Source organism: Phodopus roborovskii, unplaced genomic scaffold (assembly GCF_943737965.1).
Source record: "Phodopus roborovskii unplaced genomic scaffold, PHOROB, whole genome shotgun sequence".
NCBI classification, from domain to species: domain Eukaryota; kingdom Metazoa; phylum Chordata; class Mammalia; order Rodentia; family Cricetidae; genus Phodopus; species Phodopus roborovskii.
Window position 1 is genome coordinate 8690707 of NW_026126638.1, and position 71256 is coordinate 8761962.

Here is a 71256-nt window from a genome sequence, read left to right on the forward strand (position 1 = left end):
GCTCTCCTTTCCATTCAATTTCCGAAACTCAGAATATGAAACTTTATGATCATTTTCCTCATGACTTTCTATGTACAGGGACCTTTGTCTTGGAGAAAGTTTTCACCCCTAAACTACCAGGGTCTGCAGATGGGAGGTCCAGTTCTGTGTCTTGTGGGAAAATCAGCACACGAACAATTTCACGTGCACGAATTGGGGTGTAGGGTCACCGAGCTCGTTCTCTATGAGCTGGCAGATCTTCAGACTGCCCACTTTCTCTCTCCAGGACCATTTCAGGGTCTAGGCACCAGTGAGGTCATGTTTATGGAGTCATAGCTCCTAGGAATTTCTGAGCCCAGGCCAAAGTCAGCATGGACTTTTATATCTCAGAATGTTACCCACAATAACCCCAAGTCGAAGTTAATGGGAAAGACAAAATTAGAGTTCAAATCTCTTGTTTTAGTTTTCTTCATGACAAGACACACTTTTCCCCAATTTCCACCATTAAAATGATTAGGAAAGCTGTTTAGTGAATGAACACTGAAAGAAATGCATATTTTATGATCATTTTTGTGAAGCATGCTTTAAATTAATGCGTATAGACTTTCTGGGTTTAAGGGAAGTATGATGTGAGATGATAATGGCAATTCTAGCTGGGATTTAACATTTGTTTTGACTAGATGAAAAGGACAGAACTGTTCATTCTCAAACCTTTCTGTTCTAAAAATTGCTGAACCCCATGTCTCCACACAGAGGAATGGAACTAGACCCTTATCTCATAATAGAAACAAACGTCACCTCTAACTGGATTAAAGACATATATGTAAGACTCCAGTCTCTGACACCTCTAGGACACAACATTGGAAATTCTTCAGGACATTGACCTAAGCAAAGTTCGGTTTTGTTTTGTTTTATATGAATCCAAAAACAGAGAATAACAGTGAATATTGACAAATAATATGGCAGTCAGCTAAGACACTTTTAAACATCAAAGGAAATGAAAGAATCAGGGCACAGAAGAGGGGACAAAATATTCACAAATTATATACCTAACATAAAGTTAATATTCTGCATTTAAAATGAATTCCAATAACTCAACAGCAAAAAATAAAATAGAACTCTACAAATGGTTTTAAGGGCAGGCAAGATGACCCAGATGCTAGGAGTGTGTCCACAAATCCACAAATTTGATGCATGGAATCTACTGTAGAGAGAACAGGTTCTCAAAACAAAACAAAACAAACAAAAAAAAAAATGAAAGAAAGAAAGGAAGCCAGAAAGGAAAGAAGAAAAGAAGAAAAGAGTTAATGGCTAACAACACTCATCCTCACCTAGAGGCCTTACAGTTAAGTGAAAGAAGCCAGACAGAGGAAGATGGGCCCTTATGATCTCACAACCTCACTCACTGTGGAACCAAGAATCAGTTGCTCTCATGGATACTGAGAGTAGAAGGTGAGGATATTAAAGGTCTTTTCCAGTGGTCCAGTTTTAGGAGCAAGGAGTTTTGGGTACTATAGCACAGTAAGGTTAATTCCCTTGGTAAAAATGTATTACATAACTCAAAACAGCTAGAACACAGGATTTTGAATGCACATGCCAGAGAAAGCAATCTATGTTTAAGATGATGGACATGCTAATTATACATTGATTCAATTATTATTCTTTCTTTCCCCTCATATATGTATGTATATATATATGTATTTCTGCATATATATATATATGTATGTATGTATGTGTGTGTTTGTGTCTGTGAGTCAAAAATACCACATTATTTTCTATACACATATATAATTATTTTTTAAGATGTATTTTATTTATTATGTACAGTGTTCTGTCTGCATGTTTCCCTGCACACCAGAAGAGGGCTTCAGATCTCATTATAGATGGCTGTGAGCCACCATGTGGTTGCTGGGAATTGAATCTGAATGTCTGGAAGAGCAGTCTATGTTCTTAACCTCCGAGCCATCTCTCCAGCCCCCATGTATAATTATTATTAATGAGAATACTCATGGGCTTCTAATGTCCACTTTCTGATGACAGACAGAAGTTCGGAGATTGTGGAAGCCCTTTGAGCATCCAGTGGAGGGAAGAACCCCGGTGCCCTCAGTAACTGCCTGGAGAAGCAACTTCATTCTTAGGTGATTGATTGTTGCATTCTGGGGGTTCAGAATGCAAAGCTAGTCACAAGCCATAGAAGTCAGGCAGGGGTGGCATACACCTTTAATCCCAATACTGAGGAGACAGGCCAACAGATCTCTGTGAGTTCAAGGCCACCCTGGCCTACACAAGAGTGAAGACTACCAGAGCTCACTCTTTGATCCTACTCTAAGGAGGTATAAAAGGAATAAGCAAAGGGTCTCCTGTGGAGATCCAGTTTCCAGGCAGAGCTATTGTCTCTGAGGATCTGTGGAGTTAGGACCACCCTTTCAGTCTGAGGTAGAGGTAAGAGCTAGTGGCTGGCTGCTTTGCTTATCTGACCATCTGCTTGAACCCCAATCTCTCCCTCTGGGTTTTTATTTTTCATGTTACAGTTCTTGAATATCCTTTGTTTAAGGGGTGGTTCCTTTCAGGAACACACTCAGGAATTTGCAGAGGAACACGAGAGATGGAGATTAGTTCCTCACACAACAGCCTCCGCTGTGGTTTGAATTGTTTTGTTTGGTGACTAAGATCTGTTGTTACTAATACATGCCCTTTTCCAAATGTTCCTTCTGGGATCCTGTCTGACAATTATCACAGCTTCCCATGTACATTCCTTGGGTATCAAAGTACAAACGTCTTATAACTTTAGTCCTAAATCTTCTCTCTCTCTCTGCTCAGAAACTGGAAACATTGTATTCAAACCAGACATTTTGAAAGCTACACACTTAGTGACTTAGCTTTTTGGAAACTGACTGTGCTAAGAAGCTAAGGTGGAATTGAAATCATCCATTTTGGGGAGGGGCGGGTTTCTCCCTGAGGAACCCTGGGGAAAGTTGGGCATTCTCTGCTTTGACAAATCAGAAATGAAAGATGGAAATAGGGAGATATAAGGCAGCTTTAGTAAATGAACATTTTAGCGCATGGTCAGGCTAGCTCAGTTCTGTCCGGATGGAGACTTACTGACAGGCCCCCCCCCCCCGTAACAGCTGGATCCATGACAGCAACAATTCCTGACCCCAACACCTTTGGAAGTTCTTGCATTGCATGGTCATGTAAGTACCTTACCACAACCCCCCTGCCCTTCCACAAACACCCCTCACTTCCTCTGTTGACTGACAGCCTCTTCCTGCTCCAGTGGCTGCTGTATCATTAGTGGTGATTCACGGAGAGTATGGGAGGTAAATAGGATGAGGTCAATCTAAGAGAGGAGTCATATCAAATTCTCATTTCCACTGAGGTGTGGTAGAGTGGAGGTTACACACACATCACTCAGGTAATCTCTTTGAGAGCAATATGACTCCAGTGGCCATAGAAATTGCAAGAGAAGCCAGAACCTTTTATGTACTGTTCAATGTGTATTTCCTCCCAGATGCTTCCATTCCTACATACTCTCCTCTGTGCTCAGCTATGATGTTGTCTCTTAACTTACTGGAAACTTTGCTGCATGCAGCCACCTGGGACTACTGGGGGGGCTAAAGTTATGTTTTTTGTTTTAGTTACTATGCTTAAGGATTTGTTTATAAAACAAACAAAGCCCCACTTGCCCAGGGACAGATAATGTCCTAGAATGCTGGGAGTTATTCATGTAAGATAACGAGTCATGTGTTCTCACTTCTGTAAACAAGGTTGACTGCCCCAACTATACAGGATGTGCTTGATCACATGTAGGTGGGAGGAAAGTAAGCAGAAAGTACATCAGGATGTATGTTCATCCCCATTGGATGGAGGTGGGAAGTAGGTAGCCTTGTGGGTTGTGCCTTTTTAAGCACCTGACTAACATACTTTTCAGCCATTCTTTGGAAATCCTGGGAATGGACCTGGCCAGTGTCCACTGCCATGGCCAGTATTTAATAAAGCTCGCTTCAAATTTGGCTTGAAAAAAGTGATAGTGGTTTTATTCTCACCCAGTGGGATTACCACTCCATCCTAGGGGAAGGAGATGGAGAGAAGCAGAAACGGAGGCTGTGGAGATTTTTAGGAGAAAGGAGGAAAGAATGTTCCACCAGTTGGGTAACTATCGGTAGGAAGGATGACATTTGAGAAGGGCCAGGGGCAGGAAGTGGATTCAGGAAGTTGTTACTGGCAACTCTTGATATCCAAGCAAAGGATATTTAACCAATTATAAGCGGCTTTAAGATATCTAGTTGGTATAAATTAGCATTATGATCTGTCTACAGCCAAATCTAATAGCAGTGCTGGCTAACTTGTAATTTCTGTTTTCTTTCTGTTCGCTGTTGTCATTATCAAAATGCATGACTGCCTGTTAAGTACATTAGAAATTCAGAGCATACCTCAAGATCCAGCGGATCAAGGAGAGAAGGGCATGAAGTCAGGATGGCGCAGTGTGGGATTTCATCTGTTCCCTTAGTTATCTTTACCTTGTGGTAGATGCTCAATACACGCTTGGTGGAGGGGTTTGAGTGGGAACTCTCATTGTGCCACTGGAAGTTTGCTCTGGTTCTTTCCTGTTAGCTTGCTTTTGAGGACATGGTCTCCCGGTATCTCCTGGGTTCTAGCTGGGCCTGGAGCTCCTTAGACAGATGTGGATGATCTCGAACTTCTGACTCTTCTGCCTCCACCTCCTGAGTGTAGACGTAACAGGGGTGTGCCACCGTGCCTGAGTTATGTGGTGCCGGTGATCAGACCCAGGACTAAAGGCATTTCATGCTTGTTAGACATAGACTCTACTGGTTAAGCTACATCCCTAGCCCTACTCCAGTTTTTTCTATGACAGTAACAAAGATATGTTTCCCTCCTACCACAGTCAATGAGGCATTCTATACTCTTTAAAAATATTAAATAAATCCATCCTATCTTCAGGGGTTGTATATCAGCTACCTGTGATGTTCAGTATTGGGATAATCAGGCCTGGTCCCCATTTTCCAACTTGGGACAGTTCTACAAGACATCATAGCATAAATATCTCCATGGGACAGTCTAAGATATTATTACATTTTCCTTCCCAATCTTACTTCTATTTCAGTACAATTCCCAAGAGCTTCCCCCAGTAAACTTCCTGCAAGGGCATTTAGTCTCTTAACCTTCTCTCTGGGCAATATGAGCTGTAGTACAACCTGTTTGTTATTTTTAAAATTCTTACTTCACCACAGCTTGAATTATGTCAAATATGTTCTTGCATCCTTGAACCTAGGCTAGCACTATGCTGCCATATCAAGACCAGCAGGTCTATTGTAGAAATCAAATCCTGTCACGAAGACTCGAGTAATTATTTGGAGAGCTAAATATTAACATGCAGCTTTCACATGGCTTTTTGTCCCACAGACGTGGCCTGACTCACCCACACCTTCCCGCCATGAGTCAACCTTTTCATGGTCAAGTTCACAATAATACTGAGCTCTGGTTCCATAATAGGCAATGATTTGTCACAGAAACAATTTGAATTGGGCTAAATCGTTCCTATTTATAGATGTGCTTTTAAAATTCATTTATTTCTTTGAATTTTTTCCCCATATGGTTCCTTTTTTCCAGGGCTTAGACCCTAAAAGATCTGGGGCGTGGCCCCAACCTTTTCATGTCCCCACGTCTCCGTCTCTCCACGCAAAGTCTATTCGGTTAGGAAGCAGGGGTCAGGCTCATTCTACTTCCTGCTGTATTTTTTTTTTTCTTAAGAGAATTGGTATTTTTAGAAAGGTGAAATAAACAGGATTGGCTCCAAATCCATTTGTGAAGTATGATTTGCCCATGGGGAGCCTTTTCCCTTTTCTGGTCGCTTTTTCATTGTGGCTCCTCCTCCATCCCTGCAGAGCTCTTGGGCCATAGCCTACTTCCTGTCATTTTCCACGGTATACCTCTTGTCGTTGACCCAGCTCTGTCTACGGCCCAGACACAGACTGTGTTCCACCGTGTTCTCTACTCAATGGCTCCTCACCCAAGGCCAAGCGAACTCCCGTCCTTCAGGAGGCAACCCTGCTTGGTACCTTCATAGCTATTTAATAACTATGTTAGCGAATGATTGAGTATATGAATAAATGAAGCTTTCTCATACTGCATAACACCCGTCCTATCCTTCAACTGCCCCAAACATCTGTATTAATACGAGTTTGATGAACACAGTCTTCCTTTGAGGCATGACACAATGAAGTGAACTGGGAGAGGGACTCTGTGCTAAATGCGTGCTAGGACAATTTATGCTACGATGCTTTGACTTCTGAGACCTCGCTGGCTCTAGAAAATCTGCCCTTCCCGGGAACCCGAGTAGGCAGCGAGACCAAGAGGAATGAGACTTCTATTTAAGCTGCTTGTTATGGCCTCATCTGAGCACAGGATAATATATAATATCATTTCTCCTAAGCCCTTTATAATGTCCTGAACTCTTCTCTCTGGGAGAGCTTGATGGCTATCCTTGATTGTCAAGGATCTGGAAATGGAAGGCACACTTGAAAGAGATTTCTTGCTTGATTTGAAATGGGAAAATCCATTTCTAGTCTGGACCTTTGAGGTAGGAAGTCACACGCCAATGACACAGATCTTGAGCAGGGAAGGCACACATCTTTAATTTGAATCGTCAAGAGGGCAGACACACCTTCAGTTTGGACCACATCCGCTGGAAGCCTATGTAAGGGCATGGAAGGGAGTTCTGACTGCTCGTCTTACCCTGCATAGCAAGTCCATTTTTTCACTGGCATCAGGGCTTCTTTCTTTAGGATCCCAGTGTCTCCTGAAGACCAGCTGAGACATCCAGCCTTGGGGACTGAGCAACTTCTAGATTCTTGGACTTCCCATTCATAGCCACCCACATTGGATTGATGTGTCCATAGCCTGTAAGTGATTCTAATAAATCCCATTCACCCCCCCCCCGATCCTACAAGTATCTTCTCAATTTTCAAGGAATTACACAATAATGTGCATATTAGGATGAGTTTTCCCTCAATCTATGAGGTCTCTCTGCTCCAACACTGTGAGGTCAGTGGCTCTGGGCTGCTTGGCAGGCATCCTGCCCTCCTTGAGGGAGCAGCTATTGTGTTGCTAAGGAGACACTAAGGATGTAAAGGTGGCTTGTGGCTTGCTCCTTCATCTCTCTGATCTCTCAGCATTTCCCCTAATATCTGACTCCAGGTTTTTATCTGAGACCAATTAGGAGCTTGTTTCACACAGAGACCTCATATGAACACACACACATACCCTCAAATCTCTTCTCTCTAAAGGAGTTTCGTCCTCTGCTCTTGAGTCCTCAGAGTTACAAAGAACAGGATCAGTACTGACGAAGATATGGAGACTTCCTGGCAGTTTTGAAGAGCCTTGAACTGATAAGGAATAATTCATTTGAACATTACAGATACACAAATGTAAGCATGCAAGATGATATATGACAAAATTGCTACAGAATACCATCAACCAGCAAAATAAAGCTGCTGTTTTGTCAGTACTTATGAGGTCTGCATTGGCTATCAGCATGAGAGGGAAGGTATATTAGGATAAAAATGCTGAAATCAACCCATTACTAAATATGATTCTGGCATTTTATTAAATTACTTTTTTAAAGGAAGAAATAGGGGAAGTTGAGGAAAATGGAAGAATGAGAGAGATAAATACCTTGGAAAAGAAAATGATAAAAGGTTGGCTTGTATGGAGGACTAGAGACAATGTAAATGGCTTTAAAGTAACCAGGAGATGGTCTGAGGGTGTGGCTAAGTGTAAGAGCACCCACCTAGGAAGCACAAGGCCCAAGTTCAATTCCTAACAGCAACAAAAGGAAAAGACAAACGAACATGGAGTTGAAGGTGCACTTAAGACAGTGGTTCTCAACCTGTGGGTGGCGACCCCACTGGCGGTGTGGAACGACCCTTTCCCAGGGGTTGCATATCAGCTACAGGGGTTGCATATCAGCTATACTGCAATCAGATATTTACATGAGGGTTCATAATAATAGCAAAATTACAGTTATGAAGTAACATTGAAAACAGTTTTATGGGGGGGGTCACTACAACATGAGGAACTACATTAAAGGGTCATAGCATTTGGAAGGTTGAGAGCCACTGCCTTAGGGGATGGTGACAAGGCAGCATTAGAATTCAGAGTTGCAAGAAAAGACCTCTTGAGGGGCTAGGAAACACCCAGTAGGGATCCTCCATCCCAAAGAATTCCGGAGTGGAAATGTCAGAATGTCAAGGAAGCATTCGGGGATGAGCCTGCTTTGTGCTTCTGTGCAGTCCTGGGGTGGACCCGATGACCCCTCCAGCTCCTGGTTCCTGTGTTCCTGCAAGAGTTGCTTTCACAGTCTCCTTCCCAGCCACTGACCACGCCCAGGGGCCATGAGGTTAGACCACGGAAAGGAACAAACAACCCTTTCACTCCTTGTCTCTCACTTGGAGCGGTCCTTCTCTGTTCAGCTGTGGTTTTGCAACTCTTCAGCACTTAGGCACTCTTCTTTAGAGCCAAGGGCCTGGAGGGGGTGGGAAGGCTGCGACAATGTAGCATCTGTGTGTTGACAGTAACAGCCTGTGGCCAGCGACCCACAGTCAAACTCCCCTAACTCCCTCCCATGTGCTGGACCGCACACCTTACTGGCAGTAACCGTGGTTAGCCCCAGCATGCCCTGACGCCAAATGCCCACCCCTTTCTGTCTCTCCCTGACCTTTTACCTAATTGATCCCTGGGTCCTTTGTCACATTTGTATCACTCCTCAGGCAGGATGGTCGTATCCCACCCGAACAGGGAACAACACATCAGAGGGTCATGACCTAACAGGAAACAGAGCCCTGGAGGGCGTGGCATGTACCGCTGAGCTGGGCTGCTGGGTTCCCTCCAAAGGGTTTGGCTGCAGAGATGTAACTCTTCTTTTAACAGTGTTGGATTTTATTTATTTCATGGGTTGCTGGTTTACACGGGGAGCTGCAATCACCAGAAACTTGGAGGCATCATTTAACTTTTGGAGGGGGGGGGAAAAAACCCAAACATGTTTTTGTTCTTGGCCCCAAGTCAGAGAAGGGTATGTGCTTATGAAAGAAGGTGAGGTTTCTATCCTTGGATGACCCCAAAGGAAAAGGAACTGCTGTGTAAGCCGTGTGCAGGGTACCGATTCAATGTCAGTGACACACTAGATCGGCCTCTCTCTAGGAACGCTTTTCCTTCAGAGATGCCGAGGTCTCTCTCTTCAGAACTTGCTCAGGGTAAGAAATTAGGCTGTGTGAAGGAGATGATGGAAAGTTGAGAACAAAGGAGGCAAGAAAGGGAGATGCTCAGATACAAAGGAAGCTTGGTGACCCTCCCGCGCCCTGTTAGAACACCCGTGTCCACTGGTGGGGAGATTCGAACTGCCCCTTTTTATTCAGCACAGAATAGACACTTCGCAGTGAGCCAAAGTACCAGGGAGAGCTCAGAGCTCCTCCTTCCTGGCATCCGCATCTTCTTCCGCTTTGTGATCTCTCTGGAAAACAGAGTGATGCTGAATTTAGAGTGCAGATTTAATTACTCTTGAGAAACCTTAATTAAATCTACCTTCACTTTGAACCGCTCAACTCTTCTATTGTTAATACTTTTTTTTTTTCCCCCAAGAGGTCTCAGTATGGAACTCTGGCTGGACTTAAACTTATTATGTACCCCAATCCGGCTTCACACTGTGGCAGTCTACCGCCCCAACCACCAGAGTACCTGGCATGAGCCACACCATACCTCATGCATGAGCGCTTCTATAGGATTTAAGTTATTTCACAATGGTCCTTGAACAGAAAATGGAGAAATCCCAAACCTTTGCAAAAGGTTGTCTCTCACTAATGGTGTCCCCTGAACTCTCTGCTCAGAGTCACCATGCTCCGAAATGAAATGCACACAGAGGAGAGCAATAGCTGCTTTACCTGAAGCCCACCCACACTCACCAGCAGCGTCCCTTTCAGGAAGCCATGGCAGAAGTCTTGGACTTTCTCCACTGTGACTTCTGTGACAGGCAGCGTGTCCCACTTGTCTTCCACAGTTTCATAAATGGCCAAAGCCGGCAGCTGAGACTCCTTTAGTTGGAAATAGGCTACCACCTTTCGGTTTTCCCCCCTGCCGCTGTCCACCAGAACAAAGAGGATCTGTGCTTGGGGAGAGGTTAAAGAAAAGGGTCTAGCTGAGAGCCTGGCGACAGAGAGAGACACTAGTAATTGCTGTCACTACACAGACTGAATCTAGTCTAAATTAAAGGCTGGCATGATGGAGCACATTTGTGATTCCAGCCCTTGGGGGGAAGAGATAGGAAGACCAGGGGTCCAAAGTCACATTTAATATCAGCAAGTTAGCAAGTTCGAGGCTAGCCTGGGCTATTTAAGACGCCTCCCTCCCCCAGCACATCTTGATTAAAGTAAATGAATTTGAAATTTATTTTTGTTGCTTTGATAATTTATCCCTTTAGTCAGATTTAGCTACAAGAATTTTGGTCAGTTGTGGTGGCACACACCAGTTTTATTTGCTAAAGGAGGAGAAGGCACGAGGTTCATGAGTTCTAGACCAGCCTGGGGTACATATTTTTGGCTGGGCAGAGTGGCACATGCCTTTAATCCCAGCACTTGGGAGGCAGAGGCAGGTGCTTCTCTGTGAGTTTGAGGTCAGCCTGATCTACAAAGTGAGTTCCGGGACAGCCAGGGTTGTTACACAGAGAAATCCTGTCTAGAGAAACCAAACTAAAATAAAAATAAACAAATTAAAAAATTATAATTTGGGGCTAGAGAGATGGCTCAGAGGACCCGGATTTGGCACTGAGCACATCACACCAGGAAGTTCACAAGCCCCTATCACTCCAGCTACAGGAGACCCAACAGTCTCTTAGAATCTCTCAACCCCCTACCCCTGCCCAGATGGAAAATAAAAACAATCTTTTAAAAATGAATTTGGACTTTGAAGACACCTTGATGATTCCCTAAGCAAGGAAGTCTAGCCTGGTGATTAAAGGCAGAGAGAGTGAGGTTACATTTGCTTCCATCTTCCTAGCTGTGTGACTTGTGACTTCGTGTCTCTGGGACTTCAGTTTCCCTATCTATGAAAGGAGACGGCGTCTTTGGTAATTTCGGTGCTTAGTATGAGATTGGTAAACAATATTTTCTAGACATTCTAAAAACATCCCCCGCCCTCATGCAGTGGCTCCCCAGAGCCACGGATAATGCTGTCCTTTGCTGTACGGACACACTTTGTATATAATAGTTAATAACAAAACCATTGTAATTAATATGTGACCGTGAAAGCCCTTTAAAGTACATGGGTTGTTTGCTTCTGGAATTCTCCATTTACTACCCATGGTTGACTGGGTAATTGGAATGTGGAAAAGGAAACCACAGATGAACCGGGGAGCTGGGTGGGGGGCTGTTTCTTAAGTCAGGTCTATCCAAAGTGGAAATCCTTATGGTATTCTGAGAAGAGGATTGTCTGCGTTCAGGAACACTCTGTCTGCTCCCCATGTCAGAGAACCAGTCCTCCCCGAGACAGCTTATGTGATGGCTCTCCTTAGAGAGCCTCTGGTTGGGTAGATGGCAGTGGCTGTGTCAGAGAACTCCACCCAGGAGGGAGAGAGGAACAGATAGGACCATGGTGCACTCGAGGCAGGCACCTGGTGCTCTGTAGGTACTCATGTGAGCAGTGATCTCTGCTCTCTGCCCCCGCCTTTGGAGGGGTGAGTAAACAGATTCCCTCTGGGTGATGTGATTTCAGCATATTTATCCTGACTGTCTCCCCACATGGCCACAGCTGGAAGACTGATCACTTGGGTCTTAATATAACATAAAGTCTTTAATTCACTTCTTACCTCTCACTGCTTACTTCTTACCCTTGAAACCATACAATTTCCCTTTTCCCCAGCCCTGGCTTCCTGTGGTGTGTCCATTCCCAACTTACCTGTCCCTGGAAGAGCTTAGCTGCCTCCCTGTATCTCTGCATGCTCTCTTCATACTCTGGGGAAGCCTTATTCATAATCAAGAGAAGGTGAGTCTGAACCATGGTGTTAAATAAGCCAGCTGCAATCTGGGAAATTAAATGTGTCATAAAAGAAGGATAAGAAAAGGGAGAAGGGGGGGAGGAAGGGAGAAACAGAGACACAGGTAAGAAAGACAGAGAAACGCCAGTGCAAAGAACAGAATAACACACATGCAAATAGCCTCTAAGGTGGCTCTTAAAAATTTCACAATCTTGAATGTGATCAAAACACATTGTATACATGCATAGAATTATCAAATAATAAATACAAATATTTTAACAAGTAAAACCAACTAGATATTGGAGAGATGGCTGAGGGGGTTAAGAGCACATTAATCCTTGTTGTGGAGGACATTGGTTTGGTTCCCAGCACCCATGTGGTGGCTGACAACTGCCTGTAACTCCAGAGCCAGAGCATCTTCTGGCTCAGGCACACATGTGGTGCATATACATTTAATCAAGCACACACACACATACACACACACACACACACACACACATATATATATATAATTTATTGAATGTCATCTGGGGGCTGGAGGGACAGCTTAGTGGTTATGATTATGTCCTATTCTAGCACAGGCCCTAAATTCAGCTTCCAGCACCCATGCTGGGTAGCTCTCACTGGCTTTAGTTACATCTTCGGGGATTTGACACCCTCTCCTGGCTTCTGCAAGCACCTGCTTGCATGTGGTGCATATACCACTGAACAGACAAACAATATGCTCACAGTTAAAAATAATGAAAATACATGTTAAAATTAAGTGCAACCATCTGGATTTTGTGCAACTGCCCTTCACTAAACAACCAAATGGCAGTAGCTAAGAGGACATTGTAGACTTGATGGAAAGGTCAAGGTTAAGCCACAAAATCTATAACTTTTTGTTACACCCTTTACTCTGGGGGGCAGCTAGCCCAGTATGGGGCTGTCAGGGAGCCCTAAGGATGGATTTATAAAGTAATAGTAGCCCTAAGGATGGATTTATACAGCAACAAGAGCCCTAAGGATGGATTTGTATGGCAACAGTGATCCCAAGGATGGATTTGTATGGCAACAGTGACCCCAAGGATGGATTTTATGGCAACGGCAAGAACAAATTGCTGGCTTCCGACTAGCTGCTTTAGCACTGGCAGAGTCTGCAGATGACGTCAGCTTGGCAAATGTCTGCAATCTGTCCAGAGACCCAGATGTCCAGAAACATCCAGCCACTCAGTGTCCACTGGCTGACTCCTAGGAACTGTGTGAGCTTTTCTAGTACAGCTGGTCACAGAGGGACCATAGGCAAGGCAAGCATGGGCAGATGAAGTTATTTCCTAAAGACTTTGACAAGAGGTTCAGGTTACAGTAGGGACACGGGGTGACAAAGAATTGATTGTTATACTGCTCTTTGTAGTTGTAGTAACAGATTCATGCTACTTAAATTCAGAGTGGCGTCCACTCTTGTAAAGCAGGGAGAGAATTCTTGGGAAGAGTGGAGAGATGGGAGCTAAGGAGTCTGAAGGCAGAGCTATCTTTACAGAAGGGATGGGAACATGGAAGCAGCTGCTTTAATTTCAACAGACACAACCTTGTTTGCACAGCAAAGGCACACAGAGTGTGTACATTATATGTACATGCAGGACCAGGGCATGGCTGTGACTTTCTGCCCAGTCTTTCTAGTACAAGTATTTGTACCAACATGGACAAAAAAAAAAAAAAAAAAAAAAAAAAAAAGTAGTTGCCCAGGGACAGCTCTCCAATTGAGAAGGGATTACTTCTGAGATGTGAAAGTCCTAACAGGAATTAAATATACTTCTCTGAAGAGATTGAAGAGATTCTTCCCTGACTTTCCCTTGATATGACTTACTGTCCCTAATCATATGAAATTTGAATAGGATACAAAGTTACTCTGTAAGATGAGAGCTGGGCCAGGCCTAAGAGCTCAGGAAGACGTGTCCTTGTCCCCCATCTAGGACACTATGACACCAGGGTCATGTGTGCAGGGAACACTAGACCATCTTTTATGAGTCCCCAGACAGTTCTGTGGGCACAACAGACAATAGTGAACCTCTAGATAAAGTGAGCTATGATGGTTACTCTTGAGCATCAACTTGGTTGGATTTAGAGCCATCTAGGAGACAGGCTTCTGGTCATATCTGTGAGGGCAATTTCCAGAAGGATTTGAAGAGAGAAGAGGGATTTGAAGGTGGGTAGAGAAAACCAATGGGCTTCAGAACTGGCTAGAATAAAAAGAAAAACAGGGAGAAAGGGATCTGAGGACCAGTATCCATCTCTCTGCTTCTGGGCTATGGATACACTGTGGTTCGCTGTGTCAAATTCCTGCCCACACCATCTCATCATGATGGACGGTGTCCCCTCAAACTGTGAGCCAAAACAAGCCCTCCCTTCCTTAAGCTGCCTTTGTAGCAGCAACAAGAAAAGCAATAAATCAAAACAGCCTTCTTGGTCATGGCTTGAGAAAGGGGATTTAGGGACTGCCTCGGAGCCCATGACCTTTACAGAGCACAGCCAGACTGCAGATTGCAAGGTTTTGATCCAGGCACCTTAACTTTGCATTTAGCTTTGCTGTGTCTGTTTCTCTCTTTGTTGAATAGAGAGGGATGAACAGATTAGTCTTAAAGGGTTAACAAGGATATTAACGTAAACAGGTTGCCAGGTGTGCAGTGAGGGACAGTTACTAACAGTGGAGTGATCATCTCTGCTGTGGGGGCAAGGACCCCCCACGACACAGGAACAAGGAGGATTGGTCAGAGGGGTCAGTGTTTACCATTGGGCTGTACTCTGTCACCCAGCGGAGGCTGTGCATCTGAATGAAACGGCTCAACTTGGCGGCATCTAAGCTTTCAATGTCTGCAGCATCCAAATGCAGTTGTCCATTATCAACCTGGGGGAGAGAAATAAGACACAATGGGATTTGACTGTAAGGCTGTGTGTGAAAGGCATTGAACACAGCTCCAAAGACAGGAAGGAAGTTTCCTACCCTCAGGGACACTTTTCTTTACTTGCCTTTTAAGGGCTATTTTTAAGTGATATAATCACTGATATATTGAATTATGCATTTTCCATCAGTGCGGCTGTTCTGAATTCCATTTTCTTAACCTCTGGCTTACTTTTCATTTAGTTACTTCCCAATATTCCTTTGCCCCCACTTTGGTTGGGAAGTTGCTCAAGCTTTATTTATCCCTTTAAAGACTGCCATTATGTAACACATAGCTTTCAAGTTACCAGAATCTAATATTAATTGGCAGTTACACCTCCCTGTTGAACATTAGAATCTACGCACAAAGATTAAAATAATAATAATAAACCAAGCAACTTAAAAGATTGTCTAAGCAAATTAAACTTATGAAGTAATAAACACCAAACTATAGAAAACATACTTCTAAATTAAAATTTTAGGGGGTAAACTCTCCTCAAACCACTGGATACTTTAAAATGTGAAGAACAGGCTATCAATATAGCTCAGTGGTAGAGTGCTTGCTTGCTTAGTATGTGTGAGTTCCTAGGTTCAATTCCCAGCAACAAACACATAGAAGTGGGATTGGAGATGTGTAGAACAGTTGGTAGAAGACTTGCCCAGGTTGCAGGAAGTCCCAGGTCTCATCTTCAGCACTACATGAGATAGACATGTTGGTTACTGTAACCCCAGCATTCTGGAAGGAGAGGCAGGAGGATCAGAAACTCAAGGTACCTCTGCTGCACAGAGTCTGAAGTGGATGACAGATGGGTGAAGGCACTTGGTACACACAGTTGTGCTAAAATCCAAGATGCTCACTAGGAACATTGAAAAAAAGATGTATAGACAATAGAAAAAGTCTCCGTGGACCTTGTTCAGCTTTATATTACCAATATTCTTACCAATAAGTCAAAGACTGCTATGGTAGTTCATGTCTTTGATCCCAGCATGTAGGAAGACCAGGCCTGGAGTTTGAGGCAGCCTGGGCTACATGGAAGTTCTAGGCCTTCCTGGGCAATAGAACAAGAACTTCTCTCAGACAAACACTACAAAAAGAGGGCGTTAGAAAGTATGTAAGAGAACTTGCTGCTCTTTCAGAGGGTCTGAATTCAGTTCTCAGTACCCAAGGTTGGGTGACCCCCCCCCAACAGTTTATAAAACCAGCTCGAGGGGCATCGGGACCCTCTGGGCTTTGCCAGCACCTGTTCTCACAGACACACATCCAGACACAGACACAGGGACCTATTTACAGAGACAGACAGACAGACAGACAGACACACACACACACACAGAGGTGAGGTGGAGCAGGGAGAGGTAAGGAGAGGGAGGAGGGGGAGGCAGGGAGGGAGAGAGATGTTCTCTTGAATCATCTCTGCTGCTTAAGGCGGGCTTGCCAGCTGGCAGAATCTCTCACTTAGGACTTTGCTATTGCAACCACTCAAATCATCATCATAATCAAAGCTCTCTTAATACTGAGTATGTCCAAATGCCTGAAGATTATTTTTCTAGGACATAGAGGCCTGGCTCCTGTGTGCAGCTGGCCCGGGGAGCTGTGGGCCAGGAGGCCCCGCCCTCCTGCCTGGTTTCCAAGCAGTTCTTCAGGGTTCCCAGAATTGGAGAACTGGAAGCGCCAAGAACTCCAGGTGGATTTCTGAACTCAGGAATGCAGAGGAAGGACAGAGGGTGGGCAGCGGGGATAAAGCTCCTGCCCTGGGCAGTTTCAGGAGCACTTCAATAAGCTGCCCCCTCCCCTGCAGGCACTCCAATTCTTCCAAGGAAACAGACCCGATTATTTCATTAGTTCCTAAACTAATAAACTCTGGAGCGTTCGCGTGTAGGGTTCCTGGAGGCAACATTTGAACAGGAAGTCTGCTTTCTGCCAAAGGAATCATTTGTATAATGCACTGGAGAGAAAGCTCTATCCTAGAACAAGACTTTTGGAACGTTTTTAAAACATCTATTTTGCGAGTGTTTGGTAGGAATTTTACTTAAGTTATCCCGCCCCCAGGACAGAGACTCTGAAAGCAGAAAAGAGCAGGCTGGGAGGGCTATGAGAGATTGTGTTTTGGACACTATGTGCATGCCCAGACCCCAGCACGTTCTACTTTTTGCATTCCTGTGAGCTCTGTCACAAACACTTCAGAAAACTGCATTAAAACTCATCTTAGTTTGTTTATGTTCTTTCTTGTCTTCTTTATTTCAGACAGTGTTTCATGGTGTGAGGCTCATTAATGGTTTTCTGTGTAGCCAGAGATGAATCTGAACCCTTGATCCTCTCTGGGATAACAGGTGTGCGCCACCATGCCCTGTTCATCTTAGTTTATACTACGGCTATAGCATTTTATGACAGTCCAGTCACAAAGTAACTTGCATGGTACTGAGAAACGATTTGTTAAAGAATTCCCTCATGCCTCTGATTTTATGTATGTATATACACACATAATATATATTATAAAAGTGCTGCTCAGCTGCCTTGTATTCACACACACATATTATATATATTTGTTTTGAGACAGTGTCTTCTGTAGCCAAGGATGGCTTTAAATTTGCCACGTGGCCAAAGATGACCTTCAACTCGGGTTCCTCCTGTCAGTCTCCTAAGGGGCTGGATTGTAGGTGTGCCCCACCACACCCACCGACGCACATACTTTACAAAAGTGTTTTGATACTTTGACATATATTACTTCTCTCATTTATTAGTTTATTTTTATAGTCATTTCTTCTGACTAACCTGTGTCTGGTAAGGTAGATCTCATAGTAAGCATTCAAAAAGAACAGTTCAAGGGACAAGACTGACATTTCTGTGATCCCTTGGATCAGAGTCGGGCTAACTTTATTTCTTAAAATAGAAGTGAATAAGAAAATCCAAGGTAGTACAAAGAGTTGACTAATAGGGCAGGCTCGTGGCTCACTAACCGCAGAGACTGGATCCCTGTGAGGGTTAGGTCTGTACAGGGTCTGTACAGACACAGGGTCTCCATGCTGTCACACTCTCAGACAGGCTGAGCCCTTGACAGCCTCTCTGTCACACACAACTCCCTATTATTCCCAGACTTTGCTGAAGTGCTTCCTGGAACCTTTCCTGGAAGTCAGCCCTCTCTAGTTTGGGAGAGGAAGTTCCTCTCTTCCTTTGCTTTCTGCTGCTGTGGTAAAGACGATGGCCAAAAGCAACCTGGGAAGGAATGCCAAGGCAGGAACCTGGAGGCAGGAACTGAATTGGAGGCTGTGGAGAAATGCTGCCTGCAGCTTGCTCTTGCTGGTTTCTGTTTCTGCTTCCTGCCTTAAGTTCCCGCCTTGGCGTCCCTCAGTAATGAACTGTGACTTAAGCCTCAGACTGTGGCTGGTAATGGTCTTTATCACAGGCACAGAAACTTGTGAGACAGATATGGATACCAGAGTAGACAGTCGCTGCGGCAGATAGAACACTGCCCTTATTAAGGGGAGGGCTGTGGAGGATTTTTGGAACTTTGGGCGGGAAAAGCCAAGTGTTCAGAACTTAATAAACTATTTTGTGGGAGGTTGGAAGAGAATCGTGAGAACAGTGCAGATGTTGGAGGCCTGGCTTGTAAAGTTTCGAGACTCGTTCTTCAAAGACTCTTTTGAGGCTATTCACACGATATTTTAAATCGTGACTAGGTACAGCTGCTCAGCTGGTGCTGGGAATCAGCTGTGGTCAATAAGACACCAGCATCGCTGAGGTGAAATTTCCTGGAAGCACTTCCTCATGGGTGGACTTCACAGCACGCAGAATCATCCCACAGAGACTGTGGGTCATCCTCTAGGAGACTGAATCTCATGTCTGCTGCTGAACTTGGTATGTTGTAAACATCTTTCACATGTTGCTGGTTTGGGTAGCATGAAGGGGTGGTGGGAAGCAATGGGGGCTTGGCAATGTGGGACAAGGTTAAAGTCCCCGAAGACAGGCCAGGAGAGGCTGTATAGGCAGAGTTTTATTGCCGTGAAGAGAAACCACACCCATGGCAACTCTTACAAAGGATAACATTTAATTGGGGCTGTCTTACAGTTTCAGAGGTTTATTCTATTATCATTATGGCAGGAAGTATGGCGGCGTGGCGGCAGACACGTGCTGGAGAAGGGGCTGAGATTTCTACATCCAGCAGAAAGAGAATGCCACACTAGGTGTGGGTTGAGCATCTGAGGCCTTGGAGATCACACCCAGTGACACACTTCTTCCAAGAAGGTCACACCTCCTAATAGCGCCACTCCCTATGGGCCTGTTGGGGCCATTTTTATTCAGACCGCCATGGAGGCCGCTGGTGAAGACTCAGTCTCAGCTGCAGTGGAGAGTCCAGGATGGGATGCCGGGACTGTGTGGTGACTGCTAATACAGTGGCAGGTGTGGAGTGGAGCCAGTTTGTGCCTCTTGGACAAGCTACACGTGCTATGACCAATAGAGCTTGAGTGAACCGGAGCTTCCCAAGACCTCCAGAGCCCCAGAGATTGTGAATCCCAGATACCAGACAGTGAGTTACCGATATTGTTGAAGTTTGGTTTTGCTTTGATTTCATTGTGGCTATGTCCTGGTTCTTAGCTCTTGGAGTTAAAAAAAAATCTTTTAAAATTATTATTTACAGGAGCCCATAGACTTTGGAGTATTAGAGGGACCTTGCTCATTCTAGAGAGATTTTGAACTTTTAAAGAGACTTTGAATATTTTAAAGAGACTAAACTTTGGAAGGGTTTGGAATTTTAAAGACGGGGACTTTTAAAGTTATTTATGCCTTATGTTGTGATATTAATATGAGATTTTGTGAATTCACAAGAAACAAAGGCAACAGTTGGAGAGTGATGGATTTGTGTGTCAAGCTGATAAGGAGTCAATTGTGCTGGCTAGTGTTTGTCAACGGACACAAGCTAGACTCAATTGGAGAGATGGCTCTTAAGATTGGCATTTTCTTGATTAATGATTGATGTGGGAGGGCCCAGCCCATGGTAGGTGGTGCCTCCTCAGGCTGGTGGGCTGAGTTACATGAGAAAGCAGGCTAAGAAAGCCATGGAGAACAAGCTAGTAGGCATCATTCCACTATGGCTTCTGCTTCAGCTCCTTCCTCCAGGTTCCTGCCTTGAGCCTGCCCTGACTTCTCTCAGTGATAGAGGGCAACCTTGGAATTATAAGAAGAAATAAACCCTTGCCTCCCCAAGTTACTTTTGTTCATTGTGTTTCATCATAGCAGTAGAAACCCCAACAGTCCCCAAACACAGCTTTTGCTGCCTTGATAATAATGAGTCAGTATATTTTTACTTATTATTTCTTCTTATCTCTAAATATATTCTTACTGTTACAAATGAAGGAACTCTAAATTCTTAAATTTTGCTACCAAACTATATAGTCCCTAGATCCTATATTAAATTCTAGATTAAATTCTGAGATATCATTCTGGGATTTGACTAATTAACACCAGGGGCTTAGGGAAGTGGTTTGGGATAAAGTTTTTGAGATGTAGACTTCAGAATGAGGAACATTAAGTAAATACAACCTGGCATAAAGATAGAGATTTTCTTCGGGGGCTGGAGAAATGGTCAGTCACTAAGAATGCATGGGGCTGTTGAAGAGGACCTGAATTCAGATCTCAGCACCCACATCAGGGAGCTCATAACTGCCTACACTTCCAGCTCCAGCAGATCTGACCCAAGAGGACACACAAATACACACAGACACACAGAGATGCAGGCATAAATGTAAAAGAATCATCACATTCGTTTAAAAAAGCATTTCCTTTAGTGCCTTCGAGAGTCATTGCAGTGCAGTAGGAAGGAGAGGCCGAGCATGGAACTGGGCAGCACTTGACAGCTGTGAAACTTTGGAGAGTTGGTTCCTTCTACTAGAACTTTTCTTGTTGAAAATTCAAGAAGAATATTTCGTTTCTTTTCTTTTTTGGGATTATTTTAAAGATAGGTTTCTCTGTGTAGCTCTGGTTGTCCCAGAACTCACTTTGTAGACCAGGCTGACCACTAACTCACAGAAATCCTCCTGCCTCTGCCTCCCAAGTGCTGGGATTAAAGGTGTGCACCACCACTGCCCCGCAGGAAAATATTCTTTTCATCATATTTTGTGAGAATTATAAAACTGCTTATCATAGATTAGGTACACACAGACACAATCCTACACACATAGACACATATACATATAGGCAGGTGGACAGACAGACAGACAGACACACACACACACACACACACACAAACCCGCAAATAATAAAATGTGGACCTAAGTTGTAAGAATGTCCTGTGAAGTTTTCAATAGGCTCATGTTTGCCAATATAAAATAAAATGGTTCCAGTCTTTCTTTATGAAGGTTATTCTGAACTCCTGAACAATAACCCTATTAAGATATGTACCAAAGTTTGAAAATGTAACCAAGAGACTGTGTTTATGTAACACTGGCCTGAAAACTCTCCAACCTTTCCCGACCCTGCCAACAGAGTGGCACAAAACCAGCTTGTTTGTTTTCTGGCATGGCGCATAAAGTTTGCCTACCGACGTCCCGAGGCTTTGCTCAGAGTAGGACTGTCACTAGTGGCCCACGTGAGACAGATGCTGAGGAGGAGTCTTAGAAGAGACAGCAACAGGGCTTTGTAAAGAACACAATGTAAGCAGAGATCACACTGCTTTTTTTGGGGGGGGGCTGGCTTTGAACTCCTGGTCCTCCTGCCTGAGTGCTGGGATCACAGGGCTGCATCCCCAAGCCTGGCAGATCGCCCCTCCTTTCATGTCTATCGTGGCTTCTCCACTGCAGCCCCCTTCTATCGCATTGAAAACATGTGTGTATGGTTATTCTGACTACATGTATGTGCACCGCATGTGTGCCTTGTGTCTGAGTAGGTCAGAAGAAGGAGTCAGATCCCTGGACCTGTAGTTGAGAGCTGCCAAATGGATGCTGGGGATCAGGCCTTGGCCCTCTGCAAGAGCATGCAGTGCTCTTAACCTTACCTGGGCCACCTCTTCATCCCATGCACTCTTGATAAATTCCACATAGTCCATTTTGCTGAGCGAGCAAGAGTTTTTGCTTCTTACATCTCTCTGCCCAGTAATCCATCTTATTCTTTGTTTCCAAAATAATCTTGCTAAATCTGGTTTCCATCCATGTCACTCTCCTGATCCAAAGGCTTTGGGGAGCTTTGTAGTGCCAATCAAATTAAGTACGAACCCAGGACACCGGTACTGTGGTTTTAGCACAAATATGTTCTAATAAAACTTCCCTGTCTTATTATGCCCCTTTTCCTGTAGCATGTACCTTGGGATCCAGTCAAGTCGGCATCACTGAATCCTAACTACATTCAGTTTTCCTCCTTTGGCCACAATTCCCCATTAGAATGCCCAGCTTCAACATATACTTCCCATTCAGTTGTCTCTATGTATTATTTTTCTAAATTTCCACACCATTTTCAATCCCATAACACTTTACTTATAGTGATATTTTCTGATTTTTTTTCTTATTTTGAGACAGAGTTTCATTATGTAGCTCTGGCTGTCCTGGAACTCACTGTGTAGACCAGGCTGGCCTCCAACTCACAGATGCCTTCCTGTCTTTGCTTCCCTAGTGCTGGGATTAAGGGTGTTTTCTCCATCTTCCAGCTCTATACTGATGGTTTCTATTAGTATATGGTTTCTATTAGTATAGTTTCTATTAGTATATTGGTTATAATTTTTGCTACATTTTAAGTTCTGTGAGAACAGAGAGTATGTATATGATCAGACGTTTTATTTTATAGAGGGAAGAACTGAAGGGAATAAACTCTAAGTGGCTCACTCACCCTCTCTGCCTACTGGGACGCCTAGCAGATCCATCAGTGCCAAATCGTGGCTCTCCACTCCTGTTCTCTGTACACCACCCAGCACCTGCTTTCTAGACTGAATTGAGTCATCATCTGTGTCGGCAATGTCCCTCAACTTAGCACCATCAATAGTGCTAAAAACACAGAGTCCTTTCCCGCCCCACAAGAAAAACCTGGGAGAAGGCTGGAACTGCCCACCCAGCTTACCAGTCGGAAGAGGCAGATGCTGTTTCTGGTGATGTTGTAGTGGGCCAGAACCTCAGAACTGTTGCTGATTCCAAATGATATGTCACGGAACTGTTGTGCCATGCTGCGGAATATGGACACTATCGGTATTTCTAAGTCCTAAAAACAAAAGCAAAGAATAACAAGCAGAGAGAGAGAGAGAGAGAGAGAGAGAGAGAGAGAGAGAGAGAGAGAGAGAGAAAGAGAAGGAGAGAAACCCACAGGTAATTTTTGGGGAGACAAGACATGGGGAAAAATGCTCATGCTAGAAGTTTTGATTTAGTCTAGTAAAACAAACTTTATCCTTACACATGCATGCTATATTTGTAGTGGCATCTTTGAGTTTCCCCAGGCTGTGTGAGTTTATAGGTTATTATGAAAATTGTGTCTAAACCTGTGGTTTTTGTGTGGCCTTATCATACAGCCTGAATTATTCTTGTAGCTGATGAAAGCCTTGATGTCCAGAGGTCTGTGAAGTTGGGCTGTACAGCTGCCCATATACCCTACGGAGGCAAATGTTTTTGGAACAATTTGTGTAGGGACAAGGCGATGCAAAATTAAGGAAACAGGTGCTTAGTGTGGTCACTGGACATGTGCAGGGGGCCGAGAATCAGGTCCCTCCTTCCAAGCACCCTTCAGTTTGTGCAAGAAGGAACTTACTGGTCCATGCATCTACGGCATCTCACTCCTGCACTTAGGGAGACGGGAAGCCACTCATCAGTGATGGCAGCTGTCCTGCAGACACTGGCACTGTCTCCTGAGCTGTGTTAGGATGCTTGTCCACAGATGCTCCAGGCAGTCTGCCTATTCTCCTGCATCCCACTGAGTTAAAGGGCAAGGGCAAGGGCAAGGGAAGATTGCTAACCTTGTATCTGGGATCAACAAGACGGAGCTGACAACTTGCTCTTTTGAAAAGAAGAGGGTTTTTCATTTAGAAGCGGTGGATATTTGTTCACTGGCTCGCTGGTTTGCAATCTGAGCTTTTGAATAGAACTCTAGGACTCAATGATGGCATCTGGTGGCTATTTATGTTACTGCACCCTTCCGGTGAATTGGAATCAAGGAATGGAAGCGTACAGGAAGGTCTGAGGATTGCCAGGTGCTATTAGGAGAGAGAGAGAGAGAGAGAGAGAGAGAGAGAGAGAGAGAGAGAGAGAGAGAGAGACAGAGAGAGACAGAGAGAGAGGGAGGGAGGGAGGGAGGGAGGGAGGGAGGGAGGGAGAGAGAGAGAGAGAGGGGGGCTGGAATGAGACCCCTCCTTTTTATGGCTGTCTGCATTACCCAAGAGCCAATACGGAAGATGTCAGCGATCACTTCACTGTCCTCAGTGTTCATAGAGGGTAAGAAAGACCAATGAGGGTCTACCTATTTGGTTTAACGCAGCCCGTGTTTCCAGGTCACAAAAGATAATTGTAGCCTATCTTTTTTGGCTAGTCCCACTGTGGCATTTTCCCATTTTCTCACTATCCAGGAGGCTGAGGCATGGGGACTGTGGGTTTGAGGAAAGCATGTCGTCGTAGAGAGTTCAAGGCTAGCCTGAGTTATGAGACCTTCTCAGAAATACACAATAAAAATAAGTTTATAATGCGCATCTGCGTTTACTTCTGCTATTGATGGAGCACCACGGGACAAGCTGAGGCTATTTAGGACAACGGTAAGGCATGGTAAGGCATGGTGGAAACTGACTTCCTGCAGACACCCACTTTCCTCCAAAGTGTCCACAGATAAGGAGGCACACCACAGAACTCAGAGACTCTGAAGTAGGTTCAAGGAGACCTGGTGTGGAGGGCAGACTGTTTTGAAATGAAGGGGTCTCGGAGGACAAGCTGAAAGCAGTCTGAGCGTTCTTGCTTCCAAATCAATGCACTAGCCCAGCAGGCCACTGTCATGGCTACCCTAAAGCAGAACATGCCTGACCACAGGTAGAGCAGGTAGGGTGTGTGCACATACCTGGAAGAACCCTATGATGGCCACTTCAGCAGCCTTGATGAGCTCCTCGGTAGCTGGGATGTCTGTGAGCCATATGGGTTCCTGGGTAGTGCTAAGACCGTCTGCAGTAAGAGGGGTGGAGATGCCAGGCAACACACATCTTTACTCAGAAACTTCTGGAACATTTTCCAGGTTTGAGTGAAAATACCCAGAATAGTTCCATATTCCCCTCTCTTCTCCTATGACATGCTTTCTATGGCAACCCAATTGTCTCCCCCCCCCTTTTTTTTTTTTTTTTACCTGCGGCTTCTTCAACATCTGCTGCAACTTCTGGGGCCAGCCCACACATGAGGATAAATGAAAGGACTAGGCATCCAGACCTGGAGATTTTCATTGCTCTTCTCTTGTTCTAACCCTAGATGTGGAGTTTGGGGATTCCGATCCAGGACAGCCTGATGTAGTGAAATGGCTGTGGGTTGTTCGTGCTCTGGGAATTTCACAGCTGGGGAACCTTCACCTTCTGTGATAAATGGCTCAAAGTGGCAGGGCTTTGGAGCACTTCCAACCAGGAGAAAGACAGGCTCGTTCACTTAAATAATAAAAGTACATACGGACCCTTGCCTCTTATTGATGTAGGTATTAGGCTGCAAATTCAAATGACAGCTGATCCAGCTCACACTGTTGCTGGGAGAGGGGAACACGAACATCGATGATTTAAATATGAAACAGAGAGGGGTGAGACATGGAAAAATCCACAGGCTGTTGTGAGAGAGATGAAAGACACTGAGGTAGTGTAGGGTTTGATGAAGGAAGTCTGCCTGGGAGAATATGGTTGTCCAGACATCAGAATGTGAAAAGGACACATAATTGCTTTTATATGCCAAGGTTGATATTATTAAGTGACATAAGCAGTTGAAAGGAAGGAAGGATTTATTGCGGTTCCCAGTTTGAGGGTACAGCTGGTCATGGCGAGGAAGACATGTTGATCAGAGTGCGAGACAGCTGGTCACACGCATCTGCAGTCGGGAAGCAGAGATGGCACTCAGCTCACTCTCTCCATTTTATTCACCATGGGTAGGGTGAGTCTTCCCACTTCAATGAGCCAGCTCTAGAAGCTCCCTCACAGACAGGCCTAGGGGCCTTTCTCCATGGTGGCTCTAGAGTCTGCCAGGCTGACACTCAATACTGACAAGAGACCTCATGGAAAGAACTAACATCTAGACATGAAAATAGAAGGTGAGGGAACAGTAGTCACGAAGAATTCCAGAAAGGAAGAGAATGGTAGATGTCGAGGTCGTCTTGCAATAGGCCTTTGCATGATACACTAAACTAGCATAGATGCTTCCCTTCATTCGGTAGATGTTGAGAACCCAAGGAAGAGTTCTAAGCAGGAGCCAGAGTTTCATCTGGCCCACAAATCAAGGCTGAGATGAGAGTTCTACAGGTAGTGGGTGTACATCTCAATCTTAAACGAAGGCCCCGTAAGGAAATACCGTACAGTGAATGAAATGGAGAACGTCCACTCTCTGTATTACTGACACCCACTGACCATTGTATTGTAACAACCTGTTGGCAAGGATACGACATCCCCTGTACCGTGGATCTCACCCATGCTGCCATCCATAAGCTGACTCAGAGTGGAGCCTTCTGGTACCATATTTGTTTGAAGGAGAAAGGAAGGGAACAATGAGATTCTCAGTCACACACACAGTTATTTATTCTTTTCCAAAAGAAGAACCCCCGCTGGCAAGGAGCGTGACAGGGAATCCCATCAGTGATGGCTTGCCCATTTCCTGGCCTCCAGTACTCCAATCAGAAGAAGGGGGGGGGGTGACGCTAAATGACATGGAGAACTTTGGAACTCTGGCCCTGCTGGGGGGGGGGGAAGTTTAAAGGAACACGCAGGGTTAAAGCCTAGGGTTTAAGAGATGAGGTGAGATAAAAGACATCAATGAGGAGTGTGTGTGTGTGTGTGTGTGTGTGTGTGTGTGTGTGTGTGTGTGTGTGTGAGTAGAGCGGATCCAGCTGTGAACAGGGAGGGAGGAGGGAGAACATGATTGGCATGGCTGGGAGGATTCTTCTGGTGGGAATGTAGGGGAGGAATGGACAGATGCACTCATTCTGTCCAATCCTTCTTAATGGCCAGGTTCCATTCCCAGGTGAGGTGATCCTGCTTGTCGTCATCCGTGAAGAAGGACTTGTTGTGGTAAGTACCTCGGGCCAACATGCCTTTGGGGGCCTCCTCTACTGGAGTGAGGAACTCATATTCCTCTGGACGGGGCCCGTAGCTGCCAACCATGAACGTAGCTTTATCCACTAGGAAGAAAGGATGGTACATTAGCGTAAGACCCTGGCATAGGAACAGCATATTAAACATGGGAGAGCCCTGAGTGCAGCTTACATGGGTGGAAACCCAGAGCAACAGTGCCACACCTGGCCAAATATCAGTTTTCTCTGGGGATTTTTTTCTTATTTATTTATGTGTAACTAAGGCCGGTGCACATGATTCCACTTCCAGCACCAGGGAACAAGAGGAGGCACTTAAGAGCAGGTTTGTCTGCATGCACAGGAGACCTTGTCTCAAATTCCAGATAAACCCCTGAGGCAGATATATTAAGGCATGTTAAAAACCCAAGCTCCTTTTAAAAAAAAAATGCAATTTACTCTGCTATCCCCCATAATTGGGGCCAAGGTTCAGTAACCTGTGGATGCCAAAACTTCAGTCATTAAAAAAAAACAACCAAACAAAAATGATCAGAGTAGATTCTGATTATTAAGCCAGAATATTAGTGACTTAAACCAGTGGGGTGGAAGCCTCCTTACAGAGACATAGCAGATTGCACCATTAAAAATGGACAGACAGATGTCAGGCCTCAGTCTTGCTGGTAGTCCCAGCTCGACAGCACTTGGGCCCCCCCTCTCTGTCTGTCTGTCTCCTCCCTCTCTCTCTCTCTCCCTCTCTGTCTGTCTCGTTCTCTATATAATGGACATTAAGGACCCCTTGTCTAAAATCCCTCTAAGAATATCTTAGTTGGAGGGGTTACTGTCACATCTGGTGTTCAGACTCTGTAGCGTTTAGGAATTCAGATGCTAGCGGGGAGGGGCAATCAGCAAGTGGGCCAAAGTTTATACGTGGAGAAGTGGGACAGTGACGAGAGTCAACCGATCTTACTTTAGGAGGGCTCCTGGGTGTGGATTCAGAGCTCAGAGCAGCTGGAGTAAGAAGTTTAAATGGCAGCGAGTGGCTGTGAGGTAGGGTACAGCTGGCCTTTTCACAGCTGCACCTTGGAGGCTCAGCTGCACACAAGCTACGGGCTGCTGGCTGCAGTGAGTCAGTACAGCCTCTGGCCTCAAAGGAAATAGGAAATTGAGCTGCATTTTCCGAGACCAGGCACTAGCAAGGCTGGGCAGTGTTTCTCAGCTCCACAGTCTTCCCTGGAATTTGATAGACTGGTTTTTATGTCCTGAAGTCATATCAAATAAGAATTTCTCCCGGCTCCTTTATTGACTTGGGGGACTGGGATATGTTATCTTGGGCCCATGCCTGGTGCTGAAAGTAAAACGGGTCAGGGAGGAGTGTGGATGTGTCTGGGTTATGTTCCTGCCCAAGGGATGTCCAGAATGACAGAAGAGGGTATAGGATTCTATATTTCAATTACACTGCCTTTTCTCAGCACAAGAAAGAAATGTTTTCCTATTTCTTTGTTAAGAGATCAAACCCTACTTTGCCCCTCCTCCCAGGGTACCCCTGAGACTCACCCCAACACACTGCTGCTCTGCCCCTCCTCCCTGTGGAAGCCATGATGCTCACCCCAGCCCACAGTCCTTGGGCAGTCTTTGTCTTTCTGTCACATTTTTATATTGTAGACTGCTTATGTTTTTGAATATTTGGTGTGAGTGTGAGTGTGACACACACACACATACACACACACACACACACATACACACACACCCACACCCACACACACACACACACACACAGAGAGAGAGAGAGAGAGAGAGAGAGAGAGAGAGAGAGAGAGAGAGAGAGCAGAATAACACATAGGTGTTCTTCCCAGGTAATATCCACCTTGCTACCTTGCCTTTTTTGAAACGGGGCCTTCTCCTCAGTCTGGAACTTACCAATTAATCTATGTTGGCTACCCAGGGGTGCCCAGGGACCCTTCCCCCCCCCCCCGTCTCTGCCTTTCTAGTCTGGGGTTACAGATGCATGTCATCATACTGCTTGCTTCTGGGGGTTCTGGGGCCCCAAACTTGGGTCTTCATGTAAGAACTTTACTGACCATGCTCTCCCAATCCTTCTCTTGTGATGACTGCTTTCTGATCTTTGCTTTACTTTGTCTTGGTTACCTTCCCCATGTATGAATGAGTAAGAGCCTTGAATTTCAGAGTCTGAATGGTGAAGGTCAGTGCTTTGCCTTATCTGGACCAGGCATCCTGAATGCTGGTCTCCATGGCTACGTCTGCTCTACCTGTGTATCTTTTCCTAGAGCAGGCATGCCATGTGCCGGTACCTTTCATCCAGCTCTTGTAAGCTTAGACCCAAAGGTTGTTCAAACCTGGGGCAGAGATATCAGCGAGAAGTTTGGGACAATCTTACCTTTCATTCCAGTCCGGTACGTGTGCTGAACATACTTCAGGCCCGACACAATATCCTTGTTCACCTGTAGGTGAGAAGCCCCCACACAATTCAGATTAAAGACTCTTCCAGATTTTTTTCATTTTAATCTTTCCTGCCCATCCCATCTAGCTAAATAGATTGAGTGCTACTGTCATAACTTAGTATGTTCCTGTCAGGAACTGGAGAGGCCCAGTCATAAGAATTACTGTTGCTAGTGCAGGGTTAATCGTTGGCTATTGTAATATTTCTCCATTTAATTGCTTCTGGGTAGGGTGTTAATTAAAACATTGTCTCAATATTCTTCACCATATTTTTCCTTCTTTAGTGGCTTGGGCAATACTTTCTAGCTCTCTCTCCTAAATGCTATTAGCAAAAACACTGCCCCGTCTCAGAGAAGGTTATAAAAATACCAATGGAAAATTTTATGTAAGTCTGTGGACACCATATCCCCAGAAACGATCCACCTCGCCTATGAAAAACAAACAGGAGGAAAAAGTGGTAATGGAAAGTCAGGCCAGAGAGAGGGCTGTATGCCTGAGATCAGAATCTAGAGGTAAGGTTATGGTCACACCAAAACACCCTTTCCCATAAATAATGGATGAAGCCGTCTGGTACCCAATATGCACATTCAGGTCCTTTCACCATTGGACATTATCTAAGACACTGCAACTACCCCTGGGTGCTCCATGAAAATCCACTGGGATGGAATGGAGTTACAGGCAGCCTAGCATTTGTGTTCCATGACTCGCTGTACCTGAGCCTCAATTGGGCTGTTGTGAATTTTACACAGTGTCCATGTCTATATAAACAAGTTAAAGAGGACATTGAGTCATGAGCTGAAGGGCTTGGAGAACTTACACCAGCAGAAAAACTAAAGCACCTTCAGTAATTTTGTCAATAATTTTGTCTCTCTGTACATTTGATGGGTGCAATAGTTAAAACCAAATGACTAGGGCTGTCCTTCATTCTTCTGATGGGGAAACAGACAAACAGTGAACAATGTCATCTTTGACACTAAACTGTCCAGAGTCTGAATGGTGAACCAAAAGCATCTAGAATTTATTGGAGAGACAATGATAAAGTGAAACCCACATTTCCCAATTACTCCTACTCTCACATCCAGCTCATAGGAAAGGGAGTAATGACTGTGTCTTTCTGCAGGTCTTCAGCCTGACTCTTAGGCCTAGCGGGCCATGTATCCAGTTCAGGTGGGAAGAGGCCAAACAGGGAAAGGCAGGAACGAGAATCCCAAATAAGGCATTTGCTGCATGAGCAGTGCTCCACAGAGGAACCACTTCGTACAAACACATTTGGGGCAGAAAAAAAGATGAATATTTGCATAATATCTTCTTCTGCCCACACCTCCTCTCCACTGGATCTCCCAATCCCCCAAGCAAGAAGTTTTGGTGACAGGAATGTCACTGAAGGTTGCGGAAGTCATATACTTCATGTCCTTAAGAGGCAGAGTGTGGGAGTGGGGACCCAAAGACTCACCCTAGGCCAGGGTTCTAGGGTGTTGTCAACTTCAGAGCAAGTAAAAGAACATGGAGAGAAACAGAACCCTAGAGGGCTGTAGGTAACTGGTATGGTAAATGCAGTTCCATTGAATGTTTGCCATGAAACGTCAGTAAAGATTTAAATTGCTTTTTAATTACTCTTTACTGTGAGCTTGGTTCCTTCTACCTGTAACTGGGACAAGCTAAGGCTGATTCACCTTTACTTGGGTTACAGATAGAGGAGTGGTCCTAATCTTGATGGAGACCACGTCAAACCACACAAGTGGATTGGACTTGAAGGTCCCTCTGTGCCTTGACACACAACTCTGACAGCTCTAGGCTCGCCTATGTTCACTGACCTTCCTTCATCTTCTTATTCAGTCTAAGTCTACTGGTTGAATTTCCTTTGTGAACCCAATTTTTCCAAACTGACAGCACAGTAGCTCAAATGATTAAATACCGGACGGATGGGACGCTGTCCTATGAGCTTTAGGTATGAGGCTTTCCCAGTAACCCAGGGGTTCTAGCAACAACCAGAATGGCAGGAAGCAATGTCATCCATAGTTCAAGTGATGGTTGTGTAGGTGACAACAGATATTTACAGGATGACAAGACTTCAGACATTTTAGCATGTGGTAGAGAGTGGCTGTCTAGCCACCCTGAATCATATCCTACACCCAGGAGAGAGGTGGGCCCCGTGTGCAAACAGAGAGCAGATGGCATCTCCCCTGCTGGAGCCCTGGGAAACACAACTGAGTGGGGATGAGTGGCAGCCAAAGCCAACAAACCCTGAAACGCAAAAACAGTGCGCCTCTCACTTGTTTGCTTTCACAGCCCAGGTTATTTTTCTGGAACAAACTGTAGTTACTCACTGGGATGTATGTCTACTCATGAGCGGTGAGCTTACTCCTTACTGAGTTTTGCTAGATTATCTGCTCATATGCTTCGCAAATGCCACCGAGATTCCCAGCCACTCTAGAGACCATGGCTCCTGGATCTGGATGTTAACTGAGCAGGAGTATCCGCTTTTCCTTCTCATTGAATCATTTCTTTGTAATATATATCCATACAGACCTACCATTTACAAAGCCGTGTGAAATAGTGGAAGGAAGGAAGGAAGGGACACACAATTTTAGCCTGGCCTGGGTTGCTCGGGTTGTGTAAGAAGGAAATGGCACAATACTCGGTATTGTGTGCCTAGTGTCCGGGTTTCTGAGAGACTGTGATATGGACGGTGATGCTGAGCATCCTGGCTGGAGAAAGGTTCGGGAAGCAAGGGTGCATCTCCCCCTGGAAGAGCTCAGCAAACATAGGGTGCATCTCCCCCTGGAAGAGCTCAGCAAACATAGGGTGCATCTCCCCCTGGAAGAGCTCAGCAAACAGGTTGTTTCAGGCCCGAGCTGGGGAAGGGAGGACAGCAACAGCCAGCACCGAAACCAATAGTGGCCACCACAGCGTATGAACACAATCTTGCAAGAAATGGGTCATAGCCCAGTTAAGAGCACATGTAGGAGATACTTACTTTAAAGTTAATTTTGACCCTATATTCAATACCTTCCTTTAGCACAAATGTGTCCTTTTTGAGGGCTTCGAGGTCACCTGGAGAAGAACATTTAGAAAGTTAACATCCCCAGGGGCTGCTAAATAAAGAATGAAATCCAAGGCTCAAAGCCTTCTGCTGGGCTGCCCAATTCATAAGGATCTTAATTCAGAGAGCATGTGGGATTAGTGTTCACACACGCACACACACACACACACACACACACACACACACACACGTCCCTATACTGCCTGCAATCTTATAGTTCAGTTATTTAAAAACACAAAAACAAAACAGTTATACAGTAAAGGGTTTTCCTACCAGTTTGATGTCAATGCCCAAAAATATACAAACTTTATCTCTTTTTCCCCATAGCTCCTAATTAGTCCCAATGGAGATAAATATTTTTTTTATTATTTATTATTGTCAGTAACAAAAGAAGTCACTCAACCGACCATGACCACCCTAGAGGAAAGTGAGTTAATATTCTTTCTGTTGAAAACTTAACATCCATAGTCAAGATGTGATGGTGTGTCTCAAAGAAATATGAGAAAAAATATACAAAAGCATGAGCTATTGGCTTTCATAAAATTGATAAGCTTTCAATAGATTTTCCCTCCATCAATTCATATAACTGATATTATTATTACCAATTACTAACTAGTAATGTATGGCATATTCTAGCTTTAAAAACTGCTTTTAATTTTTATAATTATGTTGTTGATATTTTTTAAATTTAAATATGAAACAAGCTTGTTTTACATGCAGATCCCTATCCCCCCACCCTCCCCTCCTCCCCGTCCCCCCCCCCCCCGCAACTCCCTTGCCAATTTTTATAATTATTTAAATAGGTTATCACTTTGAACTTACTGAACCTGCATTTCCAATGTCATATCACATTGTTTTCCTTAAGGAAGACCATTTCAATTGTAATAGCTTTAGGGTCCACAGTCCTGAGAGCTGCCTTTAAATCCTGGGCCCTGCTTAGGGAGGGTGTGATGCTTTTATTCATTCCTCCATACTCTCCTGTATAGTTCAGTTGTGTGTGCATGTGAATGTATGTGTATGTACATGTGTGCATGTGTGTCTCTCTGTGTGACTATGTATGTCTCTCTCTCTCTCTGTGTGTGTTTCACACAGCTTTGGGTTAAGTATTTTACTTCACAAACACTATTACATGGCTTTATCTCAGGAGCTTCCCTAGACAGAAAACAAAATTCAGGTTTTCAAAGACCAAGCTTCTGTTCAGGGTTCTCATCCCTTCTAGACATTTCTGCAGCACTGTCAGTTGTACCTGGCCACATGACAGGGGGCTGAGTCAGGTGAGAGAGAGAAGCTGAACCGTGGGGCTGTGTGTGTGTGTGTGTGTGGGATCTGCTCTACTGATGTCAGTTCAACAGGAAGCCTGTCTTCTCAGGCCCTGATTTCCTCCCTCTGACAGAAAAGACCATATAAGGCAAAGTGCACATATCCTCTGAGAGGGAAGTTCCTGCCACTAAACTCGCAGCCCTAGAGTTGTGCTTTTCTCTGCTTCATTGAAGTTTGGAATTTGGCAGCTGATTTCCCCCTGCAGACCTACCTTCGATGCCTCTGATTTCCTGACCCCTTTCTCACCCTACTTTCCTGTGAAGCCCACCTCTCTTTCTAGGACCATCTCCCCCCAGGCCTGCCTAAGGAAAGTACTTGGTTGTTAGTCACAAAAGGTGACATAAATACTATGTCTCTGTAGGAGAAATTGCTGATGGCATGGAACTTTAAGGGTTGAGTATGGTGAGCAGGGGAGTACCTATCATTACTCAGGAGGGCTTGGGGGTGCTCGCCCTCCTCAGCTAAGGCCATAGCTGGGAGAGGGTTAGAGCTTTTGCTGGTGTTCAGACCGTATAAATATTGTAAGTCTGGAAGTGCCCAGTGTGGGTCAAGATCTCCATCTGCAGTCTTTCCTATAAGAACAACTGTTTCTACTTCCATGGGGAAACACAGAACTGACAGAACTATCATACAAGCAAACATATCCAAAGTGTGTAATTGGACGCTGGGGAGGTGGCTCAGGAGGCGTCACGCTAGCATGAGGACCTGAGTTGGACCTCCTGAATGTTAAACAGATTTTCAGAACTGAATAATTCATCCCTCCAAATAAATAAAGCTGGGCATGGTAGCTCTGGAATGATGGAGACTTGTAGATCTCTTTCCCGGGGTTCATAGGCCAGACAGACTAGCCCAAGTGAGAGACCGTGAAGAATGACACCTGAGGTTAACTTCTGGCCTTCACATGCACATACACACATGTACTCTTCACATGTATGTGAATTTGGAATCATAATAGTATGCAAATATACACATGCATGTACACAATGCACTCTTCACATGTACGTGAATTTGGAATCATAATAGTGTACAAATATACACATGCATGTACACACATGTATAACTCTCAGCTGTTCCATCCCATTGAGTCTGGAGCTGGACTTTTATGTAAACACAGGAAGCAGTGGACACTCAGGGTGCATTGGTTTGTAGACCGATCCCAGCATATACACCCCTAAGGGCCACCGTAGTGATTTTCTCCAGTGGGGACAGGGACAAAGACCAAGTTTTCCCTGTGACATCTTAGACCCCTCTGAACAATAGTGTTCACTTACCAGTAAGATCCATGGTGATTGGCCCTGGTGCACTGTCACAAACAAGGCTAAGCCGGGTAACAGTCACATTAGGGACCGTTGGGTCTGCAGGGTTAAAGAGAAAATGTCAGTATAGGGAAAGGGCACGTGTACGGTGTGTGTGTGTGTGTGTGTGTGTGTGTGTGTGTGTGTGTGTGTGTGTGTGTGTCTGTCTGTTTGTCTTTCAAATTGTGGATGAGGGAAGAGAATATAAGGAGATAATGACTTCTCTATGTGGAGTAGCAATAGAAATTATGGCAAATAGATTTACTATGCTTGGTATTGATCCCTATAGAAATGGCAGAATTGTGATTTTTCTAATTCAGGAATTTGCAGACTGTGCCGGATACTTTTATGTCAAGTCGACATGAGTGACCATCACTTGAGAAAGTGCCCTCACTAGACTGGCATATGGGCAACCCCATGGGTTGTCTTGACTGATAACTGTGGTGGGAGGGCCTAACTCGTTATGAATAGTGTTTCCCCTGGGCTGGTGGTCCTGAGTGCTATAAGAAGGCAGGCTGAACAAGCCATGGAGAGCAAGCCTGTAAGCAGCATCCTTCCATGATTTCTGCATCAGCTCCTGCCTCCAGGTTCTTGCCCTGCGTTCCTGGCCTGATTCCCTTCAGTGATAGACTGTGATTGTAGAAGCATAAACCAAATAAACCCTTTTATCCCAAGTTGCTAACTAAGACACAGACTCACCTTAATTATAAGTCTCAAATATTGAGACATTGTCTATTAGGCTTTGTCACCATGTCTGGTTCTGTGTGTGTGTGTGTGTGTGTGTGTGTGTGTGTGTGTGCGCGCGCGCGTGTGCATGCGTGCATCAAACAGACACACACAAACACACAGAAAAAGAGAAAGAGGAATAATAGTTAAGAAACACCCAAGAAAGAGAAAAAAAATCCTTGAGGACTGACGGAGTCCAGATTACAGTGTAGCTGTGGTCTGAAATTCTAGGTCCTCCCTGTGGGAAACTTTGGTCTGTCTCACCTCCAACTCTCACACAGTCTCCAAGGAAGATTTAATTATACGGCCACGACCGTAGGCAGCGTGCATCAATAGCGACTCACCCACCTAACCATGTAGCCCTTTGCTCCTGGCTGTGGGTGACAGCTGTGTGTGTCTCCCCGGAGGCCTTCTTCTGAGCCCCGCCCCGTCCCCAGTCCCCACACACCTGCTATCACAGGAGCGTCTCCCAGCAGGGTTTTCTTGTACTTGGTTAGACTCTCATCATCTTTATCCATCTCCTGCAGCTCCTTAAGGGACTTCTGAGGGGGTGGCTTGTAGTTGAGCTTGCTGTCCAGGTCATCGTCCCCCTCCTCCAGTTGTGGCTGAGCATCCTTCTCAGTCATCTTGATTTCTCTTTATTCAGAGAGAGAATGATGGTCTGTTAGCCGGTTGGGTTGCTATTGGAGCCACCTGTGTCTTACTGAACATCTGTTCTCGTCGGTGACCTTCAAATTGTTCCTCAACACATTCCATGAAATATATAATCTTCCCAGCCATTTCTCTGACTTGTCTGGATCTTTCTTTTTAGAAACAGAACTACAGGAGCCAGTAACTCATGTGTGAGCAGCACACAGTGGAGAAACATAACAGACAGTCCCAGGGACCAAGTGTTCTAGCTTTGCCCCATTGCTGTCCCCAGTGTGCAGGCTGAGTTATGGTGACACACACACAGGGAGAGCATGTGTGGTCAAATGCTTGGTTTCTTCCCATCAACTCCCCCGGGAAACACAGACCTCTGACACCTGCCTGGGATACATGAATGGGCCGCACCACACACTGCTTATCATGGCATGAGGGCAGACTCTGGGTCCTAGGTTTATCCGAGTCCCCATCCACACTCCACAACACTTGTGCAGCTCTGCGTTTTACAGTTTTTATTGATTGATTGGTTTCACTCTGTATCTTGTGTTCTTTTGTCATGCCACGAGGCAGCAAAGGGCTCAAATTCCTCCAGGCAAACTCGGACGTGCAGATTTGTTATCGCAGGCCTTCTATTAACCTTCCCTTTTCTTTGGGTCTGTGCAGTAATCTATATTTCTAGTGACCTTATGCTCTCCATACACTTTGGGTTAGCTATGAGTGTGGCCTAATAGAAAACTATAAACTTACTTAAGAGGTTGGTTCCCCCCCCCCAAAAAAAAAATCAACTTATGGCATGACTCTTGAGCATGAAGTTTATTAGTGAAAACATTGTAGATGAGTGCCAAAAGGTTGGACACATCTACAAGGTCTCCTCTGGGTAGACTGTGGAACATTCCTTCTCTAATCATCATCTACATGGGTAAACAAAGACATCATCATCTACTTGAGTTGTATAAACACAATTGAGGAGGATATAGTAAGATTATCCTTGTGTGAGTGTTGATGAGCATCCATAGAAACGGATTTTCAGAGCCCAAAACTTAAGAGGTAAACTAGTCCAACTTGTCCCTGAACCATTGGGAAAAATGAGACCTGATGGTTAAGAGACTCATTCCTAGTCACACAGTGCTGAACTTGATAGTGTGGCTGGAGGTAATGGCAGATGCTGCCTGGGAGATGCCTGGGCCAGGATGGCAAACTTCTCACCTCCTCTTGCCCATAGGCACAGCCTTCATTTCTCATACTTACACACCTGGAAGACATTATCTGTCACATCTTATTTATAGTGACACTGCGAACCTCTGAGAATTCTCTGGGGATGAAGAAATGTCTACCCCAATTTGATCTGTGTTTCAGTGTTACTTATGCAATATAAAGGAAAGTAATTCAGAAATGAAGACTAACAAAATCAAATTTAATGGAACAAAAGAGAAATGGCAGGGTGTGTGGAGAGGGGACGAAGGAAAGGTTGAAATGGAGGAAGGGATTCATCTTCCAGCAAAACATCATACCAAACACCCAAGCCCTGAGAGGCTCCAAAAGCCACATTGTAATGCATGGGTCCATTTCCTACACAGAAAGGAAGCATGTAGGCTGGTTGCTATGATAACCTTGTCTCACTTAAATCACCAGCATCACCCAAAGCCAAGACTCCAGAGACCAACAGTGAAGACTCCAGAGATCAGCAGTGAAAGCATAATGAATAATCTAGCCCATATTCCAAACAACATTCAGGGAAAAACTAGAATGAACTTGTAGGAAAAGCAAGGAAGGATGTAGTGGGTGGATCTTGTCATTTGGGGTATTTAAGGACAACCTCTAAGGGGCAGATGACGAGCAAGCCGGATAAGTCATATCAGAAGAAGCTGATTATCATCTGGTGGTCATAACGGCTTAACTGATGAGTGTGGTGGAGAGCCCACAACCAACTGGACAGAGCAGCAGGCTCTTTACAAGGTCAAGTGTGGTCCAGTTCACAGGAGTGGAATATTCACTGTTCTGATAGTTCCCCATTGAAAGCCTGACTGTTCGATGGCGACATTGCACCCATTCATCAGTTCGAGATGATCTCATTAGCTTGCAAGAATTGTGATCCTTCATCTTTAGGAGCAAGAGAAAGAGGGGAGGAGAGGGCGAGGGGGAGAGGGGGGAGGAGAGGGGGAACGGGAGGGAGAGAAAGAGAGAGGCTGACATAAGACTTGCAAACTTCTGTGTGACCATTGCCAAACCAATTTTTCCATCATCTGGGTTTCATCTTGTTATTAAATCTGATATAATTTAAGTTTTCATAATTCATTGCAAACATAAATATTTCATAAAACAGACAACTTTTTGAAGACGTTGAAGAGTGGAGGACAATGTGCAATGTCTGGAATTGGTACAATAAAAAGCAGGAGCTCCAGGGCCATATTACAATAATTTGACGTAATTAGAGTACAAGAAAGATACGAGACCAGATGATCCAAAGTTGCTCACTGTGGAAAGAGGATTATTACAGTAGTAAACACGAGATAACTGGAAAGGCAACTCCCAGCCAAAGCCTTTAAGCAGAAAGGAGGCTTGCCTTGAGCTGCTACTGTTTGCAAAGCCCTTTGCCTCAGAGCACACTGACATTTATTATGCTGGTCAGAGCCAGGAGGGAACTGAAATTGATAACCAGTCACACTCAAAGGACCTTGCTGGGTTGACTGGTGGTCCTTCATCTTTTGGGAGATGACAGAACTCTTAAAAATCTGATACACGGGCTGGAGATGATTCAGGGGTTAAGAGCACTGGCTGCTCTTCCAGAAGACCTGGTTTTGATTCCCAGCACCCAGGCAGCTCACTCACAACCATCCCTAACTCTGGTTCTGGAAGATAAATCACCTTCTTCTTGCTTCTGGGGTCCACACACAAATACGCATGCAAAACATCCATACACATAAAAATAAAAATAAGCAACTCATTAAAGAGATGACAGACGTCATGGTCTTTAGTCCAAAGAGGAAAAGAGGAGGCCTGATTCTTTATTCTTTTAATGCGTAGATTCATGGATCTAAAGCCATTCACAATCTTTGTCATGGTCTAAGAGTTCCGGGTTGGAAACTTGACCTTGAACCTGTAACTTCCGGATGAATGAAGCACAGCTAATCACTGCAGAGGAAGCTCTCTTCCCCCGGAGGTCCTGCTGGATCCTTGAGATTGAACCTCAAAGTCAAGACTGTTCCTATTCACCCCAAATGTTGGCTATACAGAACCAGAGGATGTCAGGAGATATCCATGTCTAATGGGCGTGCACATGTGGCTTGTGGTTAGATCCATGCATGGGGTGTTTATCTTTACTGAATAAACAGCCTCATCACACATTGGTTCTGGCTCCCCCAAAGTCAACTCTTGGGCACATGCTTCATCGTTGAGGACCCTGCTTTCCTTATGTTGAGAGATGGGGAACTAGGGCACATGGTCTCTAGATGTCTACTGTCCCCAGCCTTTCTCTGCAAGTAACTCCCTGCCTGCAGTTGTGTGAGGGCTACCTTACCTCATCCGTGAATATCACTGAATTACTTAAATTTCATACGACTTTCCCAGAGGTGCTACATTTTACATGTTATCCAGCTTACTTTTTTTCCTCCATTGTAAATCATTTTTCTTTACCTAAATCCCATTTTATCACAAAGACCTGTCATAAAAAAAAAAAAAACCAGCTGTCAATAATCACTGAATGGTTCTGAGTCAAAACTTAGCAATTACATGCTTGGTGCAGCCCATGAATTACTGAAAGCGATCGCCAGGCATTGTGAGGGAGCTACATGTTTCACAAACAGAAAAAAGACAGGAGAAAATAGGAAATACAATTTAACCACAGGCCAGCACACACAGGCCTAGCTACTAATACAGCTTCATATGAGTTGCTGGTCATAAGAGAAATTAGATTCTGTGTTTGCAGGGAAATAAATCCTGTGCCTGGTTAATTTGGCAAAATGACCTTCATGTTCGATAAAGCATGGGCCTTGAGGAAGGTGGGCCAGCTCAAAGCCTGGCTCTGCACCCAACTTCATAGAGGAACTAAGTAAGCCTTTATTTAACAGCTCCCAGTGCTACAGGAAAACAGATCCTCGTGGCGTGGAAGGGTTGAAGAAACCGTGAACTGCACTGGCCTGTAGATGCTCAATAAATACGAATTCCTTTCCTTGACTCCCTTCCTGGCCCTGACACTATGTGCTTTGTGGTAACTGCCTAAGTGCACGATGCTTCCGCTGGGTACAAACTGATCATGTTCAGCCCTTCCTCCTCAATCTGTAGTCTGTTTTTCCGAGGAGTAAGGAAGAGGGACCTGAAGTTGAGGGACTTCTGAGGATTATCTATTATTATATTAATTATATTATTATAATAACTATACTATTTATATTTATTATTATGTTAATATGATGATAACTAATTTTTTAAAAATACCTCACATTAACAACTTAATCTCAGGTTTTATTTATTGAACCTTTGCCTGACTGGAGCCATGTTCACTCGGAATGATAAGATGAGTCAATGGCTATAGGTCAGTGGATAGAGAAACTCCTCCAGCGCTGAAGCCAAATGCAGGGGATATTTAACTAGGTTGAAAGGCTGGGTCGGCCATAGTGTTACCCTGTACATCTGAGTCACTACAAAGAAAAGTGGCCACTAGAAAAAGGGAGAGGTGTGAGTGGGGTGGGGTGGAAACGGGATTTTCCCAGGTAGGGCCCAGAGCAGATCGCTGGGTTCCCTCTGAAAACTGCAGGCCTCACATCTAATCAAGGCTCTGAAGACTTTGATGCTACTACCTGGTCTCAGGAGACACCAGCTTATTTTCCAGGATATATACAAGGCCTCTTGGTTGCTTCTGGAATAACCCCCACTCCTTTAGTATTTCTAGCCACATAAAACATTTGGCCATCGAAAGGTCATTTTCTACCAAGTCAGCTGTATGGGCATTCCAAACTCTAAAACTGGATGAGAAGATCCAAGCTGGAGACTGAGAGGGATCCATCTCATATGATGCCATGAAGGATGTTATCTTTCCAGAAGGGGATGAGGTTCTAGAAACAGAATTCTCTGTCTCTCTATTTTACCTCTTTATTTTAAAAATCACCCCTACATTTTTTTTTTTTTTTTTTTGGACAGGGTCTCATATGTACCCTGCCAGACCTGGAACTCACAGAGAAACTCCTGCCTCTGCTTCTGAAATGCTAGGACTAAAGGTGTGGACCACAACTGCCCCAGAAACAGAATTTCACCTTTGCCTTGCTGAGAGAGCAGCCTATTATTTCCTGCCTCTGCATTCCTATCATGCTCTTCCCAGTGCTGGAGATAAGACTAAGAATTAGGATGCTTCTCCAACTGCCCATCATATGACACTGTTCTTTTACAAACAATCCACAAAGACAGCTGTGCTCTGGAAGTCATGACTGGGAAAAAAAACTAGACTTGAGTAACACAACACATTCACCAAGGTTTTAAGTGCATGGAATGTAGGAGGTCAAAGACAGTTTCACGACCAATCGAACTTAGGTTATCAGGTCCCTGAAGAGTATATGAAACTCCAACTCACCATCCACCAACAAACACAGTCCACAACAGAGCAGGAAGGCTGACCTGCAAGCACCCCCTAAACACACACACACCCTGGGCACCCCATGTGCGAGCAGAGAAAACTTCTTCCATGGACATTTTCTAAGGCTCTCAGTTCTTTATTGTACCAGCAACACAACTTCAGTCAAAACATGGAATACTTGTGGGTCTTATAATCTTCTCCATTCTCTCAGTACCAAGCTTGGCACACAGAAGGCTCCGAGCCAATGCTGGCTGTCTTCTCTCTGCTTAATTTTCACCCCACAGGGCTTGTCCCTTCCTGCTAGCTGAAGTTTGTCACATATTATACTCCCATAAATTCCCCTCAGAATAAACAACTCTTGTTGTTCCGAGCTTCCAGTGAAAACAGAACCGTGAGACTGCTCAAAGCATGCCTCCCTAGGGACTGACCCATGCTCCTCAAAAATGGCGAAGGACCAAATTCTAAGGGCTGGAAGATGCATGTGAGGTTCCTCACTGGCTGCGTCGTCCTATCAGAACCCCACAGGTCTCACAAAAGGATCAGCTGATTTTGTCACTAAGCTTGTGCTACATTTGAAACTGCCGGGGATACACTCTTAGAAATGACAAAAAATGAATGACACCCACTGGTGACAAATCCCCAGCCAGCAGCCGGTCACCATTGACCTCTTCTCCAGTTCTCCTGTGAGTATGCAATGAGCCAACCCTGACTTCAGAAGGCTCTAGGTGTCTTTATGAAGGGAAGGGGAGGGGGGGCTTCCTGTGAGGGTAGTCTGCCTCGCTCACTGGCGGTGAGAAACTGCTCAGACCCATGTCACATCTTATCCTAGCTAGGGACCTTAGGACAGGCTGCCTGGAAAGTGACCAAGAGAGGAAAGCATGTCAAGGCAAGTCTAAAGCACTTCTAATGAGGTCAAGGTTCAGACCATGACAGCTCAAAAGCCCACTGACCTTGTTCATAGTTGAGTCCACTTAGCTTCTCCTAGCCTCCCTTTCTAAGGCCCCTCTCTGCCTTTTCCGGGTTTGCTTTGGGGCTCTCTGATGTGAAGGGCTGTTTTGTTTTGTGTAGTAACAGTGACTATCTTACTGCCCATCCCTCTGCAGGAATGCAATCCTCCTCTTTGCCCATGCCTTAGTACTTGACAGCTCAGAACCATTTTTACCCCCTTTTTAAACATTGGCTTTAAAGTGCGCTCAAAAACAGGAAACCGCACCACCCCACCCCAGCACAACCCAACATCCACCAACACAGTCCAGATCAGCGCAGAGGTACAGTTTTTCTGTTTCTGAGCTTGGCCCAATTCCAGCTTCTGCCAATCAAGGAAACCGCCCAGTGTGCCCCCCCCCCCTTCCCACTCCAGGTATTCCCAGAGCCCTTATCTAGAACATTCTGGCAGCTGGGTACTCAGCCCGACCTCCTCCAGCTTGTCTACCATTCCCAGCCCTGACTTCCCCTTTTGTGCTCCAGTGATCTCTTTGGCACTTTCTTATCACAAAGTTGGCTTTAAAGAACCACCCTTCTTAAAAACAGCAAGAGCACCTCAGCTGCAGGGACCGTGGTGTGGTTCTGAGATTTCCTGCACAGTTCTGCGCCCACCTGCAGCCCCCACCCCCAACCCCCTCAGGCTTTCAACTTACATGCAGGGCTTCACGACAGTCTCTGCCGGCTACCTCTGCCTCTCAACTCTGACTTCTGAGTACTGGCAGTTAGAACAGGAAGGAAGTTAGTGAGAGGAGAGAGAGAGAGAGAGAGGAAAAAAAATGTTTTAAACCTACTTGAAGAGGAAACCCTGGGCTGTCTCAAATCCTGTTCCTTTGCACTGCCTATCTGCCGATCAGCCAGCTCTTGAACAGCATTCTTGACAATTAATGACACATGCGGAGCAAGCCAGCCCATGTGACATGAGATGCATGAGTGTACATGCCGGGGATGGTCTCCACAGCCATGCATGTTGTGAATAGGTGTGTGTGTGCGCGCGTGCGAGTCTAAGAGTCTAAGAGCCATTATCTCGCCGGGAGGCTTGGGGCCCCCAAACAGTAGTAACAATGTGTGTAGGGCTGTAGTGGGCACTGCTCACTTCTGTTTCTATAAGGCCCCTGCCGGCTTCCTTTCTTTCCTTTTTTTTTTTTTTTTTTTTTTTTCTTTCCTTGTAAGACATTTTGCTGGTAGGAAATGCAGAGTAGAGTAGAAATTCTGAATGTTAAATGTATATACTTGGTGCTAAATTGAAATAATTTGGTTTAGACAGATTTTTAGAGCTTTATTTATTGGCTCTGGTTTTAAGATGTTGCTGTGTGTTGAACCACCACCCTTCAAATGAAGTAAACAGAAGTAAAGCAACAACAACAGAAACCCACCACCACTGATTACATCTAGGAAGGCAGACTGCAAAAGAAAATCCAGCCTCTTTAGTTCATCATTTGATGCAGGAATCTGAGATGATCGCGCGTATATGCTAAGATTGACTTTGTAGCTATTTGAGGAAATGGTTTGTGAAGTCATTTAAATGCGAGCAAGCTGCCAATGCCATATGCAAACCTTTTGAAGAAACAGTTGTAGTGCTCTGTGTCTCACTCCCTCTCCAGGCTCCCGTGTTCTCAGTCAAAAATGCATGCTCATTTACACTGTTTCAGTAACCAGTATTCCAGTTGATACACTTAGTCCTTGCTACTTCAACAAAGCCACTTGTTGAAAAGGGCATTGGTTCCGTCTTCCTCCAAATACGCTGCATGGTCTTTATTTTGTCCTTAGGATAGGTAGGACTGGAGTGACCAAGGGGATGGTAGTAATATGGTTGGAGAAGACAGACTAGCCTGGGAAAAGTGTAAGAAGGAAGACAGTGGGGGTTGCGGGATATGGGCCGGATAGTTTTATGTCATTTTGACACAAGTTGTATCCATCTGAGAGGCAGGAGCTTCAAAGGGAGAAAAGAAAACGCTTCCATAAGATTGGGCTGCAGGTATGCCATATAGGTCATTTTATTAATGTGATTAGTGGGAGAGAGCCCAGTTCACTGTGGGTATTTCCATCCCTGAGCTGGTAGTCGTGGATTCTATAGAAGAGTGGTACTGAGCAAGCCACGGAGAGCAAGCCATTTAGCAGCATCCTTCCATGGCTGTGGATCAGCTCTTACCTCTAGGTTTTTTTTTTTTTTTTTTTTTTTTTTTGCCCTGTTTGAATTCCTGCCATGGCTTCCCTCAATGCACTATGATATATATGTAAGCCAAATCAGTGCTTTGCTCCTCAGGTTGCTTTGGTCATGGTGTTTCATCACAGCAATAGTGGCCCCAACTAAGACAGGGTGCGTGCCTGAAATACAACACTCAGAAGGCTGAGTCCAGAGCAAGCTGGATATATATTCACACATATATATTCACACACACACACACACACACACACACACACACACACACGCATGCATGTTATAACAATGGGGGAAAGGTCAGGAATTTGAACTTGTTGAGGGGTGGTAGAGCTTGAAGGGAGGAAAAGTATGAGAGAAATGTCATAATTGTATCATAATCTCAAAAATAAAAAAGTCTATGATCTACCCAGAAGAAAAGGAGGGGCATATTTATTTATTTAGTACTATTTGCCCAGTACTTCTCTTCCAGACAGTGTTAGGGTACTGGGGTACATGAAAATCTAATCTCTGCTGTCCAGGGGAACTTATGTTCTCCCGGGGAGACAGAATAACCCATAGGATACATTAATAGAATAAAGCATACTTAAAACTTAGAAGTGCTGGGGGTCAAGGTCTACCCGATTCCACCCATTCCTGTGTGAAGAGGTCAGGCCTGACTCTGTCCCTGCTTGGCTGAGCTCAGAGTATTCTTGCAGCCTGTGTTACCGAGGCATTTTAGGGAAAGATATCAGAAGGCAAAAGCTGTAGACTCCATGCGGTAGTCTATATGCCACTCTTGGTACACAGAAAAGTTCATAATCTTTATCAAGTTTTCAGAGGGGTCTACAACCTTAAAATATTAAAGATTACTGCTTTCAGTCATCATTTTGAAGATACATTCATGGAATATGTTCTTCTGTGTCCAAATGATGGGTGTTCAGGAAAACTGATAGGATCTGAGAAAAATATTTTTGAGACAGGGGTTCCCTGTGTAGCTTTTCAGGCTGTCCTGGAACTAACTCTTGTAGACCAGGCTAGTCTCGAACTCACAGAGATCCACCCACCCCTGCCTTCCAAGTTCTGGGATTAAAGGCGTGTCCCATATTGCCGGGCCCTTTCTGTGTTTTTCTATGACATGTCATTCTTTACATTTATTTACCAAAGGAGAATATGGAATAGATTCCTTCAAAAGGGTTGAAACAGCAGACACTGCCCTTATACCCCATGCTGGAAAGGATTAGTTATTGACCAAGGCTCCCTTCCTTTCCCTTACCCAAGAGTCTGCAGATATAAAACAATGCCTTCCTGATAAGAGGAATTTTGTTTCAGCACATGGGCATGCTAACGCCAAATGATGTCACTAAACTTTAAAACCTGCTTAAGAATTTTCAGAACAAAGATGAAAGTCTGGAGCAATTTCCCAGCTGTTTCAAGGGTACAACAGAAAGGAAAAGCCAGATAAATCTTGCCAGGAGCCTGTAAAAGTGTTGACATCCCTTACCCCTCTGGCTGCTGACACACGGGCCATGATTTTGCAGACATATGTCTTAAAGGACATAAAAAGAGACACTCAGAGGAGGCTTTCTGCTCTAACCTCTGCCTGCTCTGAAATGTGTCCAATATAGCAGTCTTGGAGAGGGGAGAGAAAAGCTTCTTCTGACCTTGCTGTCAGCCCCCTTGGTGTGACCCGACACCCCTCCCCCCCCCAGTTTCCCATCTGCTTCTGACCCCGCCCTGTCTCTCATCTGCTTCTGGTCCCGTCAGCCCCCTTAGTTTGACTCCCCCTGTCTAAGCTTCAGTTTTCTCATTTGCATAAATGAGGTATATTTTATTTTGTTTTTGAACTCTTTTCGTTATAAGTAACAGGTCAAGCATACATATTAGACCAAGCCAGACAGGGTGATAGACAGCCACCCACCTCATCTTATCCCAGGGCCTTCAGGGAATTAGTAATGTATCTTCACACAGTGTACAAATATCTCGAAACACTTTGGGTAACTCAAGATTGCTGGAACTGATGGGTATGGTTTTGGGTATCAGTGATCCCAGCAATTAGGTGGCAGAGGCAGGAGAAGGATTCTGCATTTCAGGCTATCCTATACTACATGTCTGGTTCCAGATAAAGCTTGGGCTAGACCTTCTCAAAAAAGACAAAGCAGGACAGCCAGAGAGGAGGTGAAGCAAAGGCTGATGGAATGTAAAGTGTTGGAAATATAAGGATGAGAACTACATTTGAAAGGGGCAGGCTCAGAGTCTAGGGCACGCTAGACTGCATTAGCCGTACTAATGAGGAACTTGGGTTTGATGCCATCAGTAGTGGGCAACCACTGAAAATGTTGGAGGAACATGGTGCACTTTGGGTTTTACATAGTTTGTGCACAAGATCCATTCAGTTCTGTTAGGCATGGACTACAACATTCAGCACAGAGGAAGTCAAATCTCAGGAATATGCAGGCAAGACTTGATGCTTGATGGGATGTAAGGGTGAGAAGGAAGCATGGATATCAGACAACTTCCAGACTTCCTGTTAGGGTCCTTGGTGTCCTGGAGCCTGGAAAGGAGGGATAGCTGTGTCAGGGGAAATGAATAATGGCTTGCATTTGGATCTGCTGAATGTTGAGTTGAACTCACATGTTGTTGGTAAGGTTATATCTGCCAGACAAGATGATATATCAAGCTTGGACTTGGGTCCCTGGCTCTGGATAGGGATTTAAGGCAGGCTGTCTGCAGCATCCTGACAAATAATCACTTATCTCAGACAAATCTTCTCCTCTCAAGCCTAGATTTCTTCTATTTATTCTCTCTACCTGGCAGCCCTGCCTATCCTTTCTCCTGTCTAGCTATTGGCCATTCAGCTCTTTATTAGACCAATCAGGTGTTTTAGGCAGGCAAAGTAACATAGCTTTACAGAGTTAAACAAATGCAGTATAAAAGAATGCAAAAGATCTTTGCATCATTAAACAAATGTTTTCCAGGATAAATGAATGCAACACATCTTAAACTAATATTCCACAACAGGCACCAGCTAATTAATAGACTCTTATGTGGTTCCTTGGATACTTTAAACTTATTCCCTACTGCTGTTTGCTCCATTGCAGTCTCTTCATAAGAAATGTCTTCTTGTGTGGGAAACAATTTTCTCTGCAGAAATGTGTCTTTGCCTAGATCCTTGTGCATAATTTGCTTCCTGTCTTTATTTAGGTTTCTACTCAAATATCAAGCCACCAAAGAGTGGCTTTAGCCACACATCTAAAATAGTGAGAGGCTGGAGGGATGACCCATCAGGTAAGGACACTTGCTGCTGAAACAATCAGTTCTATCCTCTGGATCCACATGGCGGAGGAAAGAATGGACTCACATAGATTGTCCACACATGCATGCCATAGCATGTATGTCCTCCCCCAAATAAATAAATGTAATAAAAATTGTGCTTCATAACCATTCATATTTGTTTTATTTACAAAATGAAACATCTAAAATTTATATACATATTCCCCTCAGTTATTGTCAATTTTTCCCCAAGAATGAGAGTTCTCCCAGGACAAAGATTTTCTTCTATCCACTGCTCTCTCAGGGGCTAGTGCCTTGCTTAACTCATCATAGGCCTTCAGCAAGCATGGAGAATGAGTTTAAGAGGATCACACACTAGGGAAGAGAATCTATGAAAGAGGAAGCTGTAGTACCTGTTATGTGCACTTACGCACCAACCTGGTCCCACAGCCGCATCAGTCCCAAAACAACACACAGCACAGAGATTCTATTAGTTATAAAGCTGTTGGCCAATGGCTAGAGCTTATTGGTTAGCTCTGTCTTGAATATTAACTAATTTCTGTTAATTGAAATGTTTCCACATGGTCTTACCAGAGAGAGAGAGAGCGTGCCCAGACCTCTTATTCCTCTCACGCCTTACATATTGACTCCTACTACTACATCTCCCAGGATCCTCCTGTCTCCTAGTCCTGCCTATCTTGCTTTCCTATAGGCCAACAGTACTTTATTCATTAACCAATAAGAGAAACATATTTACAGAATGACATCTCCCAACAGGCTGGGAAAGATGAAGGGGGTCTGCAGAGGACATGGTGGCTTCAGGGGATTAGAGGTAGAAGTGGGTTGGGAGCAACCATGCCAGTGGACCCAGGCCACTTACACCCAAGCTTTGGACAAACGTTGATTTGATTGTTTATGTTTCTTTGTCTCCTTGCTAAATACTTTAGAGTAGGATTTTTAAAAAAAACTTTGTAGTGTTGAGATAATGATGGGTTTATAGCAAGTTGTAAAGAAACACACAGACTCTCCTTTGGCTGTGTCTGCTTCCTGTTGTCAACATCTTTATTAGTTATGTTCAGAATCAGTGCAGGACATTAGCTCTGGTACAACATGGAGAACTTACTCAGATTTTTCTCTCGGTGTGTGTGTGTGTGTGTGTGTGTGTGTGTGTGTATGTACATGTGTATGCATGTATATGTGTTTGAGCATATGTGTGTTCATGATCAAGATAAACTATCACCATCACCAAAACTTTACCTTCCTGTTATTTTTATCTGTTTCATTTCTAAATGGTCATACCCACCTCTTCATACACCCATCTCTAATCCCTGGCAGCAGCTAACCTAGTCTGCATTTATAATAAAACTACTACATAAATGGAATTGTATATACTTTTGAAATTGGTTTCTTTTATTTGGCACAATTCCCTTAAGGTTCATCCAAGTTGGTGTGTGTGTGTGTGTGTGTGTGTGTGTGTATGTGTGTGTGTGTGCTGTGTTTCTTCCAGGCCTGGGCAGTGTTGCATGGTACCTCATGTTTATTTACTTGTCAGAACACTGGATAGGTTTCAGTTTGGGACAAGTATGAATAAAGCCGCTAGAACATTTGTGCAGAAGCTTTTGAGTGAAGATGAATTTTTAATTCCCTAGATAAATTCCTAGGAATGCCATTGCTAGGTTGTATGGTAAACCCATGTTTAACTTTAGGACACTTGGAAAACACCTGCCAGTACCAAGCACTGTGGCTGGAACTTTCCATTCTACGTGGTCCAGTTTCTCCACGTCTTTGCCACCATTGAATGTCTCCATTTTTTAGGGATTCCCATTGGTCATCTTACTGTGCTTTAACTGCATTTCTTTAGTATGAGATACAGCAAACATTTTAAGTTTTTATCACCTATGAATCCTCTTCTGTGACATGTCCATGCTTTTTGTTCATTTTACAGTAGAATTGTTTGCCTTTTGAATGATACTTTTAGCTGACTTGTATTAATTGTACATGATACTGTGCTTCCTAAGGACATTTTCATGAAACATACAATGTGCCTTGAGTATATTCTGCTGCCACTCACCAACCTTCCCCTTTCTCCATCTTCCTCTTCTGATTAGTCTTTGTTCTAGTTTCACCTCTCCTTCCATGTCATTTTTACACCCTTGATTTTATGTATGTATGTATGTATGTATGTATGTATGTATGTATGTATGTATATAAAGTCAAGGATCTGCAGTGAGAGACAGCATGCACTGCTTATCTTTTTGAGACAGGCTTAATCTATTTAATGTAGTAATTTCCATTTGTATCCATTTTGCTGCATGATGGGAGATGTCATCCTGTAAATATGTTTCTATTATTGGTTAATGAATAAAGCCCTGTTGGCCAATAGGAAGGTAAGATAGGCGGAACTAGGAGTCAGGGAGGATTCTGGGATATGTAGTAGGAGATTCAAGATGTAGAGACTTGAGAGGAAGAGGTCCGGACCCTCTCTCCCTCTCCGGTAAGATAAGACCACGTGGAAATACTTAAGTTAATAGAAATGGGTTAATATTTAAGACAGAGCTAACCAATAAGAAACACTAGTAACTGGCCAACAGTTTCATAATTCATACACTGTCTCTGTGAGTTATTTGGGGCTGATGTGGCTCTGGGCCCAGTTTGGCAGGGAAAACTGATCATAACAAAAGCTGCAAACAACAGAGTTTATTTTTCTTTATGTCTGAAACAATTGCTGTGTGTGTGTGTGCGTGTGCATGTGTCTCATTTTCCTCATCCTCTCCTCAGTGGATGGACACCTAGGTTGTCTCTGTGTTGTGTTTCAGCTAATACCCAGAAGTGATACACCTGGTCATACCCTTTAGTGTAATGAGAAGCCTCTGTCGACTTCCTCATACACTTACCAGCAGTGGATAAGGCTTCCTCCCCTTTTTGTGCATCCTTGCTAGCATTCAGGATTGTTTGATTAGAAGGGATGAAAATCTTAGTGTGGCTTTATTTTTCATTTCTATGATTGTAACCAAGATTGAACATATAAAATATTTTTATTGTAGTTATATTTAGAAAAGACGAGGTCATGCAGTGTAGCCAGATTAGCCTTGAACTTCCATCCCATCTAAGCCTCCTACACACTGTGATTGAGGGCATGTATCACTAAGACAGGGTGTTTTTAGTTATTTAATATTTGAATTTTCAAGAGGTTGTTGTTGTTTGGGACAAGGTCTCTTTTTACTTAGTCTGGTTTCATACATACCATATAGTCAAAGACCTTAAGCTCCATGCCATCTCGCTTCTGCCTTTCAATAGGAGAGCTAAGGCTGTGTGTCATCCTGCTTCTACCTCCCAAGATTTAGAGCTAAAGCTATGTGCTATCACTTCTACCTCCCAAGAGCCAGAACTAAGGCTGGGTGCTATCACATCTGACTAAGATTATATTTCCTAGATACCAGTCCCTTGTTGAGCATGCAACTGGTGTATATTATCCCCCCGGCGTCATTTGTCTTTAAATCATCAAGTTTTTTTGTTTGTTTGTTTTTAACCCAGAAGGGATTTCATGAGGTCAAACGCACCACTTTCTGTGGCTATGGGTGGTATGTTAGCGTACAGCCCCAAGAGTGCTTCACTAAAGTCAATGTCCTGAAGATCTTCTGCCATATTTGTTTATAAAAGTGTGTGTGTGTGTGTGTGTGTGTGTGTGTGTGTGTGTGTGTGTGTAAAACAACAATGAAAGGAAAAAGAGGGCATGAATTTGGAAAAGAGAAAGGAGAAGTATATGGGAGGGTTTGGAGGGAGGAAAGGGAAGTGGGGAGTGGTGCAATTGTATTATAATCTCAAAAATGATGGAAATAATGTCAGAAACGTGTTATAGTTGTCTGTGATGCATTTTGAGCAGATTCTTGTACAGGCTTTGAGGTGTGGATGGGAAATTTGAGTGAGGAAGGTGTGTGGAGCTCAGGTTAAGATTTTTAACAGTTGCTTTTGTTCCACATGAATCTGTAGACATGATGCTGATGGTCCAACATGACTTTGTAGACAGGCTGCCCACTCCGTTGCGTTAAAACCTAATTCTGCACATTTGTGTGAGAGCGTATATGTATATCTGGATTCTCTAGTGTTTCACTGATCTACAGAATCATTCAGGAATACTTGTGATTTTGAGGAGATTTTTTTTTTTTTTTTTTTTTTTTTTTTTTGCTGTTTGCTTGCTTACTTTGTTCTGTGTTTTAATCATAGAAGGCTTTGGGATTTTGCCAAATACTTTTTAACTGTATTAAGTTGTTCTTGTACTCTTTCACACATGTATATAATGTATTCAGGGCACTCTTACCTCTACTCTCTCTTACTCCAACTTGACCCTGAAAGCCTGTCATGAAAATATCTTCCCGATATTAATATTTTCATTTCATTTTGTGACCCACTGAGTATAATTAGGGACATCTGGGTGACAAGAGATATGGAACTATCCTATGGAGACTGGTGCTCTCCAGTGAGCACATATCTGAAGATAAGGACTCCTTCACCACCACTTCCCAAACTCATCAGTTTCTAATAGTTTAGCGGAGAAGGGTAGAGTTGCATGAGTCCCTCCATCATACATGGATGGCTGTTTACAGGGCCAGTCTTGTGCAGGGTCAGTGCAGGCAACCTTAGCATTTCACAGTTCATTTCCCTACGATCAGGCTCTTAAATCCTTTCCATGCTTCCTTGCACGATAGTCCTTTATCCTTTAGAGGGTTGTATAATTTTCCTGTTTAGGGCTGAATACTCACTTGTTCCTTATTTTTAGCACTGTATACAGCCTAGGGTCCCTGAATTCACCATTATTCACTGGAAAGGGAGATTTCTCCCATTAAGGCTGAGAGTAGCATTTGCCCAACATACAGACATGGTGTTCAAAAAGGAAAAAGGAAGGAAAAGAGGATCCAGGTTGTATGCCCCCCTCAGGCTCCATATACATTAGTAAAAATGGGAAACCCTGTCTAGAACATTTCAAACATGGAGGAAACATGTTTTCCTACTCTTGAGTATTTTAAGAAACATCAAAGGAAGCTTAGGGATTACCACTGAAGTTAAGCAGCTTACAGCACAACTAAACTTTTAATTACTTAATACTTGACCTCTAATGACTTCCCTATTTAGGATCAACAACCCTTCCCCATCTGTCAGGAAGGGCCAAATGCTAAAGATAATAAATGTATAGAACATGAACTAAAACTATGGCGTATTATGTTTACTTTTAAAGGAGGAAGAAAAAAAACATTTTTCTTGGTGGTTTACCTGAGTGTTGGTATGTACAACAGTTGTATACCCAGACACCAAGTTGTCTATCCCTCAAAATATCCCTCTTGTTTTCCCCTCGCAGTAATGACAGTCTTGTTTGATCTCTGGTTTATTCTCTGGTGCTGTAGTTCTATCTTGCTAGGTGTTATCAATGAAACCAGAAGGTGTAGATTTTTTTAATGCAATGTGAATCATATATCATTGTAACCATTGACAGTCTCCCTACTTTCCCACACGCTTCTGCTTTTCTTCCTTCTCTGTGGTTTGGTCAGTGAAATTACTGACAGTTTTACTTTTTTGTACAAAATCTCAGAATGTTGCCCATCCAAAATTCTCTTAGAGGAATCCTATGCTGATTGGTCACCTTGCTTAGATTTCTGGCCTCAGCATCTGCCTGATTGATCAAATATACTATCACCAGAAGTCTTCTAAAATGACACTAGCCGATGACCCATGATGTGATCTGTAGAATAATTTTGTCTAAAAGAGACAGTTCTTTTGGCTGCCAGTGAGCCAGACTTCTCCAACAAGCTGAGATTCAGCAGACACGGGCTTGCAAGAAGACAGAAACAGCATCCCCTTGAATAGAAAACAAGGGATGCATTCCTTGTAGATTTGAGAGCAAGCAGCTTCTTAGACAATCTCAGTGTCCTATGCAGTGATTTTTCCTCTCCACTCAGCCCTATTGAAGGAGGCAGAGTCCTTTGCTTTCTATAATTCCTTTTGCATATGTTCTTTTCTTTCCAGAATTTCTTTTTATTTTGGTTAATCACATCAGTCATTCTTTTAGCATACACTTTCTGGTTAGACACATGCCTTAACTTTCCCTCTTAATTCAGAAGGATACATTAACTCCATATAGAATTTAAGGTCACCATGAAATTTTAAAGCATGAAATGTCTGCAACCTTCTGGTCCTCATGGTTTCCAGTGAGAACTCCACTGCCATTCTAGCCATTTATCCTGTAGAGATTGTGTATTTTACTTCTGCTATTTTTTTTTTTTTTTGGTTTTGAAAGACAGCTTTGCGAAACTTGGTTGTAATCTATTTTGGCATAGATCTCTTTGAGTCTAACCCATTGGTGTTTGCAAGGTTCTTGATTCCAAGTATGTATGCCTTTCATCAAATCTGTGAGATCATCACACAGTACTTCGGAGCCCCTTCCTGCCCATCCCCTGTCTCCTGTCCTTCATAGATGCTGATGGAGCTGTGTCTTTCAGTCTCAAGGGTCTCCGAGTTTTTGTGAAACTGTCTTGCTGAAGTTTCCAGTTCTGTTCCCATGGGAACATTTCTACAGCACTGTTTTAAGCTCACTGTCCCTTTGCTATCGTCTTTATTCTGTGGTTAAGCCCAGACATTTAATGTTGGTCATTTTGTTTCTATTCTAAAATATGCATCAGATTAAAAAAAATTTTTTACATACCTTATTACTGCTTAATGATGGTTTTTAAAAAAAAGTAAAATCCTTCACTTGAGCTTCTCTGACACCATTAAGGTAAAGAAAAGTGACTGTTACAATTGGCTGCATGGAAGCCAGGATGGCTTCTCTCCATCTTCATTAAGCTGAGCCATATTGTCTGTGCTGTTTGATGACAGTAGAGTATTTTTTGTCTAAATATTTTCTGTTATGCTGGAGTGCACCTTTCCTGGTCATTTGTCTAGAGAGACAGGCTTTTGGAGAGTCATGTTCACTTCTTTTGAGTTTTGTTATGTGTTGCTCTTTTCCAAATATGGGTTAGGATCCAGGAAGCAAAAAGAAAATACAGGAACTTGACAGCCACATTATTCCTGGGCCCCCAGGCTCGCTTCTGGTCTGCCGCCTCTCATTTTATTAACATTTTTATGTTTGGTTAGAACCTCATTTGTTATTTGTCAATTAAAAAAAATATCACATGCCAAAATTAACTAGACCCAAAGTCTATACATTTCAAGGAGCTTCTATGTAGTTAGAATAGCCATACTGAAGTTCTGGAACTCCACACTGGATTTTACAGTTTGACTATTAAATATATGTTTTGCTTACCACCACTGAAAACTGAAAAATTCACAACAAAGTTGAAGCTAGAGAAAAAAAAATAAAAGCTTTATATTCTCTTTGACAACCACGGACTTTCTTAAGAAGGCTGGAGGGACAATCCTGGCACTGTCAATCATTTCTTTTACAGATGAGAAGATGGTGATGTGGGAAGGTGGCAGGCAGTGTTCACATGGAGCAAACAAGTGATGTGCCGGGTCCTGTGCACAGGCCTGGAACAGCACTTCTCAAGGGCTAATGTGCAAACACATCAGAGTAGACCTTTGATGCAATGCAGGTTGATTCCCTAAGCCTGCAGCAGGTGCTGAAAGCCTACCTGGTAAGGTGTGTGTGTGTGTGTGTGTGTGTGTAAGCACATGTGTGTTTGTGTGTGAGCATGCACACTTATGCACATGGAGACCAGAGGCGGATGTCCAGTACTCTGCTCTGTCAGTCTCTGCTTCATTCCCTTGAGTCAGAGTCTCTCCCTGAGCCTGGACTTGGAGAGTGGTCACGAAACCCAAGCATCCCTCCTGTCTGCCTCCCCATCTCCACTTAACCGTGTCCCACTTTTTAACAGGTTTGAATATTTGAACTCAGGTCCTCATACATGGACAACAAGCACTTTGACCTGCTTGGTCCTCTCTCCAGGGTGCTGCTCTTTGTTTGACAGCATTCTGGAGCACACTCTCACCTTGCAGTGATTCACGCTGCCTTTGTGGATTATGTCCTTTGAGGAAGTGGAGACTAATACCGGAGTTGCCAATGAGTAACCATCTAAACCTCCACATGCCTGGTGTCTAGATATGCAGGTGTAAGTGATCATGGAATCACTGAGGAGAAAGCAGAGGGAGCCAGCCCCGGACTAAACACTGTGCTGTTCTATGCATCATTTGTTGCTTTCAATGTGGCTCTAATTTTGGTAAAGAGCACAGGAAAGTGCATAAGCAACATTTAAGCTGCTTAGCTACTCTTGTAATCTGCTTGGGCTGCAGGTTAAGAATCTTTACTCGCCTTAGAGGGATAAATTAACATTCCAGTTCTGTAATCTTGAGGAGAGTGATTCTCTACCAAGTAGAAATTGAGGCAGGTGTACTCTACTTCTAAGGCAAAGCATGGACGTGAACAGAAAATACGTGTCTCATTCCTTATCTTTGTTGCTATAATGTAATTGAGAGACCATTGAATATTTAAGGGATTACAAGTATTGACCTTGCCCCCCCCACTACCAACTTTATAAGTAATTTTTGAATGTGCCACTAAATTTCTCTATAGTAAAGTTAGCAAAAATGTTGGAAGGCCTGTGAGCCTTTAAAACTCATGTAAAATATGCACAAATTAATACTAGGAGTTTAATGCCATTTGAAGACTGAGCTAAGAGTTGTAGTAGTTGTAGAAAGCCTCCAAATCATGAAAACACACCTCACCTGTTCTAAGGGCTTGGCAATCTCTTGAATTCATTCTCTAGCAAATGTTACTGGGCTTACAGTGAGTGGCCTCAAGTTTCATCTCTATGAGGAAGTATACACAGTGCACTCTTTCTTGTCACTTCCTTACAGGGAAGACGACATGGCAGATGACTCGATTTCTCCAGTCATCTACAGCTTTATAAGAATCGTGTGTGTGTGTGTGTGTGTGTGTGTGTGTGTGTGTGTGTGTGTGTGTGTGAATGCAAAGGAAGGATAGGCTTAGTAAAAGCCAAAACATAGTAATGGAGAAACACATTGGATCATATTGGATCAAAAACTGAAGGGTCATCCACACTCTGTGTTATGTGAACTTAATGTTTCTCACGCTGGAGGATGCCCTTGTCACTTGGTCAGAGTCTTTATCAGAAAACCACCGAATCTCCTCCCATCTTCTTTGCATCTGTTCAGTGTTCTAAGCTTATGACATCAGGCTTAAGTGGCAGGCGGGATAAAACAGGATGCAAAGATCCTCTTGTCTGCTGTGGAAAAAGGAACTGGAGGACTTGCTGGACCAGCGTTCAGCTCTGTGGGTTATTAACTCCTGGTAAGTTTGAGCACAATCGTAGCTAACTAAAGAATTTTGGAGGGTTGATCAGGCAGTAAAGCGAAGACATACAAGAAGAGGACTGTGTTTATGGGCGTGAACCGTAGCTTATGACCAGTTCACTGCAAACCTTGATTACTGAATCTGTTCACAAGGAACCTAGAGGGACCCTCCCTGTTTGTGGCTTCCTGGTAAACAGTTTTCTGGGAAAGGATGGATCTGGGCTGTTACACAACCACAGCACAAATAGTTCTTTACTCCCAGGGTGAGCTTGGGGCTGATGGGACAGTGTGAGGATGAGGAGACAGCAGCATGAGGTGGCCGGCCGCAGGGCAGTGTGGGTGGTGTTGCCTTGTCCCTCTGAGGTTAAAATGTTTGCTCTATTCTGAAGCGAGGTACATGCTGGATTATCTTTTAGTGGCCTTGCCTTGCTTCTTTCCTGGATCTTTAACTTTTTTGATTCTCTCTGTCTCAGGGAAACCCTGGTAACATTTATGGGCCTCACCCATCAGTGGAAGTGCCCATGTCTACCTTTCAGTTCATTAGCCATGAGTGTGTCCATCTTTATATATATCCTTTCTGAGGGGATGTGGAGGCCTTGGGTGATGAAGCAGCATTGGAAAGCCTGTGTCAATCCTTCTGCAACTGCTCTTCCTTGGTGAGGTCTAACAAAAGACTGTCCTCTATAAATCTGCAGTTAAGCATTGGGTTTAATGTTACATATCCTCGGGTAGCTAACACACTGTGCCTGGACACATCACTTTGCTGTATCCACTTCTTTCTAAGGAAAGCATTTTGTAATCTCAGAAATAGGAAGAGTAAGCATTGCATTAAACACAGGAAAATAGGTTCTCTCACAAAATAATGGATGTCTGGACACTTGGAGAGACACAGTGAGAACTACAGCCAGGTCTGATATTCAGAGTGGGCACACTCAGCTCCAAGACAGAAGGGAAGCACATTCCCTAGGAAGCACAGCCAGGGTGAGCTTAGCCTTTGGTGAGGTCTGCAGTCAACAGGATTCTCTTCCAAGGAAAGAATGAATCGTGTTTGTCCTGGTCTTCCCAATGGCTTTGCACAGACCTAGAAGGTGAGTCTGTGACCGAAATTGTAAGGATCAGTCGTATTCCTCAGCCTTTCTGAGTTGTGGCATCTACATGAAGCTCATAGACTTGCAATCCTTCACAGAACAAACACCAAGCAAGGTTCAGCCTGACAACTCCTGTAGACTTCTGTGAGGAGTCCTTGGATTTATTTTTATTATTTTTAATTCTCTCTCTCTGTGTGTGTGTGTGTGTGTGTGTGTGCGCGCGCGCGCGCGCATGTGAGTATGTGCATGTTGCTGCATGTGCTCATGGATACTGGAGATCACAGATGTTTGAGACAAAAAGCATTGCATATCCCTGGAGCTGGTGGTCCAGGTGGCTGTGAGCCACCCAAGGTGGGTGCTGAGAACTAAACTCTGGTCCTCTGGAAGAGTAGTGCATGCTCTTAGCACCAAGCCATCTTTCCAGCCCCGATTCCTTCTCACATAACACATTAAACTTGGGTAGAGTCGAAGCCTCGATGGACACACTCAAAACTATGCAAACATGCAAGAGAAGTTTATGCCAAGGAGTAAGTATGATGAGGGTTTGTAAACATTAAGTAAGATTTTTAAGTTCTGAGGTAAGCTATGAGAAGACCAAGGGATCCAAAAGGCATCTAGAAGCAGAATTTTGAGATCAGGGAATAAATTAATAGTTGGGGCATTTGAAGGAACCACCAATAAGGGCTGATGACAGTCTACTCCACTGCAGGGAAGGGACTCCTCAGCACTTGGCTGAGGAAGAGAGGACTCCAGAGGTGAACATGTGTGGCAACTATATATAGGTTTATTCACCTGGTTTTCTTTGCTTCTTAAGAATCTAGTATAGAATGCCTGGTTTTAAACATGTTGTGTCAGATACAATACTTATATCAGCTTCTCTATTTCTTTGATTCATTTTATGGAGTGGGGCCCAGAAAGTTCATGAAACTCATTAACAACACATGGTCAGGTTTGTGGAGCAAGAATTTTAAACTACACATATAATTGGTTCTAAAGAACTCACTCTTTCTGCTGTTACCACCAGAGGGTGATTTGACTTGTGAAAGTTACTATAACCCTTCACATTTTGAACTCTGTCTCCAATACAATAGTTTCCAGATAAAATATAAAATGTTCAGCTAATTTGAAATAATCTTCCATAGGTAAAACTTTAAATACATTTTCACTCCAAAATTGTTACTTATCTTGGGATCTCAATTCTAATCACTCTTCCTGCTTGGGGGTTGGGTATTCGTGGTTTATTACTAATTGAAAGAATTGAAAAGTTCAAGAGTCTGATCTGAGATCAGTTCTCCAGTTCCCCCTGTGGCCTTGGCACAGCAGTGATGTCAGTCACTGGTCACACGTGCTAAGAGCAGTGGTGCCCTTGGCTGACTGCCCGCCACACCTCCTGGATTTCCAACCGCACCTTGGAGAGGCACAAACCTTTCCTGTTGACAGAGGCGAAGGAAGTCCATCCACTGCATGAGAATTAGTTCCAGTAATCAAGATGGGCTGGCACTGTCCTCCCCAAAGCCACGGAGGGCTTTGTGAGGTGGGGCCAGCTACTGTTTTTCTCTGTGGTCTGATGGAAAAGTCATGAGGTCAGAGTTCATCACCCACAGTCAAGGGCTTTCCCCGAATCCCTTCAGTAATTTATTAGCCTGCTCAACAAACACAGCACCTATAGCAAGCTCACTTATGTGCCAACGACTATGGTAGGTATTGAGGCTATAGACATGACCCCAAGCTGAAAAAGCAGACACACGAAGGACATTCTAGTAGGGATAAAGATGAAGGGAACAACATACAGCAGAGCGGTCTAGTTCATTCCCAGCACTACTCACAGACTGGCCTATTGAACAGTTTCAGAACCAAAAGGCAAGAATGGTAACCATGATAGGAAAAAGAAATAAGGACAAGTAGTGTTGAAAATCCCAAGAAAAGGTCATGAAGTAGAAATCACACATGTAACATTAGGGGGACTCGCAGGAACTAGTGGAGTAAATAACAAGTTAAAGGTGGACAGCAACCGCGACAGGGTCAGGGACAGGCTAAGAGCATCAGCGTAATCTGTGGAAGGCTAACAACTAAGACGCCTTCTGCAAAGGAGCTCCCATACACTAGCTCATGGAAACGGTTGCCTCAGAGGAAGAGGTTAAGCCTATTCGTGAGTTCTTTGGAGTTTTTTGCAACCTTCCTTTCCAAGGTAAACTTTCTTGAATATTGAGAAAGAAAAGGCAGAAAAAATGTTAAAACTTATAGAGCATAAGATGTATTATATTTTATGTGCCTAGGTATTTTGCTTGCATGTATATCTGTGTACCATATGCATGCCTGCTGCTTTTGGAGGACAGAAAAAGAGGTCAGATTCCCTGGAACAGGAGCTACAGACAGTTGTGAGCTGCCATGTGGATATTGGGAACTGAGCCCTGGTCCTCTGCAGGAGCGGCCAGTGTTCCTAACCTCTGAGCCATCTCTCTAGCTTCGAAGTTTTAATTTTGTGTTTACCATTGTTGATTTTTTTTCCCTGTGGCTTATGTTTATAGAGTGATGCATATGTCTGGGGCCAAATTACTCTGGGTATAGAGTGTTGGATAGGCTCATGGTTTGCACAAGGGACAATATACAAGACATCTGAGAGATGTGTGGCTGATGAGCTCTTTATCTAAATGCCAAGTTAGAGACTAAAGTATTAGCCAGCCTCTGCGGTCTGTTCCTGTATTTCTGCATGTTTGTTTCAGGCTATACTGAATATATTTATCGTTGTCCAAAGTTCAGAAGTCCTTCTGTCCAGCTGGCTGCCTTGTCACCCCTCAGAACTAAGTGAAGAGTCTCTGAGTTAAGTGCGGATGAAGCAAAGAACACCAAGCAAAGAGAAAATTGTAGGAAATTTCTAGGCTAGTCCATAACTGGATGAAAAATATAAAGCTCCAAACATTTATAACTGTTCCGATCATTCATGTCATTCCGTTAATTCCCCTTCTTTTCATGGGATTCCTTAAGGGGAAATATGATATTATGATAAGATACTATCAGATTTTCCTTTTTTTTTTTTTTTTTTTTTTTTTTTTTGACTGTATGATAGCAAGTTTTTTTGTTTTGTTTGAGACAAGGTCCCATGTATCTGAGATCGGTCTCAAATTGGCTATATAGGTAAGAATGATCTTGAACTCAGGATCCACTTGCCTCTACCTCTAGAGTACTTGGATTCCTGGTTTTTCAGTGCTTTGAATGTTCTAGGCAAACACTCTACCAACTAACTGAGCTATATCCCCAGCCAACATAAATCTATAGTTTTTATTTTCAAAAATCTCTTAGTTGACAGACCATTGTACTCTACTGAATACCTTCATTATTTATAGTGTATTTTCTTAAAAACAAATTTCCTGGTTTGCTTGTGTCAACACAACATGCCAAGCTCAAAGAGCTCAAAGGCATGCTAACAGTCCCTTTGACTCCGAGGATCTTCATTTCCTTCCGCTCTCCAGCAAGCCGGAAAGCAAAACACCAGCCATCCAGAGCCTGCCAAGATGAGTGACAGCACTTCTCTGAGCCCTCCGGCACCAAGCCAGGGTCCTCTTACCCCACGCAAAGGTCCCCCCAAGTTCAAGCAGAGGCAGACTCGACAGTTCAAGAGCAAGCCTCCCAAGAAAGGTGTGAAAGGGTAAGTGTGAGACGTAAAGGAAAGGGGCTGCCGCCTTCTGTTTCCACAGAGAGCTTTAGTTCTGAGAGCGCACCGATCATGCTATGACGGAGACTCTCAGAACCGTCCACCTTGCCCTCCATTTCCCCTCTAACCCATCTCTGCAGAATCCTCTCCGTGTCCCTGGAGTCATTTTCCTGTAAGCCCCCAGGAGCCTGGCCAGTTTCAAAAGGAAACCAGAGCTTTTCACAATGTCCTTGACTTGACCGTCCAGATTTTTCCTGCCCAGTCTTTTGAAAAATGTTTTTTAAAAAACATATTTTAATTATGTGTACGTACGGTATGTCTCTGTGTGGGTATATGTGTTTGGGTGCAGGTTCCAGAAGACGCCAGAGGAGGGCGTTGGGCTCTCTGAACTGGAATTACAGGCTTTTGGGAGCTGCCCAATACTGCACATGGGAACCAAGCTCAGGTCCTCTGCAAGAGTGGCAAGCGAATCTGAACCAAAGGTCTTTTCCAGAGAATACCGGCTTTGTTTAGTTTTCATTGTTGACTTGTTTATCTTCATGTCTTCTTCAGTTTCTCCATTTTTCTCTACTGCTCTTTGGAAAACTTTGATTTTCATCACATTCCTCAGATGTTAATTTCTCTTTCACTGCTACTTAAATTTCATCATCACTTCTGTGTTTATATTATGATGCATTCAGCCAAAATATGTGCTATTTAGCATTTCATTTATTTATTTCTATCTTTCCACTCAGACTAAGATCACGCAGAGAAAATTTGGTTTTTCTTTAATATTCTGGGCCTAATGTGCCCAGAGTGCAGTATATTAATTACCAATGTTGAAGTCTTACCGCTCAGTCATCTCCATATTTAAGAAATGAAGATTGAGGGCTGGCAGTATGGTTTTGTGGGTTAAGGTACTGACTAGGCAATCAAGTATTCAATGTCCAATCCCTACAGCCCATCCACATAGAGATGGAAGGAGAGAATCGGCAGCACAAAGTTGTCTTCTGACCTCTACAAGCACAACCATGGTGTTTGCGCAAACAGACACACAGATAGACACAGATACAAACACACAAACACAGACATGCAGACAGACAGACAAGAGACACAGAAACATAGACACACAGACAGACAGAAAACACAGACATACACACACACACACAGACATGCAGAGAGTCATACAGACACAGTCATACACACAGATAGACAGACAGAAAACACACATACACACACATACAAACAGTCAGCCAGACATAGAAAAACAAACACAGAAACAGGCCGACAGACACACAGACAGACATGCAGTCAGGCATACAGACAGACAGACAGACACACACACACACACACAGACATTCAGATGACTTACAGACACAGAAACACAGACACACAGACAGGCAGACAGACAGAGATATAGACAGACAGACAGACAGACAGACACACACACAGACAGACAGACATTCAGACAGACATACAGACACAGAAACACAGACACACAGACAGGCAGACAGACAGAGATATAGACAGACAGACAGACAGACACACACACACACACAGACAGACAGACATTCAGACAGACATACAGACACAGAAACACAGACACACAGACAGGCAGACAGACACAGATACAGGCAGACTTACACACACACACCACACACACACACACACACACACACACACACACACAATCTTTAAATGAAACTTGGGCTCAGTTGTAGGGCACTTACCTGGCCTGTGGGGGTCCTCTTTTCAGCTCCCAGAACTGCATGAACAGGCTCATGCCTGTAATCTCTAAACTCTGGAGATGCAGAAGAATCAACAATTCAGGTTCAAGGTCACCCTATTGTCTCATGCTATGTCTCTAGAGGTGAAATACAGCCACTCCCCATTAAGGATATACTGAACGCCCAACAGAGTGACATCTTCTTGGGTCTAGTTCAGTGTGGATATAAGTTTCTCAAAACTCTTAGAACTTCTTCTCCTTTGAGTGAAGAACCCTTCCCTGGAGTAATTCCAGGGTCCTTCACCTTGGATCTCAGCTAATGTCTGTTTAATCCATCTATTTTTTGTATAGGTTTGGAGATGACATCCCAGGCATGGAGGGGCTAGGAACAGGTGAGCTATGACACCTTTGAGAGGGCATGTGGCTTTGAAGTTTCCTCTTTGCAGAAACTTCCAGCTTCAGGGGACACTTTAAAGTTTCAACACCCACATCATGTGATCCTTTGAAGACAGAAAGGTGGGGATTTAATTTAACCTTTTAAGCATGTGACTACCTACATGCAAAAATGCTAAAAGAAATGAAAGTCAGTGTGAAGTTTAACAGTGTCTGCTGTTTTATCAAACAACCTTTGAGCATATGTCTCAGTCAGCTGTAGGCTTGTGAAATGTGGTTCTTAGAAGCCATCCATTCCAACTTCATTTTTCAGAAGCGGAATCTGAGGCCAGTGTGAAGCCACAGCCTGAGGAATTGGAAAAAGGGGCAGGGCCTAGCACACCCTTTCACTCTGCCTGGAAACCCAATTTCCTCTTCTTTACATCCTAGGACGTGGGGTACTCACAGCATCAGGATCAGGGGTGAACACAGCACCAGGAATGGGATACATATAGCGCCAGGAACAGAGTATGCGCCACACCAGGAACGGGGTACACCCAATACTAGGGACAGGGATGCACGTGGCACCATGAACAGGGGTGCACAGAGCAACAGGACGGAGCGCACACATTTAGTGCATCTGATGCAGTTCTTTCAGTTGGCTGGACTGTCTTCTTTCCTTAGGTGATGATGGTAATTGCTATAGGTGGCTTTAAAAATATCAACAGTTTTAGGTTTACAGAAGAATTGAGCAGAAGGTCACCACCACTCCTGTTTTTATGGTCCCCAGTAATGGACATAATGCTTGAGTCTGGCACATTGGACAAGTGTGATGAAGCCACTATCGGTCACCCTTGCTGCCTTGACCAAAGTCCGTAGCACATATAGTTTGAGGGTTATTCATACCATATGGTTCTAAGGGTTCTAATGATCCTGTAAGGTCATGTAACTGTCATTATTGTGTAATATAGATTGGTTTCGCTGTCCCAAGCATTCCCTCACCTCTACTGGGTAATGTCTTCCTTCCCCAACTGCACACTTCTGAATACCACAAGATTTTTTCTTACTGGGTCTTACTTATTTTCACGTTTTTTTGAATTAAATAGTATTTTGAATTAAATAGTATTTAGCTTTCCTATCCTGCATTTCTCAATTTAGCAATATTTATTCATATGTCTTCTGCCTTCTTATGGCTCAATAGCTCATTTCTTTATTTTCATTTAATGTGTGTGTTTATTTGCCTTTATGGATATTGGTGCCTGGTGTCAATGGAAGCTGGAAGAGGGCATCAGATCCCCAGGAGCAGGAGTTACAGATGGTTATGAGCCACTGTGTGGATGCTGGGAACCGAACCCAAGTCCTCTAAAAGAGCAGCTGGTGCTCTTAACTACTGAATTATTTCTCCAACCCCAATAGCTTCTTTATTTTTATTGCTAAATATTTAATTTTATGGGTATATTCTATTGAGGGATATCTTGATTTCTTTCAAGTATTGGCATTAATGAATAGAATTGCTGTGTGTTCATCTTGAGCATGTGTGTGTGCGCATGCTTGTGGGCGTGGGTGCATGAGTGCGTGCATGTGTGGGTGCATGTGTGTATGTGTATGTGTGTGTGTGTGTGTGTGTTTGTTTGGGAGCATGCACATGCACACAGTCAGAGGTTTTGTGCAGATATACGTTTTGAATTTGTCTAGTACACTAGGCACATGGTAGCACTCACTGTAACCAGTGTATTTAAGATCCAGCCCTGGATCTCAGGTGGGCATTACACCATTTTGTAAAACTTACTTACTTGTTGCCCTCTTGGATACTATTTTTTTGTAATGCTCTCAGGTGTATTTAGACAAGTACAGGAGGACAGGTGAACTCCTCCACTGGAAAGAGGCAAAGAGATTTCCACTGGAGGAAATCTATGTAAGTGTACTTTTTGGCTAGTGCCGGCTTGCCTGGAAATGGGGGAATGCCATCTTCCCTGAATCAGAGGCGCGACTAGATGATGCTCTGAGGTTGCTTCTCAGGACATGTTTGATTCCGGCATCTAGTAAAGTAAAGAGTAAGCTGCAGAATCTCACCTTGGATTATTGAGAAGAGTCCACCCCGACTGAGGGAACTGAAAGGGGCCCCGCTTCTCATTTTAACCCTTGGCCTGATGAGAGTCCCTCAGCTTTTGGGAGATGCAGTGAGCTTCCATCTCCTCCCCAAAGAGAGTACAAAGTGTGTGTGTGTGTGTGTGTGTGTGTGTGTGTGTGTGTGTGTCTGACTGGAGGATGCCTTTTCTTCCTGGAGGAGAGTCTCCTCCTCCGGGGGAGGGGATGGCTGAGGCACTCTTCTGTCTCTTACAGATATCACAGTGATCTGTCCCTGGGAAGCATTCAGTCACCTGGAGCTGCACGAGCTTGCTCAGTTCGGGATTATCTGAGGAGTCCAGAGTCTGGCCTGCTCTCAAGAGCATCCGCTGTGGATGCCACCCTTTTAACCCGATTGGTCTTTCTGAGTCTTGACACCCAGCATTTGAAAGGGATTTCTTTGACATACATGGTCATTACCCGTGTGTTACTCTGTGTTTTCTTTCTTGCAGGGCAGCTCAGCATTAGTGTTTAGAAAAGGGGGCACTTTGGGTGGGGCAGTTCCAACTTTACACTTTTCCTGTTTCGCTGCTTTGGAGCCATCCACACTTCTCCGTTTTAAATGTAGGTCAGACACTCATTATATTAGCAGTAGAATTATAAAATAACATTAACATATTTGAAAGGCTCTGGTAAGCGGACTGTTACAGCCCAGCCCGGACTTCATAGTGAGCTCCAGGCTAGCTTGAGCTACAGTGGCTACATAACCAAAAGTTATGCTGTAGTACCTGACACCATCTGCACACAAACATCTCTGAATCCACCAGGGCATCGGTGACATGTAAGAAACAACTCCACTCAAGTTGAACTTATTTTTAACTGGTGATTTTAATTGTGATTCCTTTTAGGACCCCACGAAAGGGGCTGTTTCCAGGAACAGAGACAACTCACAAGCAGTTATGCCACTGAGTAGGGGGACACCATTTCCTCTTGAAAGGGTTAACTGCTCATAGGTCCTGGGGAGGGGTGAGGCCCATGTGTCCTTTTCTGATTCCTCTCCCCTCTCCATGAGGGATTTATTAGTCCTAGTCTCCTAATGACAGCTGTCATCACAGCTGTCCTGATTTCAAGATTCATACCTGGAGAACAGCATCCCACAACAGTTTGGGCCTCCCTTCTTATTATAGAGGAGTTAGGAATCACGACTTTTTCAGTGTTGTTGTATTAAGCACTGCATGCAAGTCTCTAAAGGAGGCATGGGCTCATGGGAAGCAGGTACAGGGCTTAGCAAAGGGCCTAGTGCAGTTAAGGGTTAAGCAGTAATTCTGCTTTGCAAATGGGAAAAGTGCATGCTTTAATTAAACCAGGTTACCTCAGAGACTGCCTGCTGGCTCTACCTCAGTCAGGAAGACTTAAACTCACAACCCTGATAATGTGAGCTTTCTTCCTAGGACTCTGGTTCCAGAATGTTCCCTTTCATGTCTTTGTTCATTAAAATTGTCCTGCCCAGGAGCTCCAGCTGAGAATCACGGGCTATACAAATGCCCCCTGACAGGCTTTCTGTAGTCCATAACAAATCACTGGTGAGAAAAATCCACATGCTATGAAGTCCAGACTCAGATGCAGGTTTGCCTCACCCCAGAAGTTGTGTCAAATGCAATGTGCACAGAGCTGTCTTTCCACAACACCTTCAAGGCAATTGTGCAATGCCGATGCAGCCTCTGGCTTTATGCTTTGGTACCGAGAACGAATTTCTCCACTTCAGTTTTGTAATCTGTGGTAAAAGAGTGGAGCAAATCAACTGAAAAGACAAGGGAATGGTGGGAAGGAAAGGTCAGATCTCTGTCCTGGCTCCGCTGGTAAACGGCTTTGCACTTACGGACCCCCGATTTGCCTGAGGTCCATACTTTGCGGTTCCCAGTAGTGGTAAAATCAGTGGCTTTGTGGCCCTCAGCACCTAAGCATGAAAAGGAGGAGGACTCAGTACCCAAGACACTGTCTTCTACTGCAGTCTCCATGTTAATTATTTTCTATGACTAAATTATCTTCTAGCAATAAAGCTAGGGATGGAAGAGAAAAAGCAAAACATACACTGAAAAGTAGAAGTGTTTAATGAAGGAGACAGCATGGGAATGTGAACTTCCACCTTTCATCAGGAACCGCCCCCTCCCCTCCATCCCTTCAGACACTTCCGGTCAGCTCTGACTTCTGACGTCCCCTCCCCTCTCCTGTCTACTCCTCAGGCTGTGGTCTTCGAGGCTCAGTGCTCCAGCTCCCTAGCTGGGCGAGGCCCTGGGCCCACACCTTGTCTGCCTTATAGATGGGATATTTCCCCCCAAGGATGAAACAATGGTGTCGACAAAACGGACTGCAGCAAAGGGCCTGCACCCGTTATTCCCTTGCAGGTGTGACAAATACCTGAGAAAACAACTCAGCGATTACGCATCTTGGCCCACATTTTTAGAGGATCCAGTCCGTGCTGGTGCGGGGACAGCTTACATCATCATGGCACGTGGGAAGCAGCGAGGTGGGGTCCAGGGAGATAGAGACCCCAGGGGCACCCGCACCGACTCACTCCCTCCAACTAGACCCCACCCCCACTTTCAGCACCCCTCAGGCTTATGATTTTGTCACGGGAGTAATCTGTCACCAAACACAGACCTTCAGGATCTGCTTGTTTGAGGCAACACGCCACAGACACACCCAGACACATGCCTTCCTAATTCCCTACTTATCTGTCCATCTATCTCGTCAAGTTGACAGCCGGAATCAACCATCACACAAACGTATCCAACGGCCAAGGTGGAGAGGGATCGGAACGAGCTGTACAGGAGGGACAGGGGAAGGAACCAATAACACAGAGCCTAGATCGGAAACTGACAACAGCCAGCAAATGTTTGCGGAGTTGTGACCCGGAAGCAGGGTGGCATAGTTCACACAGGAGGCCAGCACTGAGTTGTGAGCTGGAGTCGATGGAGTCTGCATCCCACCTGTCTTAGTTACGGTTTCTATTGCTTCGATAAAAGCAAGTTGGGGAGGAAAAGGTTTATTAGGCTCACATGTCCATCAATGAAGGAAGCCAGGACAGGAACTCAAATAGGGAAGGAATCTGGAGGCAGAAGCTGATGCAGAGGCCGTGGAGGGTGCTGCTTATGGGCTTGTTCCCCAACTTGCTCAGCCTGCTTTTATATAGAACTGAGGACCACCAGGCTAGAGATGTCACCACCCACAGTAAAATGAGCCGTCTCCACTCCATCACTAAGAAAATGCCCTACAGGCTTGCTTAACTGAGGCTCCCCCATCAGATGCTTTTAGCCTGTGGTCAACTTGACATAAAACTGTCCAGTGCACCATCCAAACTCAAGCTCTTTTGTCTCTATTCTTAAACTCCAACTCTATCATTTTCATTGCTAATAAGGAAAAGGCAGGAAATATGAAAGTGATAATATATATTGTCTCAGAGTTGGGGCAACAGAGGTGCCAAATTCAAAGAGGGTAATTGGGAAGTTTGAAGAAAGGGACTGGGTTGTGGATGGAGCGATGGCTCAGTGTCCAGTGCTTGCTGCTTTTGCAGAGGAATTCAGTTCAGTTCCCAGCACCTATGTTGGGAAGCTCATAATTGCCTGTAACTCCTGCTCACAGATCTGATGCCCTCTTCTGGTCGCTGAGAACCCCCAACAATAAATAAAGGTAAAATAAATATTTTTTTTAAAAAAAACCTGTACTGGAATAAAGGCCAGTACAATAACTTGAATGCACAGTTGTAAACTCTAGAGTTCAAAGACAACTGAGAAATCAGCTCTAACTATCAGGCAGGGCATGCAACTGTGGGATGTCTCCTGGGGGAGAGTCAGCCCACTCCTGTCTCAGGAGACATGAGATGCAGCTAGCAAACACACATTCCAGCCTGTCCCTAGGGTCGGATGGAAGTTGAGGTTGGTTCTACAACTGAGATAGTTAAGTGGGGGTTACCAGCCCGGGTAGCTCAGTCAGTTAGAGCTTCGAGACCAGGTGGAACAGAAACTCCGTCATCAGATACCACCTTTCTAGACCCCGTAGGAGCATAGCCAGACAGACAGCAGCACCAGGTGGGTGGATGCGGATGCAGCTCCTGTCTTTGTCTCTGCTGCGAGCCCACGGGAAGAAGCACCGTAAGCTGAAAGAAGGAAGAAGAATGTTTTCTGGGCAAGAAAAGAAATGAATCGTAATGACCAGTTAGGCCAACATGTAGCCCAAGAGAAACAGGACGTGGCACAGGCAAAACATGCAACTAACATGTGGAGTGTCTCTCTTAAAAGCAGAAACAGAGTAGGACTTGTGTTGTCTAAACGCCCTTTGAGCATTGGACTATTGTATGGACAGACAGAATTACATCCAAACTAGTAAAATGCTTTTATGAGTCCATCTTCCTTAGCACCATGAGGCGAGAGGAGAGAGAAAAAGTTATTGAGTGTGTGTGTGTGTGTGTGTGTGTGTGTGTGTGTGTGTGTGTGTGTGTGT

The 71256-nt window shown here is 44.2% G+C and overlaps 3 protein-coding genes across 4 annotated transcripts; 1 reads left to right on the plus strand and 2 right to left on the minus strand.

Moving 5' to 3' along the window:
• Positions 1 to 9254: 9254 nt before the first annotated feature.
• On the minus strand, positions 9255 to 25421 carry Erp27 (endoplasmic reticulum protein 27). The gene is made up of 7 exons (XM_051173161.1): positions 25225 to 25421; positions 24946 to 25046; positions 22978 to 23115; positions 14790 to 14906; positions 11944 to 12069; positions 9957 to 10154; positions 9255 to 9508 (listed from the first exon to the last, which is right to left on the minus strand). The coding sequence occupies exons 1-7, from the start codon at positions 25316 to 25318 to the stop codon at positions 9458 to 9460; spliced, it is 825 nt and encodes a 274-aa protein (XP_051029118.1). The 5' UTR covers positions 25319 to 25421; the 3' UTR covers positions 9255 to 9457.
• A 1195-nt stretch (positions 25422 to 26616) lies between these two features.
• Positions 26617 to 44085, minus strand: Arhgdib (Rho GDP dissociation inhibitor beta). 2 transcript variants are annotated; one of them, XM_051173132.1, is made up of 6 exons: positions 43954 to 44085; positions 36419 to 36606; positions 35221 to 35304; positions 32564 to 32640; positions 29525 to 29588; positions 26617 to 27240 (listed from the first exon to the last, which is right to left on the minus strand). In XM_051173132.1, exons 2-6 carry the CDS (start codon positions 36594 to 36596, stop codon positions 27041 to 27043), a joined length of 603 nt encoding a protein of 200 aa, XP_051029089.1. In that variant the 5' UTR covers positions 36597 to 36606; positions 43954 to 44085; the 3' UTR covers positions 26617 to 27040. The 2 variants fall into 2 exon arrangements, with proteins under 2 accessions (XP_051029089.1, XP_051029087.1); XM_051173130.1 differs by lacking the exon at positions 43954 to 44085 and adding an exon at positions 43816 to 43908.
• An 18351-nt stretch (positions 44086 to 62436) lies between these two features.
• Positions 62437 to 67215, plus strand: Pde6h (phosphodiesterase 6H). Its single transcript, XM_051173153.1, has 3 exons — positions 62437 to 62606; positions 64669 to 64709; positions 67033 to 67215. Exons 1-3 carry the CDS (start codon positions 62473 to 62475, stop codon positions 67107 to 67109), a joined length of 252 nt encoding a protein of 83 aa, XP_051029110.1. The 5' UTR covers positions 62437 to 62472; the 3' UTR covers positions 67110 to 67215.
• Positions 67216 to 71256: the final 4041 nt, after the last annotated feature.

Coding starts and splice junctions, on each gene's coding strand:
- Erp27 (XM_051173161.1), bottom strand. CDS start 25,318: ATGAAAATCTCCAGGTCTGGATGCCTAGTCCTTTCATTTATCCTCATG. Junction 12,070..14,789: donor TGACAGAGTACAGCCCAATG/GTAAACACTGAC, acceptor TTAATTTCCCAG/ATTGCAGCTGGCTTATTTAA. Junction 9,509..9,956: donor TCCTGAAAGGGACGCTGCTG/GTGAGTGTGGGT, acceptor TCTGTTTTCCAG/AGAGATCACAAAGCGGAAGA.
- Arhgdib (XM_051173132.1), bottom strand. CDS start 36,596: ATGACTGAGAAGGATGCTCAGCCACAACTGGAGGAGGGGGACGATGAC. Junction 32,641..35,220: donor AATCACCATGGATCTTACTG/GTAAGTGAACAC, acceptor GTTCTTCTCCAG/GTGACCTCGAAGCCCTCAAA. Junction 27,241..29,524: donor GTACCGGACTGGAATGAAAG/GTAAGATTGTCC, acceptor CTTTCTTCCTAG/TGGATAAAGCTACGTTCATG.
- Pde6h (XM_051173153.1), top strand. CDS start 62,473: ATGAGTGACAGCACTTCTCTGAGCCCTCCGGCACCAAGCCAGGGTCCT. Junction 62,607..64,668: donor CCCAAGAAAGGTGTGAAAGG/GTAAGTGTGAGA, acceptor TTTTTTGTATAG/GTTTGGAGATGACATCCCAG. Junction 64,710..67,032: donor CATGGAGGGGCTAGGAACAG/GTGAGCTATGAC, acceptor TGTCTCTTACAG/ATATCACAGTGATCTGTCCC.